Raw genomic sequence first — 72,089 nt, 5'->3', positions numbered from 1 at the left:
ATATCACATGTATGCAGACGACACACAACTATACCTCAGGATCCACACCCTAGAGGATATCAAACGACTTAATACAGCGCTTAGGAATACCCAAACCTGGCTGGCAGAAAATCATCTCAAATTGAATGCCCTAAAGACTGAATTCTTACTAATAGCTCCTCCGGTCCAAATCCCCAAAATGCAAGATTGGATCAAACATATTACGGCATTCAACGTTCAACCCACCATCGTGGACTCAGCTAAGTCATTAGGAATAACCTTAGACAGTAACCTCAACATGCAAAAACATATCAGCAGTGCCACAAAGGGAGCAAACTTCCAGATAAACACACTGAGGAAACTGAAACCCTTCCTACCACGCAATGACTTCAAGCAAGCAGTACAGGCTCTGGTTATTCCTAGAGTGGAATACGGATGTGTCTCTCTCTGTGGCCTACAGAAAGCATCAACTGCAACACTAAGGGCGTCGATCAATGCCGTAGCAAGACTCATAACTGGGTCTAAACGCAGCTCCCACATCTCCCCGGACCTACAATCCCTGAACTAGCTACCCCTGGAGGCTAGAATTCAACTGAAAATTGCATGCATGACGCACAGATCCAGGCATCACAAGACACCAAGCTACCTGGCACAGAAATTGACGATCTCGGGTGGATCCAGATCCTCAAGAAATGCAGAAAAATTACTACTGAAACCACAAAAATCCCATAAAAAAAAAATTATAACAGATGCTTCTCTGGGAGGGTGCCCAGAATATGGAATGCCTTACCCCCAGAAACCAGACTTAACCCGTCCACTACCTCTTTTAAAAAAGAAGTAAAATCCATCCTCATGGTCAAATTCACATGAATATGGTCTTTTGAAACCCTGTGACGAGATGCATGCGCACCCTCAACCACAAGACATTTGGATGTTACATCTTACTATGCCGCTTTTACAATATGTTTTGTACATATGTGTGGATATGTTATATTTCATGTATAAGTAACTTTTAATGGTTGTATAGCGCTCTGATATCCGTCAGGATCTTGTTTGCGCTCTATAAAACTTTCAAAATAAATAAATAAATAAACACCAACAGAAAAGCAGAGTGGCTTCATCCAGGTCCGCCTTAGTCTATCATACGCGGGGCAAACAAATAGCACATGTTCGAAATCCTCAATCACGTGATTACAAAATGTGCTAGCTGCCGGTTTGGAATTATAGATTTCTCAGCTGTTTGGGAATATACAGACCAGCAGTGTGCCCGGACTAAATTTTATAAACAACATGCGGACCTGGAACAGTTGGAACACATCCATATACAATTCCTTTGCAGGTGCTGGTTAAAAGGGCAAAAATCCTTCCATCAGCCCACTGGCTTGAGCGTTATAATGGTGTGCGATTATTTTAATATTCTATAAGGCAGTTTTAACAATGCCATTGGTGCCCAGGTTAATTGAGGAAGGGTTAAGCCAATAAGCACCAAGGCCTAAATCGTTAAGATGGAGTTTAACGTACACAAACCAAGGTGTAAGGCCTGTTTTACCCAAATTCCAAACTTCCTCCACTGCCAGCCTATAATAATGTAACTCCAGGATGGACCCCAATATAAAAGGGGTTTCAACGATGCCACATCACCAACCCTTTTAAGCTATGTGTTGAAGAATAAAGGTGTAATACGGGGGCTCTGCGGTAGACCGAATGAGGATCTCGAAAAACTATTTTCTTTGAGGATCAGACCTTTGATGTTAACAATCCCCCATAATTCTGCCCCATATAGTGCTGCAGCCTCGGCTTTAGCCCTATACACTTCAATAGCAGGGTAGAGACAGAGAAGGGTGGTTGCCTTAAACCTTTTAGTGATAGCAGAAGCACTATGTAGCAAATCTAGTTGGATTATTTAATGTGGGATTTCCAGTTTCTGGTTTTGATGATTCTAACACCTAAATAGTCAACTTTGCATACCAATTGCAGGGCCAACGACCCCTTCATTGAAAACCCACGTCTATAAGTTCAATACCATAATCTTGGTCTTTAAGGTATTCACCTCCAAACCATGGATGTCACAGAACTCAGTAAATTTGATAAACAGGATTTGAAGCCCAGAAGGGGTTGGAGAAAGCAAAAGGGTATCGTCTGCAAAGAGCAGCGCAGGGATGGAACATCCACCCAACCTTGGGGTGTCGAACACATTCACTTAGATATTTAACTCATTTATGTATAATGAAAAAAACTGTTGCAAGTACATATCCCTGGCGCACCCCTCGCTTAACTGGTATGCAGACGGTCAATCTGCCACCCAGCCCCCACCAAACTTGAGCAAATGTGTTATTATGTCATCTGATGAGTACGTCTAACAATGCATGTTCACTACCCATGATTGCTAAAGTGGACCAGAGGTGCTGTCTTGGGACAAGATCAAAGGCTGTCCGAGATCCACAAAAGCCATATAGGGGTGGTCCTTGGAAAGCCCAAGATAAAACAAAAAATCTGGTCAATTGTGTTCCCCTTTGAGAGCAGCTTGTCTGTAACGGGAAACAGGATGGACACCTCATCAATACAGTCTAGTAGTCTAACCAAAACTTGATGACAGAACACCTTCTGAAGGGTATTGCTAAGACTGATAGATCAATAATTGTTAGGTACTGCTCCGTCTCACTATTTGTATAGTGGGATAATCACGGCACTATGCCAAGAATCTGGGATTTCCCCTCCCGCTAATACCCCATTTGACAGTGCATTTATGTAAGGGCCCCTTATGGTGGTTTCAACATGAAACACATTGCCTGGGACTTTGTCGGGGCCTGGAGCCTTCCCGGGCTGTATAGCCTGAATAGCTCTAAGTGTCTCTTCAAGGGTGAAGTGGATCAGAAGTAACATTCCGCACGTCCTGCACTTTTCCCTTTAAGGAAAATATTCCTGTGCTAATTTGGGTGCAGATGTCAGTAAAGTGATCCGCCCACTGTTGTGGTTGTATTGCTAGTTCTAAAGGACTATGGGATCTAGGACTGCCATGTGCAAGTCTATTCCAAAAAGTCAGAGGGTCATTATTTTTCGTTGCCTCCACCAGGGCTAAACAGTTTGAGTCTATCCAACTCTTTTTGGTGGTTGTGACAATACGTTTATAGTTTGCACAAGCAGCATGAATTTCCTCTCGGGTTCACTTTGAGACAGATTCAATTAATTTCACTTTCACCTTGCTGCACCCTTCAGAGAACCAGGCTGGTGACGGCTGAATGTGCCCCTTTTTAGGTTTGATCTCCTTGGTTTAAAAATGCAATGGTTTAACCCCTTCGGGGCTGATGACGAGCTCAGCTCGTCATGAGCGTAACCTGCCGTACGCTCATGACGAGCTGAGCTCGTCATGTAACGCGGTAATTTTGAAATTGCCGCGTACAGCGGGAAAATGCACTGCATCGATGCGGTTAAATAAGTAGTCATGGTGGCCTGTTAGTGATAATGCATCAAAAGGATGCTCAGTGAGGGGTTTAAGGATGATACTAAAAGTATTTCAAATTTGAGTTAGTGATTCGGTATCAAAGTTGAGTTTTGACCATTTGATGGATGTTTTATTGTTGCCCAAGGTTACAGTCGTCTCAGATTGAGCACCCAGGACAGCAGAGTTTCTCAGCAAGTTGCCTTAAAATGAAAGCCTAAGTTCGTAATGATGCCTGTGTGATCTGATTAATATTTCAAAATCATTTGCCATATGCCAAAGATCAAGATCTAGAAGAACATAGCTAGGCTTTCCTGTTTCCCGTTACTATTTTCGGTAAATTCTGGTGGGGTTTCCAGTGCTCCCAAGTGATTTCAATACCTTAAAAAATACAGTGGTTTTCAGTGGTTACCCATTTTTGCACCATTATAAACATCAGAAACAGTATTTTTCCGGTGTTTATGGAGTGTTTTGCCCTAATTATTGCCCTCAACCGTGCTCCTCCTCCCACCACAACCGACGCCAACTCTGCGGCCAACGCACTCCACAGATGGATCACCGTCTGCGCGGACACTCTCGCAACCCTCCTGGACTCTGACAGACAACGCACCACTAAAGCCACCTGGTTCACCACTGACCCCCGAGAATTCAAGTGCACATGCCTATGACTTGAAAAAGCTTGGAGGAACAGCAAAACTCCAGAAGCACACTCCGCCTATAGGACCGCCATGACAAAACACCACAAACTCATCAGAACCACGAAGAAGAATTTCATCCAGAACAGAATACTCATCAACTCCCGTAACTCCAAGGAACTCTTCAGCATCCTACAAGAATTCACCAAGCCCCCCAGCGAATTCTCCGACATCCCTCCCTCCAAGGACCTCTGCAACAAACTTGGCTCCCATTTCCATCTCAAGATCAAGACTCTCTACAGCAACTTCGACGAGCAGAACCCAGACACCGACCCTACTCCTTCAACCGACAACGCAACCCAGCAGACCATCACCACCCGGACCCCTGTCACCACAGATGATACCACCAAGACCATGAGAGGTATGCACTCAGGAGCCCCCACCTACTCCTTCCTGCCCTATATTTTCCACAGAGCCGCCTCTACCATAGCACCCGAATTATGACGCACCATCAACTACTCCCTCAAAACAGGCACATTCCAGACTACTGGAAATGTGCATGTAGCAAGCCCCTCCTCAAGAAGCACACCGCAGACCTGTCATGCCTGCCTATGCTCCACCGCCGATCCGCTGTATAGTAAACAGCAGCCGATCCAAAGTACGGGGTTGGCAACCCCTAACGGTTGGCAAACTCAGGAGGATAACCTTAGGACACATGCGCGGAGAGCCGCGCATGCACAGTAAAACGAATCAGGACATTTAGACCCACCTCACGCTCCCGGAAACGCTCTGCGATTAGACAGCGTTCGAGCATTCGTTCTGGGTCACGGTGTGGGGTTCGTCCGAGGAGCTAGTGGTGAGACCTCCGTTCTCATTGTTTCCAGCGTTTCCAAATTTCGTCCGCTTTGTGAGTAAAGAAGCCGTTTGCTTCTTATCTATGTTTTCTTAGCTTTCCGTTATTTTCTCATTTGTAGCAAGCGAGATTTCTATCGCTTGTATGGTGTGCACACCGCTTTTCCTGTAGTCTTCCCGTGGAAGCGTTTGCACATTGATATCTTTGTGTGTTTCGATACCCCGACCTTGTGGCTATTAACAAGGTATTTTCATCGGCAAGTTTTGGCATGACCTCCGTTATTTTATGTCTACAAGCCTGGTAGTTATAGGTGAGCACTTGATAGATAGTTTGTAGTTCATTCACATAGAAAGCTTGCTGTTTTCTTATAGTTTCTTCCTACTTACAGGAACCAGACATCTCCTTCCAGCACATATACTTCCCAGAAACCTGATTACACCCTACAATCTGAAGGTACACCATTGGGTCATAGACAAGTTATTTGTGAATAGCATGGGGAGGGGTTTCATACTAATTTCTACTTTGTCTTCATACAGTTCCAGGCTTGAAAAGCCTGACCTGAACCCACCCCTGGTGAAGATTGCAGAGTGCTGTTTCCTTACCCTTCTACCCTTGTTTTTGTTCCCCTGTTTTCCCCCTGGTTACCTCGTGGGTGTTGGTATTATATCCTGACTCCCGGGGGTGATAGGGGTGAAGCAGGGTGTTTAGCATCGAGACTCCACGACACTCCTGAGACAATAAGGTGCGTGCATGACAAGACCAGATGGACCTCAAAAACTACCGACCCATCTCTCTCCTCTCGTTCGCAGCCAAAGTCCCAGAGAAGATCATCAACAACCAGCTCACTAACTTCATAGAAGCAAACTCGATCCTCGTCTCGTCCCAATCCAGATTCCGCAGCAACCACAGCACCAGGACCACCCTCCTTGCCGCCACGGACTACCTCCGCACCCTCCTCGACCAGGGCCAAACAGCTGTCCTCATCCTGCTGGACCTCTTAGCAGCTTTCAACACCGTCTCCACCAGCACACTAACTGCCAGACTCCATGTGGCCGGCGTCCGAGGAACCGCCCTCGGATGGATCTGCACCTTCCTCACCGGATGAACCCAAAGAATCAGACGCCTGCCCTTCATCTCCAAACCCACAGAGATCAGCTGTGGAGTACCTCAGGGATCCTCAATCAGCCCCCTGTTCTTCAACATCTACATGGCAGATCCTGCCAACATCGTCAGAAAACATGGACTCAGCATATTATCTTAGCCCAGCGCCACCCTGCTCATCCTCTCCCTCACCAATGAATCCGACATCATCAGACACAGCTTCCAGGAAGGTATGAAAGGCATAGCCTCCTGGACGAGAAAGAGCTGCCTAAAGCTCAACACAGAAAAAACGGAAGTCCTCATCCTCAGATCCACCCTCTCTGCATGGGACAACACCTGGTGGCCCATCAGCCTTGGCAAACCTCCCACAACCTCTGCATCATCCAGAAAGATCATCACCAACGCACTCAGAACCAACAGACTGGACTACGGGAATGCCCTCTACGCCAGAATAAACAAATCTCTCCTCCACACCCTCCACACTATCCAGAACGCCGCAGCTAGACTTGTCCTCAGCATCCCACGACAACGCCACATCACTCAGCGCCTACGAGAACTCCACTGGCTCCCTGTCGAAAAGAGAGTGACCGTCAAGCTTCTCACCCATACCTACAAATCCCTCCACAACATCGGACCCCAACTAAAGAATCTCCTTCTATGCACCCAAGAGAAGCCTCCGATCCGCTGATCTTGCCCTGACTAAAATCCCTCACATCCGCAGAACCAGAGTGGGAGGATGATCCTTCTCCTTCATCACAGCCAAGATCTGTAACAAACTCCCTCTCAGCATCAGACTAACCCCCACACTGCAAGCATTCAGGAAGAGATTCAAGACCTGGCTCTTCAGATGAAACGAAGCTGTTCGCCACCCCCCTCCCTCTCCCCAGCGCCTTTAGAGTCTTGCGGGTGAGTAGTGTGCCTCACAAATCCCTGATTGAGTGATTGCCTTCTGCACTGATCGGCATGGTATATGGACAGAGTACGTACAGTGTATATAAGGTCCAAATACTTTTTTTACAAATCAATCATATTGTAGTACACCTAACAATACTTCTTCAGTGAGTCTTTGGTCATGTGCACTCACTCTTTCCGTCCCATGTAAACTTTTGTCTGTGAAAAAGCCCTCTCAACATTGGCACTTTAGATGGGCAAATCCGAAACAGCCAGTATACAATTTGCTAACTTTGGCCACTGACATAGCTTTCCATGTCAATACTGGTGTACCTGAGTATTGCGATTCTCTGAGACAGGTTCTGCAACAAATGCTCTGAACTGGGCGCATATGCCCTCAGAGTTATAGAAGTGGTAAGAAATGAAGCAGCACTTTTGAAAGTCTAGAGAAAATTACCCTTTACGGAAGGGTTCTAGACCTTGTGCAGAGTACTACAGTGAGGCTTCATTGGCATCAAATGCCATGATCAGCAAAGGGACATTTCTATGGATCATTGCAAGCCATTTCTCATACATTGTAAAATAACATTTCCTCAATTGTTCCTCAACATTTCTTTGCTTTCCAAGTGGCAAGCACTCTAACATGTTGCAGTGCCAAAGTCACTAAGAGTTCCACCCAGCCTACTCTCAAGGAGATGTTTCATATCTGCACCAATAATGCTGAACACTTGGTAGACAAGGGTGTTTTCAGACTCCAGACTAGTTTTTTTTAATAATGCCCTCTACGGAAGTTATGTTTTCCTGTAAAAATCTATGAATGCAGTAGAGTGTACTTTTTTCATATCACTATCAATATGCAACCTAAGATCCTTACATTTCTTGCCTTTTGCATCATCACTCAGCAAACATTCTGTTAACAGTTGTCACATGGATGATATAGCATTCATGGCCTATAGGTCTGAGAACCACCAGATAAATGACACAGTTGGGATTACTCTTTCTTTGATGCGACACAAAGCACGAAATGAGAATTATTTGCATTTTAGTTTCAGCGCACAACAAAACAGTGCACCAGAATGGACTAAAAAGTCAAAAGCATTCTTTATTAACTCTGAAGATTGTAAAGATGCTTTGAGCATACCATCCACCAATTGTCAAGGATCTCTTACAGTGAAGCACTTCGACTCAGGTATCGATTTTGACAGGTCATCACACAACCTTTTCAAATATGTAGCTGAATTACTGCAAATAGAAACAATATCCCTACAATCTTTGTTGAACTTGGTAGAAACTTTTTACAGTAGCATTCCAAGTAACACTGCATTCATGTTTTCCAAAAGTCTGGTGTTATATTTTCGCCACTATTTCAGATGCTTGGTGAATGCCCTCTTTTCACATATCGAAACAAAAGGGGATGATGGACAGAGCGTTTGAGCAAATCAAACACTCACCCCCAGTCAACTGATCTGGGTTTAATCCACCACCATTCTTTAGCCCACTCAGCCACCCCATTTCAGACATGGCTATATGCAAATCAGTCTGACCCTGTGCCTCATGGGAACAGTACAGCCCGAACTGCCAAGCCATGTCTTCCATGGACCGGAAACAAGCATCCTGGGACCGGTTTCGGATTCATAATTCTCATCAGCCAGGCTATCTTGAATCCAGTGGCCAAGTGAGCAAGGGACTCACGTCTGAGCATACCCTGCCACACTTAGGGCGAACAAAGCGAAACAAAAGGGGATGATGGACGGAGCGTTTGAGCAAATCAAACACTCACCCCCAGTCAACTGATCTGGGTTTAATCCACCACCATTCTTTAGCCCACTCAGCCACCCCATTTCAGACATGGCTATAAGCAAATCAGTCTGACCCTGTGCCTCATGGGAACAGTACAGCCCGAACTGCCAAGCCATGTCTTCCATGGACCGGAAACAAGCATCCTGGGACCGGTTTCGGATTCATAATCCTCATCAGCCAGGCTATCTTGAATCCAGTGGCCAAGTGAGCAAGGGACTCACGTCTGAGCATACCCTGCCACACTTAGGGCGAACAAAGCGAAACCTGTACCTGTCACTACACATTGCATTGAAAGTTCAAAGCCTGGGGTGTTTGGCAATTACCCTACTATCAATACTGACTCACTAGAAAAAAGGGCTGAGGTAACAAGGGGTTTCACACATTCTCTGTGGGTAAATGTGATGGTACATATTGGGGAAAAATTCTTATGATACCAGCCATTTTACCAGTGAAAGAATCAAACAAAGCCAAATATCAACTTTTATTTTGTTATTTCCTGATTCTCTACAGTTTATAAAATAATTAAACAAGACCTAAAACATGCTTCTAAACCCTGTATCGTTAGAACAAAGACCACAAAACTGAAAAAGTAAAAGGAAGAAGAAACAATATTTTAGTGACATCCTTAAACAACAAAACACACGCAGAATAATGTTAGCCCATTCTTTCTTGCTGCTGCATTGTATAACAAATTTACATTGTATTGGCCCCTTCAGGAAGAAATAAAACTGACTCTTACACTCTCCTTTTCCTTTTCTTTGAATGCCATTTAGTTTGTGGTTGTGCAGGTGTTTTTTCAGTGTCTATATTTTCACACCGGTGAGGGCTATTTTCCTTTCGGTTGGGTTTTATTAGTTAGTATAGGTGTAAACCTAAAACAGGATAGCCTAAACATAGTCAATTCTACTTTGTGTAACGCCTAAGGCAAATGTATGGACTCACTGCTTAAAATAAGAAACCTCCCATTAGAGGCTTGCAAAACATGTTTCAGGGTGATTGACAGAAGCTGTGTAGCAAAGACTGACTATAATGTTGTTGTGTTATGTTATTCAGATTTGTAAAGCGCACAGATACTCAACAGTGATTTGGGTTTGCTCTCTAGTAAGGGTATCCCTCTAGCTACCTCTTCTAGATTAATAGCCGGAGCTAGGCAAGTCTAGCGGCTCAAAGGTGTTATTAAAATCTCCAGAAATTATAAGTGGTGTACTATCTGTTCTAATGGAGAGCCGGTGGGTGAATGTTTGTAGTTTAGGATATTCTCCATTAAGCTGCACAGAACGGCTATATACATTATAGAGATCAATCTTGCTACCATTTCTATCCCTAATGGACAGATCTAGAATGTCATTGCTTTTGGAATCCAGTATATTTAAAAGTAAGTTTGCCATATTTTTAATCAACACTAAAAGGCCGTCAAAGGGGCGCACAGTTTTTGAGGGTATTGCTTCTATACTAAAATTTGAGTAACACGGTCTAAAAGAAATGTCCACATCTCTTGAAAAATTATTATGTCATGTAGGGTTGATAAAAGCTCCCCAATCTGGATACATGATTTTTCCACTTTGACCGCAATGTTCCAGGACAATAACAAAAGGGGAGAAAGAAGTTTGTCTGCAGGCACACAGGACTCATTTGGGGGGATGTATTAGGTCGATTGCCCAGAAGTGCAAGGGACAATAGTTGATGTTGTCTATGGGCTGGGAATGGGTAAGGTTGGTAAGCTTGATACAGAACTGTGATGCCAAGTTGCATGAAATAATGTAGCAGCAATAATGTTTCCGAGAAATAAATTTCTAAAGCAAAAACATATATACAAAAGTATGTTACTTGGTACATCAATGAAAAAAACAAGGTATATGAATTATAAAAATAATTAGGTACCCACAATAAATTCTTATAAAAAAAGCTTTTTGTGACTGATAAAATCGACCTGGACTCTTACCTGGCATTTTCCTGTCCTTGTTCTTGCCGTGAGAGGAACGGCTGCGCCGGAGCCTCTTCGAAACGCCGTGAGGGGAATGGCTGCGCCACGAGGGCTGGGACCACATTTCCCAGGTGCCCCGGTGGCCAGGCGCACATCTGACGCCACTGCTGCACCCGGAGGCGCTTGAAAAGCGAGGAGCGCCGAGCGCTCACTGGGACGCTGATAAAATCGACCTGGACTCTTACCTGGCATTTTCCTGTCCTTGTCCTTGCCGTGAGGGGAACGGCTGTGCCGGAGCCTCTTCGAAACGCCGTGAGGGGAATGGCTGAGCCACGAGGGCTGGAACCACATTTCCCAGGTGCCCCGGTGGCCATGCGCACATCTGACGCCACTGCTGCGCCCGGAGGCGCTTGAAAAGCGAGGAGCGCCGAGCGCTCAATGGGACGCTGATAAAATTGACCTGGACTCTTACCTGGCATTTTCCTGTCCTTGTCCTTGCCGTGAGGGGAACGGCTGCGCCGGAGCCTCTTCGAAGCACCGTGAGGGGAACGGCTGCACCGCGAGGGCTGGGACCACATTTCCCAAGTGCCCCGGCGGCCAGGCGCACATCTGACGCCACTGCTGCACCCGGAGGCGCTTGAAAAGCGAGGAGCGCCGAGCGCTCACTGGGACGCTGATAAAATCAACCTGGCCTCTTACCTGGCATTTTCCTGTCCTTATCCTTGCCGTGAGGGGAACGGCTGCGCCGGAGCCTCTTCGAAACGCCGTGAGGGGAACGGCTGCATCGCGAGGGCTGGGACCACATTTCCCAAGTGCCCCGGCGGCCAGGCGCACATCTGACGCCACTGCTGCACCCGGAGGCGCTTGAAAAGCGAGGAGCGCCGAGCGCTCACTGGGACGCTTATAAAATCGACCTGGACTCTTACCTGGCATTTTCCTGTCCTTGTCCTTGCCGTGAGGGGAACGGCTGCGTCGCGAGGGCTGGGACCACATTTCCCAGGTGCCCCGGTGACCAGGCGCACATCTGACGCCACTGCTGCGCCCGGAGGCGCTTGAAAAGCGAGGAACGCCTCCCGCCCCCGCGGGATGCGCGCGGGACGAGCCGGGCGAAGCCTGGGCAAAAGGCGGGCCCTCTTAGGCCCTCAGAGGCCAGAGGAGGCTGGGCTAGGCCCACCCCATTTCGATCCTTGGGTCATCTGTAGCTGACTCCTCAATAAGTGAGTTGCGAGACAATTGGGGGGATACTGATATTGTCTGTTGCATGTTTCATTGCACTTAAGGGTACTACCTGGTTGACAGTTAGTTAGATTGAATTGTCATGGCGAAATCTAACCTTAGATCCTGTACTGGGGCTGGTGGCGTGGGGACCCTTCACGCATTTTTGAGAAGAGCGGAGTCTGTGGTGGCAAAGGAAATTGAGTTAGTTGAGAGGAGATTTTCTTTGGAACCACTTCGGGAAATAGCCTCTCCATCATCCAATGCGGAGATACCCGCCACTACTATTCCCCTGTCAGACTGTTTGCATTCTCATCAGGTACCTAATGGCTCAGTATTAGTCGAGGGCTTGTCCATTTCCCCTGCCCCTTCCCCTGTAAATAGTCCAGTCCCTTCCCCCATGGCTAGTTGCACTAGGCAGTTAAGGGCTAGACTGGGTATGGCGGACACGCATAGTAAAATAATATCAGGGAAAAGGAAAGCTAAGAACACCCCTAAAGGGAGCCATCAACAGGCCAAACAGGCAAGGAACACTAACTTTGCTTCTGGGTCGGGTTGGAAGGGTAAAAGCGCTTCGCTCCAGGATGCTGAGGATAGGGGAGTAGGTAGATTTGCTGCCTCGGCTGTAGATAACAATGCGGGGGGAAACATGACTGATTTTATGAGACTCCTGGATGAACGGCTCAGGTTATTTACTTCCCCATTACTGGACAAATTAGAGCGAATAGAGGGTTGATTAAATATAATTGAAAAACATCTTAAAGATCAAAAAGTTCCAACGTTGGGGTCTAATCTACCTGTAGTTCACTCTTTGAGTGCAGTTTCAACCTCCGTTAACAATCTGTTGGACTCAATGATTACTCCTTTTCCCCCCAGCTTATACCACAAACTGCAGCCCCGGGTATAACCCCAAATATTGCATCTTTAGCCTCAGGAGCCATGCGGGCAGAGAAGCATGGACCTCGGGGCCCAGTGGGGAGACTAAGGGGCCCATTAGGATAGCGGGCGGAAAAGCACCCCGCCCGCCATGGAGGCGGAAAACAACCGTCCGCCATGGAGGCGGATAAACCGGCGGTCAAATTAGGATCGACCGCCACCACAGACCGACCACGGCGGTAGCGGTGAAAATGAAACCGCCCGACGTGTGCAGTGATGCCAAAACTCCGACCGCGTCGGTCGGAAAAGCAGCGGAAAAGACAAAACCGTCCACAGGGAAAGCGGAGACACCGCATGGGAAATTACGATATCCCCGAGGGTGTCGCGGGCGGAACCGGCAACACCGACCGCCGCGGTCGCTGCCAGGATTGAATGGGAGAAATGGCGGACAAGCAGCAGCAAAGCCACCGCAGCGGACAAACATGAAATACATGGCGGTCGATGTGAAAGCACCGCAGTGATGCCAAATACTGCATAAACAAAGTAGCCCTGCCCCCAAAATATACAACACACACACACAGATACATAAATTACTCTAACAAATATACAAAACTACAGAACCACACCCACAACACACCTGACAACCACAATCCAATTGGACACACGCACACAGCTGAGTACAAAGCCACCCCCTCCACTCACCACAATCCTTTGCATCTTTCCAGAACAGAAGGCCATACACCACATCTGACAGGAGAGGCAAAATAGCACACCACACCCACCCACCACCACCATCAACACCACCATCACACCATCACAAACAAACCCCCAGCACACAACACACCTCATCACCACACCCCTGCACCCACACACCCCTGCACCCACAAACACCTGAACCCCCACAGACCATGACATCACAAAAAATGCCAAAATTCACCTAGAGTGAGTTGACAGTCATGGTCAACGAGATTGTGAGAGTAGAGCCACAACTATTTGGTAACCTAGTCCAACAGACACCATTAGCCATCAGGACACAAATGTGGGAAAGGATAGTCCAAAGGGTGAATGAAGTTGGGGCCAACCCAAGATCCAAGAAGGAGATCATGAAGCGGTGGCATGATCTCAAGAGGGTTGTCAAGGAGAAGAGGAGCAAGAACTGGACTCTGGCACACGTGACTGGCAGTGGCCCTCCCATCCCACAGAAGACATTCACACCATGGGAGGAGAAGGTGCTTGCCATCCTGCTACCTGAGAGTCTCACAGGAGTAGCCGGGGGAGCGGAGGCTGGTAAGTACAGACAAATGTTTAACACCACATTGAGATTTACCTCCTTGCAATACCCAACCACCAATACACTGTCAATTCCTACCCAACATGTAGCCAGCCATTCTGCTGAGGAGGCCTGTATGGGGGAGGAAGGTCAGTACAACAACTCACACCATAGCCCCTGTCCCACACCCCAGCAGCATGGAGGCCTCCCCCACCCAGGAGCAAGTGTCAGCCATTGCACTGTTTAACAAACAAACCTACAGGTAGGTAGCCATCTTCACTTGGAGGGTGTTTGTGGGTGGGAGCCCTGTACCACTACTCCCAGCATGCCCCCAGGACCACAGCCCAGCAGCATGGAGGCCTCCCCCACCCAGGAGCAAGTGTCAGCCATTGCACTGTCTAACAAACAAACTTACAGGTTGGTAGCCATCTTCACTGGGAGGGTGTGTGATGGGAGGCCTGTCTCACTGCACCCACATTTCCCCTGGCCCACATCCCAACAGCATGGAGGCCTCCCCCACCCAGGAGCAAGTGTCAGACATTGCACCCTGCACACTCCCCTTACAGGTATGTAACAACCGTAATTCTTCATGAAGTGTGTGTGTGTAAAAATCAAATATTTATTGGACGCAATGCATTGACATTCAACCTGTATGACTCCATGATGTCACTCTGCACTATGAAATGTAACACGGTGTTGCCATGAATTGTCCAACTGATGACAGCATATATAACTAGTGTACAGACAGATGATGATACGCAGATGACGGAAACACTGACCACTCCCCATCTACTCCACAGGTGATGAAGAACTCACTGCTGGGGACCACACCAACGACCAGCAGAGCCAGTCTCTACCTCCGGCACATGGACTCACAGATGCGGACTCCCAGGACAGTTTGGATGATGAGCTCCAGCCCGGCCCATCTGGTGTGCCACAGACCCAGAGGTCCCAGGCCCCCATCCTCGCCATAACCACCTCTGCTGCAAAAACAACGCAGCAGACCCCTGCTGTCACGGCCTCTGCCTCCACCTCAACCACCACCGCCGCCACTGCCACCAACACCACCACTACCACCAGTACCACCTGCAGCACCCTCCCTGTCCCTAGGGATGACCAGCCCACAGCAACACCTGTGGAGGGCAGGGAGGCAGTGCGTGGCGCACCAGTGGCGAAGGAAGAGGTCCGTTGTAGCAGTGCAGGTAGGAGGGCCAGGGTAAACACCAGACCTCGAGGGGAGTGGACACCATCCCTGGACCACTTCACCAGAGTTGTGGAGTCCTACCAAGAGGTCCAGGGACAAAGTGGCCGGTCGGATGAACTATTAAGGGAGCTCATCCTGCTGATGAGGTCCATCGATAACCGCCTGGGACAGATGGTGGACCTCATGGGCCAGCAAGTGGCGTTGCAGAGGGACAGGCCTGTGTCCCAAACACCACCTCCGTCCCCTCCTGTTGTGCAGCAGGATGACAGTCCACCATCCTCCCCTGCGCCAACAGAGAGGGGCGAGTCCTCTGACGCCGCTGGCCATTCAGCAGGGCCCCCACCACCAAAAAGATCTAGGGGGCGTCCAAAGAAGAGCCTGGGAGTCTCTGGAGGCAAAGCACCTGCCACACGCCAGTCACGGAGCCAGCCGTGAAGACAACCCTCTCCCCAACTGCATTCACTGTTTGGACTGTCTTTCCCCACATTGCCTTGGCAATGGTACCTGTCTGTTGGACTGGGTCACCACATCCATGTGGTGTCTACTCTTGCATCCCTGCGACCATGACTGTCAACTCACTGCTCATTCCCCACCTTCCTGTAAATATTCCCACACAATTCACATGTCCACTCCGAAAATAAAATACCTGACACTCCAGATTTTGTGTAGTGAATTCTTTAGTGCAGTATTAACATTGTTGATAATGTCCATGATGTGTAAAAATGATGTACAGTATGCAGGGCAGGAACACTCTGTAGCACCTAGGGAGACACAACAGAACTACAGTCACTGGTCTCATCGTGGCAACACACACAGATCACTGCTCCAAAAATATCCAAAATATCACAGGCATACTACACATTGTCTAGCAGATACGCACAAATACGGTCCAGCATACATCTCCGTACGTAACGTCAATTCCACCAATACCATACATAGGTGACAGAACATGTGGCTATCGGGAACTTCTGCGCATATCCATTCACAACAAAAGCAACCACACCAGACTATGTACACGTTGTAACTCGTCACACACCTTCAAGTGAAGTAGCGTTGGATTAGCTGCTGGCGTAGGTCAACTCCTTCCTCCTCTCCACTGTCCTCATCACTGGATTCTGGTCCCTGAGCAGGTTGTGGCCTTGGTTCCTCACCATCGTCCAGGAGCAGGGGGACCCCCTTGTGGATGGCCAGGTTGTGCAGCATACAGCATGCCACAACGATCTTGCACACCTTCCCAGGCAAGTATGCGAGTGCGCCTCCGGTCCTGTCAAGGCACCGGAACCTTGACTTCAGCAGGCCGAAAGTCCGTTCGATTACCCGTCGTGTCCTACCATGGGCATCATTGTAGCGGATGTCTGCTGGTGTCCGGGGATTCTGGAGTGGGCTCAACAGCCATGGCCTACTGGGATATGCAGAGTCACCTGTGAATGATAAACACCCATTGCAATGTTGTACGGCCACAGTAAAGCCAGTGACACACAGCATGTGATAGCAGTAGTGATACTCACCCACAATCCAGGCACGTTCGGGATGCAGATTCTCCATCATCCGTGGCACCATGCTGTTCCTCATAATGTACGAATCATGGGGCGAACCGGGATACTTTGCACACACATGTGATATTGTCATGTCCGCAAGGCACACCACCTGCACATTCATGGAGTGGTAGTGTTTGCGGTTCCGATAAATGTGCTCCGTCGCCTGCGGTGCCACCAGAGCTACATGGGTGCAATCTATGGCACCGACTACATGTGGGATGCGCCCAAGTGGATAGAAGTCCCCCTTAACGGCAGCCAATTCACGTCCCCTGGGGAAATGTATGTAGCGATTGCGATATATCATCATGGCCTCAAGTACATCCCTCAGCACCATGCTGAACATGGGCTGCGACATCCCCCCAGCGTTAGCCACGGTCTCTTGGAAGGAACCAGTCGCAAAGAAGTGTAGTGCTGCCATCACCTTGTAGGTGGGTGTGAATGCCGTAGGATAGTGACGGCGAGGCTGCAGGTGGGGCTCCAATAGATCACACACGATCTTCAATGTTGGTCTGTCCAGCCTGAATTTCCTGATGATTGCCTCATTCTCCATGTCCTCAAGCACAGTCAATTGACGTAGGAGATTCAGCCTCCTCCTAGTTGAGGAGTAAAATGAATAGGTCAGTGACAAGCATCATGAGATGGCCATAGCACAAAGCATCAATGATGTAATGGGAAAACAACAAGGGCCAGAGAGATGCATGGCACATCTGGTTACATGGCTGGCCAATAGCTACACACAGAGGGCAGGCCTCTCCAGTGACAATACCCAAGTGACAGTAACTCATCGGGGAATGTGAATGCGGATATAATGGTTGAACATTTGACATGTGCAGACATGGTGCAACACGACCCGCCAATGTAATGTGACTTAACATGTCTGTCATACCCATCTGCTGTACCTGCCACACCTCAATGCATCAGGTACATTCTGCAACCATTCATTAACACAATGATCACAGTAGCAGGGACACTTCCGGTTGTGTGCATGATCAGTTGTGAATGCACAAGTCAGGAACGATACAATGCAGTGACACCAGCCAGGTCAAGGTCTGCACTGACCAACAACACATTAAACGTCACGACATCAATGTAGAGCACCTGACGTCTGTCAATCATCATCAGCCATCAAAATCCTTACTAAAATGGCAGAAACACAGGCAAAAGTGGCTCACAATGAATGTGCGTCCTCCTGTGGATGACATGGCTGTGTGGCATCGTGTGTGCAATGATGTGCCCTACACCATGTAGCTGCAGGGTGCTGATACAGTGTCCAGGATTGACATACACAGCAATGTGTACTAAAATGGCAGTACCTACCGCCGGTCCCCGGCGGTGTGACCCCAGCACCACCATCTACCCAGCCAAGGTAGCCATTGGCACATGGACTTGTGTACATGGCGGTGGGTATGCTCCGCCGCATGAGTCGCGGTACCTACCGCCGGGCCCCGGCGGTGTGACCCCAGCACCACCATCTACCCAGCCAAGGTAGCCATTGGCACATGGACTTGTGTACATGGCGGTGGGTATGCTCCGCCGCATGAGTCGTGGTACCTACCGCCGGGCCCCGGCGGTGTGACTCCAGCACCACCATCTACCCAGCCAAGGTAGCCATTGGCACATGGACTTGTGTACATGGTGGTGGGTATGCTCCGCCGCATGAGTCACGGTACCTACCGCCGGGCCCCGGCGGTGTGACCCCAGCACCACCATCTACCCAGCAAAGGTAGCCATTGGCACATGGACTTGTGTACATGGCGGTGGGTATGCTCCGCCAGGCCCCGGCGGTGTGACCCCAGCACCACCATCTACCCAGCCAAGGTAGCCATTGGCACATGGACTTGTGTACATGCCGGTGGATATGCTCCACCGCATGAGTCGTGGTACCTACCGCCGGGCCCCGGCGGTGTGACCCCAGCACCACCATCTACCCAGCCAAGGTAGCCATTGGCACATGGACTTGTGTACATGGCCGTGGGTATGCTCCACCGCATGAGTCGCGGTACCTACCGCCAGGCCCGGGCGGTGTGACCCCAGCACCACCATCTACCCAGCCAAGGTAGCCCTTGGCACATGGACTTGTGTACATGGCGGTGGGTATGCTCCGCCGCATGAGTCGCGGTACCTACTGCCGGGCCCTGGCGGTGCGTCACCGCCGTGGAGCATTGCATACAGCCAATGGCATCGATGATCGCGGTGGCATGATGCAGATTTGAAAATCGTGGAAGCTGTGCTTCGCTGCCGCGGAGGCGGTCATTGGATGCTTTTGAATGATGCACCATCGCGGTAGCGCACCCGGGGCACCCGCGGTGCGTCACCGCCGTGGAGTATTGCATACAGCCAATGGCATGGATGATCGCGGTGGCATGATGCAGATTTGAAAATCGCGGAAACTGTGCTCCGCTGGCGCGGAGCCGGTCATTGGGTGCTTTTGAATAAGGCAGACCCGGACAACCAATTGTAGCAGCTTTTAAGCTTCCTAACTACCCCAGGGGGCTATAAATCTGTGGGAGTGAGCCTCACATTCCCACTGCTCACAGAGCCTGCTGCCTGGGACCATCTCCTGCTGCTGCTGCTTCAAGAGCCTGCTTCCTGGGACACTGTCCTGCTGCTTCAAGAGCCTGCTTCCTGGGACCCTGTCCTGCTGCTTCAAGAGCCTGCTGCCTGGGACCCTGCACTGTTGCTTCAAGAGCCTGCTGCCTGGGACCCTGTCCTGCTGCTTCAAGAGCCTGCTGCCTGGGACCCTGTCCTGCTGCTTCAAGAGCCTGCTTCCTGGGACCCTGTACTGCTGCTTAAAGAGCCTGCTGCCTGGGACCCTGTCCTGCTGCTTCAAGAGCCTGCTGCCTGGGACCCTGTCCTGCTGCTTCAAGAGCCTGCTTCCTGGGACCCTGTCCTGCTGCTTCAAGAGCCTGCTGCCTGGGACCCCTCACAACTCACTTCCGCCGCAGGTCTGCCATATCCACAGGGATGTCAAGAACAGATAAGATCCGTGCCAGTCCATCCACGAGTGAGGAGCTGGATGTCCTTGTGAACGAGGTGCTGGCACAGTACCCACGCCTGTTTGGTGGCCCCAATGTCGTGGTAAGTCACCATGAAGGGAGCAGTAGGGCAGGGTGGTGTCAGACGTGTAGTCATGATGCTGCAGTATGTGCTTTTGGATGTGGGGTGCTGACAAACACTGACAGACAAGCTGTTTCCAGGTCGTGGGAGTGTGTGTGTTGCATTGTGACTCTGTCCTAGGCCTGTACCTGTATGTGTGAGTGGGTTGTGCTACTTTTTCGGGCAGACATAACCAACGGTTGTTACCCTTGTAGATGCCAGGACAGTGTACGCTTGTGATGACATTTCAGGGTGCCCCTGTAGTCATAGTCAGTGTGACCCACAGAGTAGGTTCAGTGGCTGCACAGCCAAACATTGAACATCAGCCAACTTACATGCTACAGTTGCTTCACACTGATTAGTGGATATGCCCCATCAGTGCCCTGTACAATTTCAGAATTACACAGTGCTGTCGATGCATTTGTGTTGAAGCATCATGCTTTAGTGTGATTATAATGGAGACTAGGAACCTCAATGTGTGCATGCATTCACTAATGTTCATGCCATGCAGAGTGGCCTTGTGAGGGTACCCCCAGTTCTGGAGGGAGGGAGGTTACTGATTAAACTGTCCTCCTTTGGAGGACGGACGTTCTCCTACACAATTCCCAAAGATTGGAACCAACTGCCTGAGAATTTGCGCAAAGAAACAAAGCTCCTGCCTTTTAGGAAAAAGCTAAAAACCGTGCTCTTCCAAGAGGCATGGGGTAATATCTAGCCTGTTTCCTTCTATACCAGTGTCCACTCGCCTGCTAAGCGCTTAGAGACCCCGGGGTGATAAGGCGCTCTACAAATCAAAAATACAAATACAAATACTGTAAGTCCCGAGTCAGTGTCTGGATGCTGTACTGATAGATGCTGACATATGACATTGTGTAATTGTACATTTGGCCTTCTTTACTCTCATACCTGCAGCTCAAGGTACACCAACGTAAGGCTGTCTGGAGGGCCATAGCAGCAAAGGTGCGAGCCCTGGGGGTATCAAACAGACGACACACACACTGTCACAAGAGGTGGGACGACATCAGCCGGCTGGCTAAGCAAGTGGCAGAGATGACCTTGGGGATGGTACCACGCACAGGGCGTGTGGCACGGAGCACCATGACTCCGCTGATGGGACGCATACTGGCAGTGACCAATCCAGACCTGGATGCACGTCTGAAGGGGCATCAGCAGCAAGACAGAGATGGTGAGTATCCGGGGAGGGAGAGTTTGTCTGGGAGTGGATGCATGTGTAGAGTGCCTGTGGCAGCGATGACACATGTGATGTGCTTGTGCTGCCATGCTGTGATATGTGATGTGAGTGGCAACTGTGATGTGTGTCTGTATGAGGCATTGGGCCACCATGGCCTTACTGTGCTGCTCCTGCCTGCAGTTTTCAGTCCTTGACAGATTTTTGGTGTCCACATGGTCTCTCTTCTTTGTGATGGTGGGTGGAGTAGATATTCTGCCGTACAGCTGTGTCCACTTAATGAGTGTGACACCATGTCTGTCTACTTTGCATGCACCATGATGGTAGAGGCCCACACATCTGACGACAATGTGAACCCTGATTGGCACATGGTGATTGTAATGGCCTATTTGGCAATGTGGCATGTGTAGTCAATACAGGTGTGTGTGGTCCCCTCTGGTTCCCTTTTGGGCTGTAAGTGGTGATGTGTGTTGTGGCTACATCATGTCCATGGGGCCGGTCAATGTGGGCTGGGGGAACACCATCCATGGGCAGGGTGTAGTGCTGTGTGGCATCGACATTGCTCCACTCCTGGCTGTTTGTCTGCATGATAGGCACTGTTGTGGTCTATATAGTGTGTAGCTGCACAGTGATTGGAGGGTGTGGTGGTTACCATGTAGCTCTAGGCCTCTCATGTGCTGCATTGATCTGATATCGTGTGACCAGATGATGACACTTACACAACCCTGTTTCTCTCACTAATGCAGATTCGCAAGACACCACGGCGGAACATGATCCTGAAAGTGGTGGCGAGACCAGCACGACAGCGGCAGCAGAGCAAAGTGAGACTGAGCCAAGTGACACTGACCACACCAGCACTACTGAGGGTGACAGGAGTATGCATGAGGAATCTGTGGCTGAGACACAGAGTACCACTTCATCTGATGGCAGGGGGGATGCGTCCCTGTTAGCAGCCACAGGGGATGGGGAGTCTGCTGCAGCATCTGACAACCAGCGGACAATGCCCAGCCTCCCATCCACTTCCTTTGGGGCTGGCCGTATCCGTGTCACTAAGAGGGGACGTGTAACATTCACACATGGCACCGCTGCCCCTGCACCTGTCCCCCCTGCTGCCCTCAGTGCAGAGTGCGTAGAGCTCCTGCGCCAACTTTGCGTGGGCCAGACCGCCCTGCTCAATGCCTTCAGTGCCCACGATAACAAATTAGGCCAGGTTCTGGCATTCATGGAGGGCATACACTCTGATGTGGGTGGGCTACAACGTACACTCCAGTCATTGTCAGCAACAGTCACGTCAGCCCTCCAACAGGCACATGCTCCCATTGCAGCTCAGGTGCCTGTGACGTCCACCCAGTCAGTGGCCACATCAGATGACAGTGACCACTTGGGACCTACATCAACTAAACGATACAACACAAGGAGCACAGGTCAGACCCGAAGCAAACAATCCCGTCCACAGACTCCATCCCCAAAGAAGAGCAGGGCCCCCCCAATATGCACAGACAAGGTGAAGTCACAGAAGAGCAAGGCCAGAAGATCATTGTGGCAGACATCAGGCTCACATGCTGCAGAGGCATCACCAGAAATTGACTCAGCTATGCCCACAGAGGATGTGTGGGATGTCATGGCTACACCTGGGGAGAGGACAGGGACACAACCACCCACCACATCAACCCCAGAACAAAGTACATCGAGGCAGGTGGAGGAGAGCCCTGTTGTGACCAGCCCAGTCATTGTGGCAGAGGAGAGCCCTGTTGTGAACAGCCCCGTCATTGTGGCAGAGGAGAGCCCTGTTGTGACCAGCCCAGTCATTGTGGCAGAGGAGACCCCTGTTGTGACCAGCCCAGTCATTGTGGCAGAGGAGACCCCTGTTGTGACCAGCCCAGTGATTAAGGCAAGGGAGGGCAGTGTTGTGTCCAGGCCAGTGACTCAGGTAGAGGAAGGCAGTGTTGTGAGCAGCCCTGGCAAGAATGGACAGGAAGGCACTGTAGACACCACCCCTGGGGGAAGTGGGAAGGTGGTCACTGTAGGGGGTACACCTTCCCGAGAGGGTAAAGTGGTCCGGAGGCGTAGTAAGCCCAAGCGTTCATCAGGATCAAGCACTTCTCCAGAGGGAGTGCCAGTGTCTGCCCCTGATGTGGGACAGTTGGGGTGTGTGCCGGTGGTGTCAACGCCACTTCCCATCAACCCCATGACAGGGAAGCACTTTCATATTCCGAAAAAGTGGAAGGGCACCCCTCCAACCTCTCCCACCCACACTGTGTCAAGGGTGAGCATGACTCCACCTCCACGTGCCTCGGTGCCACCTGGTCCGCACAGCCCTCCACCTTGCAGGCCCTCTGTTATTACCACATCACATGTCCCTCTGTCACACCAGTCAAGTGGACCTGCAGACCCTGGCACACAGCCAGGTCCCACTCCACATGACAGCCAGGAGTGAGTTGTCAACACCCTCATACGCCTGTGCCACACAGAGGTGTGCTAGTCAAGACCATTGTTTGCAATCTGGGTGTGTTGCTGGCCCTGTTGCTCTGATGTGCTGTACTCTCCCCTGCCAAGGACTCTGGGACTGTTGCTCTGATGTGCTGTACTCACCCCTGCCAAGGACTCTGGGCCTGTTGCTCTGATGTACTGTACTCTCCCCTGTGCAGCCTCTCATGTACTTGCTGTCTCCCCTGCCAAGGACTCTGGGCCTGTTTCTCTGATGTGCTGTACTCTCCCCTGCCAAGGACTCTGGGCCTGTTGCTCTGATGTGCTGTACTCACCCCTGCCAAGGACTCTGGGCCTGTTGCTCTGATGTGCTGTACTCTCCCCTGTGCAGCCTCTCATGTACTTGCTGTCTCCCCTGCCAAGGACTCTGGGCCTGTTGCTCTGATGTGCTGTACTCTCCCCTGCCAAGGACTCTGGGCCTGTTGCTCTGATGTGCTGTACTCTCCCCTGTGCAGCCTCTCATGTACTTGCTGTCTCCCCTGCCAAGGACTCTGGGCCTGTTGCTCTGATGTGCTGTACTTTCCCCTGTGCAGCCTCTCATGTACTTGCTGTCTCCCCTGCCAAGGACTCTGGCCTGTTGCTCTGATGTGCTGTACCCTCCCCTGCCAAGAACTCTGGGCCTGTTGCTCTGATGTGCTGTACTCTCCCCTGTGCAGCCTCTCATGTACTTGCTGTCTCCCCTGCCAAGGACTCTGGGCCTGTTTCTCTGATGTGCTGTACTCTCCCCTGTGCAGCCTCTCATGTACTTGCTGTCTCCCCTGCCAAGGACTCTGGGCACGTTGCTCTGATGTGCTGTACTCTCCCCTGTGCAGCCTCTCATGTACTTGCTGTCTCCCCTGCCAAGGACTCTGGGCCTGTTGCTCTGATGTGCTGTACTCTCCCCTGTGCAGCCTCTCATGTACTTGCTGTCTCCCCTGCAAAGGACTCTGGGCCTGTTGCTCTGATGTGCTGTACTCTCCCCTGTGCAGCATCTCATGTACTTGCTGTCTCCCCTGCCAAAGACTCTGGGCCTGTTGCTCTGATGTGCTGTACTATCCCCTGCCAAGGACTCTGGGCCTGTTGCTCTAATGTGCTGTACTCACCCCTGCCAAGGACTTTGGGCCTGTTGCTCTGATGTGCTGTACTCTCCCCTGTGCAGCCTCTCATGTACTTGCTGTCTCCCCTGCCAAGGACTCTGGGCCTGTTGCTCTGATGTGCTGTACTCACCCCTGCCACGGACTCTGGGCCTGTTGCTCTGATGTGCTGTACTCACCCCTGCCAAGGACTCTGGGCCAGTTGCTCTGATGTGCTGTACTCTCCCCTGTGCAGCCTCTCATGTACTTGCTGTCTCCCCTGCCAAGGACTCTGGGCCTGTTGCTCTGATGTGCTGTACTCACCCCTGCCAAGGACTCTGGGCCTGTTGCTCTGATGTGCTGTACTCACCCCTGCCAAGGACTCTGGGCCTGTTGCTCTGATGTGCTGTACTCTCCCCTGTGCAGCCTCTCATGTACTTGCTGTCTCCCCTGCCAAGGACTCTGGGCCTGTTGCTCTGATGTGCTGTACTCACCCCTGCCAAGGACTCTGGGCCTGTTGCTCTGATGTGCTGTACTCACCCCTGCCAAGGACTCTGGGCCAGTTGCTCTGATGTGCTGTACTCTCCCCTGTGCAGCCTCTCATGTACGTGCTGTCTCCCCTGCCAAGGACTCTGGGCCTGTTGCTCTGATGTGCTGTACTCACCCCTGCCAAGGACTCTGGGCCTGTTGCTCTGATGTGCTGTACTCACCCCTGCCAAGGACTCTGGGCCTGTTGCTCTGATGTGCTGTACTCTCCCCTGTGCAGCCTCTCATGAACTTGCTGTCTCCCCTGCCAAGGACTCTGGGCCTGTTGCTCTGATGTGCTGTACTCTCCCCTGCCAAGGACTCTGGGCCTGTTGCTCTGATGTGCTGTACTCTCCCCCGTGCAGCCTCTCATGTACTTGCTGTCTCCCCTGCCAAGGACTCTGGGCCTGTTGCTCTGATGTGCTGTACTCTACCCTGTGCAGCCTCTCATGTACTTGCTGTCTCCCCTGCCAAGGACTCTGGGCCTGTTGCTCTGATGTGCTGTACTCTCCCCTGCCAAGAACTCTGGGCCTGTTGCTCTGATGTGCTGTACTCTCCCCTGTGCAGCCTCTCATGTACTTGCTGTCTCCCCTGCCAAGGACTCTGGGCCTGTTTCTCTGAAGTGCTGTACTCTCCCCTGTGCAGCCTCTCATGTACTTGCTGTCTCCCCTGCCAAGGACTCTGGGCATGTTGCTCTGATGTGCTGTACTCTCCCCTGTGCAGCCTCTCATGTACTTGCTGTCTCCCCTGCCAAGGACTCTGGGCCTGTTGCTCTGATGTGCTGTACTCTCCCCTGTGCAGCCTCTCATGTACTTGCTGTCTCCCCTGCAAAGGACTCTGGGCCTGTTGCTCTGATGTGCTGTACTCTCCCCTGTGCAGCCTCTCATGTACTTGCTGTCTCCCCTGCCAAGGACTCTGGGCCTGTTGCTCTGATGTGCTGTACTCTCCCCTGCCAAGGACTCTGGGCCTGTTGCTCTGATGTGCTGTACTCACCCCTGCCAAGGACTCTGGGCCTGTTGCTCTGATGTGCTGTACTCACCCCTGCCAAGGCCTCTGGGCCTGTTGCTCTGATGTGCTGTACTCTCCCCTGTGCAGCCTCTCATGTACTTGCTGTCTGCCCTGCCAAGGACTCTGGGCCTGTTGCTCTGATATGCTGTACTCACCCCTGTGCAGCCTCTCATGTACTTGCTGTCTCCCCTGCCAAGTGTGGAAAAGTAAATTTTGCCATGTTCTGTGTCCCTACATGTCATCCATCATATGTTATATGTGCATGATTAATATGCATATGTTATTCCCCATGTTTGATTAAAGACGCAATTACAGTTGTGTCCACCTCTAGTATGGCAGTTTCCAGTTCTCGTGAATACTACGAATATCAGGCCTATGTAAAGCTACGTTGCCACGTTTCTCAGTGTGCACGTTATTCCATTGTAAAGTCCCCGTTTCTAGGCCTCAAAAGGGCCCGGACACCAGATTCAGCTCCTGTCTCCTGTCTCCTGAAGCCTCGCGGAGGAGTGATACAGCCCCCACCTGTATCCTCGACCCTTCACTTACTTCCTGCCTCGCAGTGCCCGGTTCAGCTTGGCCCTGCCTCTGAGTCTACCAAGAGTATGTTATGATTCCAGATTATCAGTTCAGTCCTCTTCCTCTGCATTCCTAAAGCTACTGAACTGCATCAATAGTTTCCGTCATTGTCTAGCCTTTACGGCCCCATGTTAGAGAAATACTGTATTAATGGTTATTTAATATTCTTCATCACGCACTACATGTAGAATAATGCATGGTCCAGTCTTAGTGTCTGTTAGCCTTTCCCCTCCTGACTTCTAGTTTATATCAACATGTTCTCTAAACATCAGATACTAGATACTGTTTAGGTACATGTCGCCCTGACTCTCCAGACTTCAGTCTCTGCTCCTAGCACAGAGTTCGAAGCCCCCAGCTTCTCCTAGTGATACGTCATTGCCAGTTTGCGCGCACCATCAGGTTAGAGGTCCCGGCTCCTCAGGTAGCCCCCTCCATGGTTTCCGCCCCATTCATGACATATTCTGTTACGTTTGCATCACATGTCTATGTATACGCCCTGTTACACCTCTTTTCACCCTTATCTTTCGCGACTGCTACGCGTCACGCCTATTGCTCCACCCACTGCTACGCCTATTGCAATGTAATGCTATGCGTTTGCGTTATGTATATATGCTCATGTACTGTTATTAAAAGTTAGCCGTCATTCCCGATCCTGTCCCCGGCAGCTGCCATCCTATTCCCGTGCAGGTCGTCCTGTTCCTGTCCTTATGCTGTATTAAACCTGCAAAACTCCTACTACCTCGAATCTTGACTCTTATTTATTGAGCTATCTGTTATTCATTTATGCATTCAAAAATAGGGTATTATTTATTTATTTACCACATAATGGCGCCCGAATAGGGACTTGCCCTTTCCCCACGCGTCGGTGAAGCCACGCCGACCCCCTGACCCTCTGCAGTCGTGACGGAACTCTTCTGCGCACCGGCAGATATTTCTGCTTCAAGTATCCCTCAGGCCCACGGAGGAGACGGAGGAGGCGGTCCAGCATCCAGACGAGACGGTGGAGGAACGCGGCGAGTCCCGACCAGAGCCCAAGCCGAGAGTCCAAGGTCCGAGGTATCCGGAGGTCCACCCGTAACTGAAGTCCGAAGTTCGTCGTCCGTCGTCGTAGCAGTCCAGTCCGATCCGAGGCTTTCCGTTCTTGCTGCCCGGTGAGTACCGTCGCTGGGGTAGTATCTAGACAGGGTCAATCTAAATTGACTCTGGTCCGTGGGTTGGTGGTACACAGACCCACAAACGAAGTGTTCACCTAGGTGGATACGGATCTTGATGCGTCCCTTTATGGGACCGGTATGTTCCGTACTGTTTCAGCAGTGCATCCAGTAACTCTAGTCTGTTCCGTTCTCGAGAAATTCTTGTGTTTCTGTTCTCAGTATTCCAGGTAATATTCTGTCCGAACTGTTATGTTATGATGTTGTTCAATGTATTTCCAATGTCGTGGTATGCCTGAATTGTTCTCCCAATTGTTATTGTTCCTCGTCTATTGTATTATGTTCCGATTCAAGTTTACAATGTCTCTCTTTTCGAGATTACGTCAGTTAAAAACTAGAAAGGGTTTGTTAGAAGAAGCAGTTCCAGTTCCGCCTAGGGACAGTCCAGGTCATTTTATGTATCAGAAGCATGGCATAAGTGCCATATTATATCTAGATTTATGGGTAGATTATACCAAACAGTTAGAAGAAAAGTATAGATGGCCTGTGTCAGGCACATGGGATGCCGAGTGCATCATGAGAGTAGAAGAAGCATTATGGAAAAAGAAAGCCAGACAGTCACAGAAAGATGCCATCGAGTTATGGCGCAAAGAAGCTCATAAAAGAACCGAAAAAGAAATCAGAAAGTCAGAATTAAGTAGAGAATCCTTAGAACGAGCCCAAGAAAGGGAATTAGTCGAGATTGGTGAACAAGTTAAAACCGAACAGTCAGACAGACAGAGGCATGCTCTTATTAAGGGTATGTATCCTCTCCTTGCCGAGGGCCTGCCAAAAGCGACCCCGGAGGCATCCAGTAACTTTCCGCCACCATTAGTTCCGACCAAGCTACGTCACAAACAGACCGCAGCTGATATTTTCATTTCGTCCTATTTGGACGACACAGTCCCAGAATATGCAAATCCTGTTCGCGCTCCGCCAGTCCCTGTAAATCAGGCACTTCCCGCTCCTCCAGACACCGGAGTACCTGTTACGGTACCCCCGGTCCAGCCCGCCATACAAGTTCAGCCTACATTTCCATTTCCCACTCTGCCAGGACGAAGAGCATCAGTAGACGACTCTAGTTTAGGGGCCGCAGGGGGAGGTCCTCCTCAGACCCCGCCGCCACATAAGCGTTTAACGACAGCCGAATTACATATGCAAGCGTCACAGCGTACGCCCAGACATCAGTCTGTAGCAGAAATAAGAAAAGCCCTTAATGAATGCGGCTATGATCCAGTCCCAGGAGAGGATAATATGGTTTTATATTCATTACGTGTAAGAAGGGTGGCCGAGTATCTAGTCACCCTACCGAATATGAAAGAAGACCTAGACAGAATATATCGTTTCATCCGTACAGGGGATGATCCAGAAAGTATTGGCGAGGCCATGTCTCAAAGGAAAGCTGAGACCCAGCTCATGATATTAAAGTTTCTGATCAATTGTCTAATAAGAGAACAAGATTACTCGTCCAAAGATCAAGCCGAAATGAGAACCCTGACAAAGTGGAGTGATAATATAGCCGAGGGTAAGCACAGAACCATCAGTGCTATGGAAAGTATGTACAAGAAAATTCGTAAAGAAATAATAAGGTTACACGATCAACGTAAAGCAGCACAAGTAAGCGAGAAAGAAAGTAACTCTGATACTGAAGAGGTAGAGGACGAGAATCCCGACAGAATAGCGTATGTAGGAAAATCTAGATTTCCAGATCGCCATTTACGCCTAGAACACAAGTCTACTTTCCATCATCCAGCACCAGAACAAGGTTCTCTAGAACAAGTATTCCAAGCTACCGATCACATTCTGAAATCACGAATCGGTTACAGTGAGTTGAGTACCATGCATGAACAAGAACTAGTCCGATCAGCAGTCCGATGGATTACTGATTCTACCACTTTTCCAGACGAAATAGTGGCACAAATGTTTCTGAAAATGCCCCCAGCCGAGCAACGACTGGCGGGTATGTATATGATTCAGCACCTCATTACCTTGTATGAGGGTCAGCACTCTGATCCAGGCCCGTTACATGATATCCTGAACGAGTTACTCCAGTATAGATGGAAAGGTTTAGGTACCGATTTAATTAGTGTCGTTCTAGAACAGCGTCACAAATATAGAACGTTTTTGAACCCGCATTTTGTTCATGTCTCACCCCCAGAAAGTAAACCATTTTACATGGAGAGACAGAATCCGTTACGAGAAGTCCACCCAGTTAGAGGAACGGGTGGCGAACTAGAACGAGTGTTTGTTTACACTCCGATTACAAAGATGGAACTCCTAGAGATGAAGAAATTAATTCCCTGTCATGATAAAGATCCAGCAGGGTTCCACCGAGAATTAAAAGACATGCTCCGTATGGGAGAATACACGTATCCAGATATAATTAAAATGTTAAAGGTTCTGCTGCCCGCAGGGGTGTATGAAAAGCTCAAGGAAAAAGAATGGGAGGTGGGAGAGAAAAAGATCGATTGGGCAGTTCTAGAAGCTGAAGATAAGGCACGAGTACCAGGTACCGGTCTTGGAGCGAAATGTAAAGAATTACCAGAATTATTAATACAAGTTTTACCCAGATTATTGACAACTAGAAAAGAAGACTGGGATGCAATCTCAGCCTGTAAACAGAAACAAGATGAAGACATTAGTGATTTTTATTCTAGATTTGAGAAATGTTTTAGCATCAACAGTGGCCTCAAGACAAGTAGTGAGTCATACCCTCACCTTTTTGTTACTAAATTAGTCGAGAATTCAAGTCCACAAATTAAAAATCGAGTTTTGAAAGTCGAAAGTACCTGGCAAGCTAATACCCCGTCCCAGATGTTACAGATGCTCCAATACCACCAGAATAGAATCAGGGAAGAGCAAGAACACGAAAGGAAGCGTATGAAAGACACGAAAATGAAAGTACTAGTTGCACAATCTGTTCCTCAAGACAGTCAGAAGAGGGGTCCAAATCAAGCCAGTCATCCTACAGCTCCCGTTAAAGGGAACTGCAATTATTGTAAACAGCCAGGTCATTTTATAAACGAGTGTGCAGTTCTGAAACACAACATAGCTACTGGTAAGACTAAAGAAAGACCACGTCCGCCTAGACAAGAACAAGTTTTACAGATTCCTCAGTCACAGAATGCACCACAGACAGTTACAGCACCGCAGCCTATCGCTGCAACACAGCACGTTACACAGCAGATGTACCAGTATGCACAGTCTGAGTATCCAGAGTATCAACCGTATTCATGAAACAGCCTAGAGAGGGAGGTAGGCTTGCCTCTCATCGAGATACCTGTAGATCAAGAAGGTCCCTATGTTCACAGTCAAGTACTAGGGAAAGATAGAAAGTTTTTGATTGATACAGGGGCAAGTAGGACCACAATTAGCCATGCCGAAGTTCCAGGGGCTCCGCTCTCAGGCTCAAGAAATGTTTCCCTTGGATTTTCAGGAAAACCTATCGTAAATGAAATATCAAAGCCAGTTACTCTAGAAGTAGGTCCATTGTCCCGTACTACTGATCTGTTACTTACTAAGTCATGTCCAGAGAATTTATTAGGCATTAAAACACTGAAAGAGTTAGGTGCAGTTATATGCTGTTCCCCAGAGGGAATACGTCTGTTCCTACGTGACTTCAAGGGTCACTATGTATTACGAGATTTTGATCCCAGATTGTCCAATGTTCCGCAGCATTTATGGGCGCAAGGTCCAACTGATGTAGGTTACATGCAAATCACACCCCATCGTGTGACTCTCAAGCCAGGTGTAGTGTTACCACGAATCAGACAGTACAGATTGCCACCTGAGGCTGTAGCAGCCTTATCCAAAATTATTGACGAGCTCATCGCTCAAGGAGTAGTTGTAGAAACTGACTCCAATGTATGCAATTCTCCGATCATTCCAGTCATGAAACGTACTGATCCAAATGCACCCCCAGTATATCGATTAGTGATTGACCTACGAGAACTTAATAAATGTATTATTCCCCAGTATCCAGTTGTCCCAGATATCTCTTCCCTGTTGACAGCCATTGATTCCGAAGCCTCATTTTTCACTGTCATAGACCTCAAGAACGCGTTTTTCAGTGTTCCCATTCATCCAGACAGCCAGTTTCTTTTCGGATTCTGTTTAAATGGAAGAAGCTATATGTTCACACGAGCTCCTCAAGGTTTCACAGAAAGTCCTAGTATTTACAGTCAAGCACTCAAGAGACAACTAGACAACATTCACATGCCAACTGACACTGCCCTGCTCCAGTATGTCGATGATCTACTGATCACAGCCCGTTCTGAACGTGCTTGCGAGCGAGCATCCCTTACAGTCTTGTATTTCTTAGCCGAGATGGGGCACAAGGTGTCCCCTTCGAAGCTTCAATTCTGTGTCCAGCAAGTGGTCTACTTGGGACACTTACTGTCCAAGAGGGGTAGGCAGTTGACACCAGACCGTATCCAGTTAATAGCGAGTCTTCCTCAGCCCAAGACCCAGAAGGAGGTACGTGCTTTTATCGGCCTCACTTCTTATTGCCGACAATGGATTCCTCAGTATGCATTTCTAGCCAAGCCACTGATACAGTTAACGACACAGGAGACAGCCGTATCGTCTGTCCTCCCTTGGACATCTGAACATACACTCAGTTTCAATGAGTTAAAGAAAGCCCTATGTCAAGCTCCAGTTCTAGCTACACCAAACTACAGTAAGCCTTTTACACTTTTCGTCACAGAACGCGAAGGTACAGCATTATCTGTTCTCACACAAGATCAAGCAGGACAATACAAGCCATGTGCTTATTTTTCGAGCACATTAGATCCTGTAGCCCAGGCTCTGCCTGCGTGCCTCAAGTCAGTTGCAGCCACAGCACTAGCTATCAGACAAAGTGATTCCATAGTCTTAGGACACTCCCTGACAGTACAAGTTCCACACTCCGTGGAAGTTCTTTTAAACCGAACACAGACTCAGCACTTGACAATTGCACGTTTAACAGGTTATGAATTGACACTGTTCCAGCCACACATAGAAATCAGACGCTGCAATGTTTTAAATCCTGCTACATTGTTACCATCAGTTACTTCGAATTCTGCCACACATGACTGTGTGGAAGTAGTTAACATTACGACAAAGCCAAGACAAGATCTGACAGATATTCCGTTACCAGATCCCGACCTGACACTTTATGTGGATGGTTCATGTATGAGAACAAGTACAGGAGAACTAGTCGCCGCGTATGCAGTGACTACCGACACCGAAGTTATTGAGACACACCGTATTGACACCCTGTCCGCTCAAGCAGCAGAGCTAGTTGCTCTGACACAAGCCTGCCTACACGCCAAGAACTTGAAAGTTAATGTTTACACAGATTCGCGCTACGCATTTGGAGTCGTACACGACTTTGGAGTGCTCTGGCAGGAGAGAGGTTTCATGACTTCTCATGGAACCAAGATTCAGCATGGTCTCCTTATTCAAGCTCTGTTAGATGCCATACATTTACCGACATCCATTGCTATCATGAAGTGCAAAGCACATACGAAAGTTACTGACACTATTTCCCAGGGTAACGATCTAGCAGATCGCACAGCCAAGCTTACAGCACAGACTCCAGACATTCCAGTTAACATGACACACACTCCAGATCCGACTCCATGCATGACAGTTAAGGACCCTACTCAAGATGTCATAGATATCCAGTTACACGCTACTCCCGATGAAATCAAGAAATGGTCCGAACAAGGAGGGGTCCAGACAGATCAGGGATGGGTAACAAAGGGTAAAGCCACTTGGTTTCTCCCCGACTCTATGGTTCAAGTCATTATCAATACCGCACATAGTCCAGCACATTTAGGAGAAAAAGCTATGCTAGACAGTATCCAGAACATTTGGTTCAACAAGCATTTACGAGCTGCAGCCAAGCAGAAAGTCCGTACCTGTATGATATGTTGTCAGTTTAATCCAGGTAAAAGTGTCCCGGTGGAACAAGGGGGATTCCAGCCTCCTGACCACCCTTTTGAAGTCCTCCAGATGGATTATATTCAGATGGAGCGATGTCGAGGTTTCAAGTATGTCCTTGTAGTTGTATGCGCCTTGTCCAGGTGGACAGAAGCATATCCAGTCCCAGATTACACAGCCGCGACCACTGCCAAGCAGTTGGTTCGTGAGTTCTTCCCCCGTTATGGACTCCCTAGGGTCGTATATTCTGATAACGGCCAGCCATTCTCATCAGAGTTAATGAAGCACGTTTCCCTTTTGTTAGGGTACCAGTGGAAGTTCCATTGTGTACGCCATCCTGAAGCAGCCGGTCTCGTAGAGAGACATAACCAGACCCTGAAAATCCGCATCGCTAAAATTTGTAAAGAGAAAGGTGTGGACTGGCTAGTAGCTCTGCCAGTCGCTTTGTTCTATATGCGTATGGTCGCACATTCCAGATCAGGTCTGTCCCCGTATGAGGTCGTTTTCGGCCGCCCCCCTAACATGTGGGGTACTCCTAGACCCCGAAGTATTACCGATGTTTCAAGTAATATGCTGACAGATTACCTAGCTTCCTTGATGTCTGCCCTCAACTCTTGTCGTTCACAGGTTGCCGCCGCATTTCCAGACAACACCGAGGTGGCACCGCATGAAATCGTTCCAGGATCCATGGTCTTGGTTCGCAATTTTGACCGCTCAAGTCCGCTGGAGCCACGCTGGAAGGAGCCCCGACAGGTCCTCCTCGCCACCCGCACAGCCGTGAAGTTGGAGGGTCGCAAAGGCTGGGTGCACCTTTCACATATAAAGAAGTTTTATGGACTGAAACCCGTCTCAAAGAACATTTCCCAGGATTTGAAGGATTGCCAAAATATTGTTCTCAAGGACTGTCCCGCAAAAGACATTGCTACAAACTCTCCCCTGTTAGAGAAAACTCCGCAGCAGGAGTATAAGTTGAAACTCCGGTCTAGTAAAATAAGTCAGCCAGTTTGATTGTCTAAGTCCTCCCCTAGGTGAAACGGTTAGACTGTTTCTGACATGTATAAAATAGACCCCCATAGTGAGAGAGTTAGTCAAAACTCAATCCGATGTATCATTTTTCTATGTTTCATATTATTTCTCAGCATTATGATTTCCTGCACCAGTTATGCCTTTTACCTGTATTTTCTAGTTTCTCATGTAAATACGTCTTCTAATGTTACAGTAGAGCACACGTTTAGTGATCTGCCTCCTCATGAACTCTCTTACCGCCTCGCTATGCGAAATAATTCTTTTATCCGCATGCTACATTATTCACACCAGACCAGCAATGCCACTAATTGTTGGGTATGTGGTCGACTCCCCCCTTTCCAGACAACGAAGGGAGTTCTGCCCCTCTTTCCTTATCCATTTTCACATAATGGTTCGTGTGGAGCATGGTCCACGTTAACGTCATCCTCAACAGATATGTCTATTCTTAACAGTACATGTCTTCCAGACAAGCAAGGTCTCCCCCACCGAACCGGGTTAGATCTAGAAAATGAAGTGTACAATTTAGGTAATTATTCTTCGAATTTCATGGTCCTGAATGTTCAGTCTGATTCCACTCCAGATTTACCTGCAATTTCAGTACTACCAGTCAAAGGCGAATTATGTGTCCGAAATAATGGTTCCGTACACGTAGGACATAGTGATTGTACTACTATTGTCAAGTATAGTGACAGTAGGAAATCTATTTTCAAAGCTTCACGTCATTCTTATTTTATTTGTGGTCAGACCGCATATGTTCGTCTGCCCCTCGATTGGGAGGGAACCTGTTACATTGCCTTCCTACTGCCACCTGTTTTTCTAGCCCCACCCGACTACCATAGGAATTCCCACCTAGTACATACTAGACACAAGAGAAACCTCCCGATTGTCGATTATACTGAAACTGCTCTAGAACAATATATAGATATCAATAAAGGTGTCTTCCCTTATTTAGGTACAGTTGTGAATAGTAAACTGATACGTAGATTAACCAGAACACTCGAAGCCGTAGTAATTGAGACTACTTCTGCTCTAAGTAATTTAACCGAAGAACAATCCTTTATGAGAATTGTCGTGCTCCAGAATCGTCTCGTCCTTGACGTCATATTGGCCGATAGGGGCGGGGCCTGTAGAGTCATCGGATCTAGTTGCTGCATTTTCATTCCAAATAACGCGCCGTCTGTTTATTCAGCTATAACCAGACTCCATAAAATTGCCCATCTGTTACACCAAAATCCAGGCACCTGGACATGGTCCGGTTGGTTCTGGAATATAATTTCCGCCTGGGGATGGAAAGTCTTGTCCTTTCTAGGTATTGCAGTAGCGATCATATTCAGCTGCTGCCTCTGTATACAATGTGGCCCTGCGATTTGCGGCATTTGTGCTACCTCTTGTATTCCTAGTCCCAAGCCCCGTTCTAAATCCCGTTCCAAGACAATTCGAGACGAGCAAATGATACTGTATGAAATGATAGATGGTATCATGAATATTGATGTTTCTTGATGAAACGTAGTGACAAGGAGGGAATGTGGAAAAGTAAATTTTGCCATGTTCTGTGTCCCTACATGTCATCCATCATATGTTATATGTGCATGATTAATATGCATATGTTATTCCCCATGTTTGATTAAAGACGCAATTACAGTTGTGTCCACCTCTAGTATGGCAGTTTCCAGTTCTCGTGAATACTACGAATATCAGGCCTATGTAAAGCTACGTTGCCACGTTTCTCAGTGTGCACGTTATTCCATTGTAAAGTCCCCGTTTCTAGGCCTCAAAAGGGCCCGGACACCAGATTCAGCTCCTGTCTCCTGTCTCCTGAAGCCTCGCGGAGGAGTGATACAGCCCCCACCTGTATCCTCGACCCTTCACTTACTTCCTGCCTCGCAGTGCCCGGTTCAGCTTGGCCCTGCCTCTGAGTCTGCCAAGAGTATGTTATGATTCCAGATTATCAGTTCAGTCCTCTTCCTCTGCATTCCTAAAGCTACTGAACTGCATCAATAGTTTCCGTCATTGTCTAGCCTTTACGGCCCCATGTTAGAGAAATACTGTATTAATGGTTATTTAATATTCTTCATCACGCACTACATGTAGAATAATGCATGGTCCAGTCTTAGTGTCTGTTAGCCTTTCCCCTCCTGACTTCTAGTTTATATCAACATGTTCTCTAAACATCAGATACTAGATACTGTTTAGGTACATGTCGCCCTGACTCTCCAGACTTCAGTCTCTGCTCCTAGCACAGAGTTCGAAGCCCCCAGCTTCTCCTAGTGATACGTCATTGCCAGTTTGCGCGCACCATCAGGTTAGAGGTCCCGGCTCCTCAGGTAGCCCCCTCCATGGTTTCCGCCCCATTCATGACATATTCTGTTACGTTTGCATCACATGTCTATGTATACGCCCTGTTACACCTCTTTTCACCCTTATCTTTCGCGACTGCTACGCGTCACGCCTATTGCTCCACCCACTGCTACGCCTATTGCAATGTAATGCTATGCATTTGCGTTATGTATATATGCTCATGTACTGTTATTAAAAGTTAGCCGTCATTCCCGATCCTGTCCCCGGCAGCTGCCATCCTATTCCCGTGCAGGTCGTCCTGTTCCTGTCCTTATGCTGTATTAAACCTGCAAAACTCCTACTACCTCGAATCTTGACTCTTATTTATTGAGCTATCTGTTATTCATTTATGCATTCAAAAATAGGGTATTATTTATTTATTTACCACACAAGGACTCTGGGCCTGTTGCTCTGATATGCTGTACTCACCCCTGCCCTGCCAAGGACTCTGGGCCTGTTGCTCTGATGTGCTGTACTCTCCCCTGCCATGGACTCTGCACTTCCTGTATGTGTTTGACCTGTGCATAGTCTCTACCATTTATACATGATTTTGTGGCTTGCTGTTGTCTACTAATGTTGTATTGCTACATCTGTGCAATATGTGAATAAATACAGTTACTTCTGGTGTGTTTTCTCAGTCTCCTTGCTGATTAAAGTCCTTTTCTTGTTTGCATTTGCTTGACTGAGTACCATACTCTATTTTAAAGTTCACCATTGCAAGGCTCTTTGTGGCCATCTGATTTTTAGACGGGGGTGACAGGGTCTTCAGTCCATTCTGGCCCTGCTGATGTTGTACTCTGTGATGGCTATTTTACAGCCCATGCAGTTATCTTGTTGGTGATTTGCTATTGTTGCATACACTGTTCACAGGTCTTGTTGGGTGACACTGGCAGCACTGGGTGTGCTGCTGTTCAGGGGTTTTGTAGCTGGTTGTGATATCATGAGGTATGTTTGTGTTTTCCTTTCTGTATGCCCATGCGTGTATCTGTATGGTCATCTTGTGTTGGCCCTTAGTCCTGGTGGCATGGCTTACATGGCATGTGTGGTGTTGGGTGTGGCAGAGGTGTGCAGTGTGAAGGGTGTTAGTTTGTAGTGTATGTATGTGTGCCCCTGTATGGTGTGAGACACACATGTGTCAGTCAGGAGTTGTATGCATGTTGTTTCTTTTGTCTTGCCCTGTGTGGATGATTGTATGCAATTGTGTGGGCTGTGGGGAGTGCACTGGTGTTGCGTGTTCCTTGTCAGCCAATCCTGCAGTGCCTGTGTCCCTGGTTGTGTGTTGTGTGTTGCAGTGTGTGTGTAGTGTGCTTGTTGTTACAGTGCTTGTTGGTGTGCATGGGGGTGCATGGGATAGGCACCTTGCCTGTGACTAGCTCGGGTGGGGTGCAGTGTTGTTTGGGGTGGTGCGTCCCTGTGATGTTTGTGCCCTGCCCATGCCTTGGTGTGGCCCTGCCTTCTGCATCGTGCACATGTGTTGACCGCGGCGGTGACGTGTCCGTGACCGTGACGTTGCTGCAGGTTGGCGGACGTTGTGTGTTCCGGATGCCGTGGGGTGTCTTGTTGTGAGGTGGGTGATGTGTGGGTGCCCATGTGGATGTGTTGTGCCCCCCAACAGATGCCAGTGTTGTGCTTGGGCCCTGCGTCGGCATGTGAGTTGTGTGGTGCATATGTGTAGTGGCGTACCTGCGGCGGCGTCCGCGGCGGCCCATCTGGCGATAGTGTAGCAGCAGGTACATGACCGGATGCATGTGGAGGGCTGGGTCCATGGGGTTCATGTCGGGTTTCGGCGTTTGTGCTCCGCTGTCAACTTTCTGCCTGCTTCAGCTGTGCGGTGTCTCCGCTGCGGTGCGTCTGCTTGTTTGGGCCATCCTAATTTGTCGAGCGGGGCAGACGTCATCGGGCGCGGCGGAGGGTCTCGATTGGCTCTCGCCGCCGCGGTGGCGGGCGCACCTTGATGGCGGGGCGCGACGCTCCGCGGCGGACGGGAAATTACCTGTGTTTACCTATCCTAATGTGGCAGACGTGAGTTCCGCTGCTCGCGTGCGGAAAAAGCTGTTTTTACGCCCCGCCACCACTGCGGTGGTGCCACCGCCCGACATTCTAATGGACCCCATAATCTTCAGGCAACTTCCTCTAAAAAAGAGCAGCCACTGCATCTACCAGTAGATGCATGTCCCTATACTATAATCCTGGCTAATGTCCCAAAGATCCAGGATGGCCAAAATGAACATTGGACCTCATTACAAAATAAAGCCCTTCACTACTTGAGGAACAAAACTGTATTAGGGGATCATTTGCATAATAATTTTGAAATGATAAGAAGGGTGCCCTGGGTGGGTAAGGCTAATAAAAGCTTGGATGGTGACTGTGTAGTTATAAACTTTAAGTCCCCCAGATTGGTTGAAGATATACTAAGGCAGGCTGGGTCAATTAGAATACATCATGATTACGTAAATGTACTCCCACTGGGTTTTTTTATCCTCCGCATAATATTGGGGTTGTGCACAGAGATCCACCAAATCGGAATGGTCCATATGAATTTTCGGTACCAGTTCTTAACAGATTTGATACGTTTTCAAATTTGGAAGAAAATGAGTGACTAGGTTCTATTGAATTCGCTTCCACTTTTGTCACTCTTCCAATCGTTCCTAGTTTGGACCCCCCAGTAAGTAAAACCTGTCCTACAGACGGGACGGCAAAACTAGTGCTGGTTGCAAACACTAAGTTTGTTACCTGGAACATTGCCGGCCTTCAAAATAAAATAGACGATCCGACTTGGAGAGACTTTATCGGTGGGGCAGACATTATTGGTCTGCAAGAAACATGGGATATAGAGAACATCCTTAGTTTGGATGGTTACTCTACCCATATGATCCCTGCGGAACCATCTAACATGGGGAGAGCAAAGGACGGGTTGGTCACATTGATCTCGGCTACCATCCCTGGAACTCATACCCAATAAGATACAGGATCACCGCACTGCTTGGCAGTACAAATTGCCTGCAGTGGGGTGGGCTGTATTTTAATTATTAATTTTTATAATTCATTTGATAGAGACACCACGACTGATCACCTGGAAACGTTAAATCTTTTTCTGGCAGACTATAAAGAGGCAAATAAAAATCAATGTTTTTTTATAGTCCTCGGTGATTTCGATATACATGGCTGTCCGGACAATTGTCTGGAACTAGATAAACTTGGCCCCATAGAGCTAGGGGATACTCATTTTGAGCATTCCGTGCAAGGAGTTCTTCTTGAAAAAATTCTTGCAGACAACGGTTTAATGCTCCCATCAACAGTGGACAGGGGGATACCTACTTTTAAAGGGAATGGGAAACATTCAGTTATTGACTATATCTTCATCATTTCTACGCTGGGGGAGAAGACACATGGCTATTCGGCGGTTTGGTCACATTTTAGTGACCATAACCCAGTGGTTGTTAACATCATGAATTTGATCAAAAAACCTGATTTAGGTCACAACAGGACAGATAACCATGATATCTGCCCGACAAACCAGGGACGTAGAATTAGATGGAGTAGAGTTGTACCTGGAGACTTCCTAAATAACTTATCAACCAAAGTAGGAACCGAGGTACAGATGTGTATGAATGTGCAAGCAGGGAATGAGGAGGTCTTAGAGGCTTATGTAAAAATCTGTGCCCAGGTCGCAGCTGACCTTAGACGTTCAGGTAAAGCAAAGGATCCTGCTGGGATGGGGTGGTTTGATCAAAAATGTTCTTTAGCCAACCAAAGGCTGACGGCCGCCCTGAAATGTAAGCCAGTGGACAGGGCCATTGTACCCTCACTGAGGAAAGCTTATAAAAACACACTGGAAGTCAGAAGGCGGGAAATTAGGGAAGCGGCCTGGGAATAATTAACCTCTGTAGACGTTCTCAAGAACAGCTCTAAGTTTTGGGCTGTTGTAAATAAACCCTTTTTTAATGACCCTTGCAACGATCAACTGGATTGTGGTATCCAGGAACAAATTGTGGTGTTCTCATTTTAAGTCAGTCTATGAAGGGGAAAACCCAGGGGATGTGACCATATCTGCCCCTATGGCGGTTCCGTATACTTTAGTGGTTACTGTGACAGAGGTAGCAAACACCATCAGGAAGATGACAAGTAATAAGGCTCCGGGCCCTGACGGCGTCCCAGCTGACCTCTTTAAACCAGATGTCGAGACCTGGTGTAGAGTTTTAACCAATGTTTTTAACAGGGTATGTAAATCTGGGTTCCCGGGTACTTGGTCTGAATCTGTGATCGTGCCCAGCTTTAAGAAAGGTAACAGAGGGGACCCTAGTTGTTACCGCCCGATCTCTCTTATTGATTCCGCTGTGAAAGTATTAGGTCGGGTGGTTTTAGGTAAACTTACAGATTGGCTGGCTGAAACTAACACACTCTCAGGCCTACAATTTGGGTTCAGGAAAGGTCGCGGTACTATAGACCAAAGCCTTAACCTTCAATTACTAATCGGGAAATACACAATTGCCAACAGGGGCACGCTATATTTAGCCTTCATGGACCTTTCCTCGGCCTTTGACCGGGTGAATAGGTCCAAACTATGGAGTCTGCTTCTTAAGCTTGGCATTGAAAAGAATATTGTGTACTTCCTCGCTGACCTACATAGGGACCTTTCGGCCACAGTCAGATATGACCGCTTGGGTAACTGCAGGGATAAGATTGGGATCATTAACGGGGTCAGGCAGGGCTGTATTTTAGCCCCCTTACTTTTTACCCTTTACATTAACGACTTAGGGAGTGTTTTAATTAAGGCGTGCAAAGATATCCCGAGGGCAGGCAAGCATCTTATTCCGGCATTACTTTATGCAGATGATGCCACTCTTAAAGCACGCACAGCTGTAGGGCTGCAAAGTCTTTTAAATTGATTCGCTGGTTTTATGAAAGTGCTGGATCTTAGCATGAATTTTTCAAAATCTCACATAATGATTGTGGGCAGTAAACCAAAAAGAATTATGACCTTGCACTGTAAAGGGAATGTTTTATCTAGGGTCTCAAGATTCCCATACTTAGGGGTTAAGTCCTCATGGTTGCCCCAATTGGCTGCAAAGCGTAATGTCTTCGCTAGATCCATCTTGGCTATCCTGGGCTTTGCCCGAAAATTGGGGGTGAAGCCATTGGAAGCTGTGTTGAAGATATACGATGCCAAATGTATGTCATTAGCCATGTATGGAGCTGATCTGTGGGGTTTCAAAAATGTAAAGACCTTGCAGGTGGCTGAGGACAAGTTCTTGAAATCTATTTTATCTGTACCCCAGTCAACCCCTGGTTTCATCACTCATCAAGAGTGTGGAGTAAATTTTTTAGAAGATCGCATAGCGATAGCCCCACTATTAAAATGGATTTTAATCTGGCTCATCCCGGAATTAGATCTGAGCCACAAGATCCTTAGGGATTGTCTAGCCCTTGAGTATGGGAACACCATCCCCTGGCTGAATTATGTTAAACATTTAGCAGTTAAACTGGGTCAGCCGGAACTGTTCAAACAGCCGAACAAATTGTTGAAGGGGGATGTGAAATGGGTAAAAGACACTTATAAGTTGATGGCAGGTTTGGCCAGAGAAGAAATGGAGCTGTGTAAACCTACAGTAAGGGCTCATCAGATGTTAACAACATCAAGTAAAATTGAACCCTATCTAAGAATTGTTAATAATACTAACCATCGATTTTTATTGACAAAGTTCAGACTGAACAAATTCCACCTTCTCCTTACAGAACGCCCAGGTTGGACTATGGAGAGGGATTTGAAGATCTGTTCTTGCAATGGTTTTTCCATCATGGACACTGTGCACTTTATCTTCTTTTGTGAATATCTTTGCCCAATTCGTAAAAGGTTCATTATTCCTCTTATCAAAGGCAAGGGCTTTAGACAAACTAAACCCGCCCTTCTGTATCTACAGCTGTTGTCCAACACCTGGGAGATTTTTAATATAGCGAATTTCTTGACAATAGCCATGAGACTTAAGAGGAAAATTAAGTGGACCCAGTGTACATAGTGGAATGAAAAATGAATTTTCTCCGAGCGCTTTGTTTTCTAGAATTATTTTTTTTTTTTTTTTTTTTATTTGTGTTTTTATGGTTTTAAATTGTGATATTTGTAGAAATTTTCGCTTACCTAACTCGTTAGCGTATGTTTTTAAATATGATATTGTACTGTAAGGATTGCTAATTTGCACAAATTCTTCTTTTTATTCTTAATTCTGGTCTTGACTTTCTGATGTTTAGTACACTTTTATGGTTTTTGCAATGAACCGAATAAAGTATTTCTGACTGACTGAAAATATTTTTTGTAAACCATAAGTAAAACAAAATCCAATACAAATATACAGTAGGTTTTCACAAGGTTACCCACAACAAATATATAATCATACACATCACAGTGTAAACAAAAAACACCCACATTGGCAGAGGAAAAGAATACAAATGTTTCTCCATTGTATAACAAGATCAATAATGCAACAGATGCTTCATTTTGTATTGCCAAAGGAGAACGTCGACGGCATTTTGACCTTATCAATTTGTTAGGTCATCATCAGGACAAGGAACAGTGTTTAAGAGTCACCATCAATTTAGTTTGCAACACAGTTTGCATGAACATAGTCATCAACTCAAAGAACCGTAGGTCCTACACTATGTTTAGTCACAATTACACTGGTACATACAAATGAAATTCCGAATCCCTAGTGTCAATATTACAGCGGCCACTTCCCGAGCGCTAAACAGTTTGCAAGTGGAAGGAATAAGGATAAAAATGGCCTCCAATTACCACCCGCAAGACTCTCCGCCCATATTTTCACGGCCACCAGCCGCGATACCCACTGGGCTGAATTGCCTTGGGGCTGTGGATGGGTCCCCTTACCTTCCTTCCTGCCAACCTTTTCATGGCAGGTACTCTGGTATGAAAAGGAGCGTCGGGAAGGAATATAGTAATCCCCAATGACGTGTAGGTGCCGCCACTTCCTCCATACACCACTGCCTTGCCCACTGCTGCATCCGCGGGACCCGGGATCCTGGTGGTGGTGGTCTTGCAGCAGTGTTAATCATCCTAATTCAGAGGTTGAACTGCCAGGTGTGCGGAGGTCGGACTGCCAAAAAGTGACAGCAATCCAAAGGCTGCCAACTCCTCAATTAGGCCAATAATCCCAGTCATGGTAGATGCAACTTGTAAACTAGCAGTGTAGGAGGATTTGACTGAGATAATTGGAGTTGAAATGGGTTGAGTAGGCATGGCATCTGTTACAACAGCCCTCTGGACTCTGAGCGTTCCAGTAGCCCTAATATTACGTATCTGCTTAGGTGTCCTTCTCCTCTTAGCTGAGGGACTAACTTCTCTGATATTTATGTGGCTGGGTTGACAGACATACTGGATGTAGGTTTCGGTGACTGCGGTTGCTGGGCGGTCATGCCAGACTGAGAGCTGCATAGCACCAGGGCAGCATCTTTCCGAGTCCTCCTGTGTACCCCCCAGGCATCACTGCAGGCATGCCCCCATCTTTAGCGACAAACGCTGTTCTGCTAGAGCAATTTCTTTGTCTATGGCACCTACAGGTTGCTCCAGAAAGGATGTAAGGGCAGTGCTACCTGGGGTTTTGGAGGTAACCACTATATCCCCTTCAGTTTACATTCAACCATCATTACACAGTGAGGACACTGTCACGACAAAAGCAGAACCGATGTCCCAAATGGAGAACAGGCCCACCCTTGGCCCAGGCATGACCCGCACGGCTGGAGTGAGCCTGTTGCTTTGTAGCGCTCCTGAATTACAAATGCTCCTCCCCCTGGTTCACAGCTGGCGCCTCCTGGCACTAAGGTTTCTGGGAGCTGGAGTCCCCTCATGAAGAGCAGCACAGCATACCCACACAATGGGAGGTAGTGCAGTGCTTTATAATGCTCCTGGAAGAGAAGCGCTCCTCCCCCCTGGTTCACAGCAGAACCCTCCTGACGCTAAGGTTTCTGGGACCTGGAGTCCCCTCACGTAGAGCAGCACAGCATCCTCATCATTCCTTTAATCTTCAGGCAATGATAACATAGCAGCAAGATTCAATAAAGCACACCTCTTGACGGTGACATTCCCTCCAGTAAATATAGTCTGTTCAAATGTATCCTGTCTACTGTTTGTAATGTGCTAGGTGTGTGTAAGCATCAGCAATATTTTCACAGAATGGGGCACCATAAGGGCAAGAGAGTGTCCCATCACTATACTTTCACATCTTTCAGTTCTGCCACCTACTGCCACTACAGCCTTAAGGCAACTGGGCACCCTTGCAGCTACCGGATCAGGAATCGTGGACAAATAGGCCACAGGTCTCTGTGCATCCCCATGAATTTGTCTAAGCACTGAGAGAGTGCAGCCCTCCCCCGTACTGCAGAAAACGTGTAAAAGCTTTGCTACAATCAGGCCATCTAAGTGCTGGGGCACTGCAGAGACTTTCTCTAAGCTCTAGGAATGCAACCAGAAAGTTAGTGTCCCATGATATTGGATCAGACACATCCTTGAGTGTCAGCCTCTGTAAAGGCTTGGACACTAGGGGTAAGCTTAGTAACCACTGTCAACAATAGCCCACCATTCCCAGAAACATCCTTACTTCTCTTTGAGTTGTTGGTGGATTCATCTTCAGAGTTGCCAAGATTCCCTCTTGCAACACCTTCCTTGCTCCCTTCTCGATACAGTGTCCTAGATACAAGACATCCCTTTGAAACTATTGTAACCTACTCTAGGACACTTTGGGGCATATTTACAAGCCCCTATCACCACCACAACATCACTTTAGTGACATTGTGGTGGCAATAGGGGTTTTGCCTTATTTACAAGGCAGCCTTAAGCCACTTAACGTGGCTTAATGCTGCCTTGTAAATAAGCCCCCGTTTTACGCTATGGAGAGGGCAATGGGTGTTGATGTGGGCGTTCCACAATAACACCCATTGATTTTGATGCTGCCCCATATTCACAAGAGCGGTCTAAATATGTGGCAGTGCCAAATTAAGACCAGGAAAACCTGGTCTTACCCTGGCGCAACAAGGAGAAATACTTAATTTCCCTTCGTTTTTTTGCTGTTTTCATGTGTGTTGCGTTGTGCAGCACACATGGAAACAGCAAAACGCCAATGATTGTTTATATGCAGGGAGGTCCTCCTTCATGTACATAAACAATAATTATTTTTAAAACTGCAGTTTTGCAACTTCTATGTGTGTTGCATTAAGCAGCACACATAGAAGTTGCAAAAGAGCATTTCAAGCTTGTTTATGTGCAGGAAGGGGGATATTGCTGCACATAAACAATCTTCCCCTCAACACAGGCACCCTTGCACTATAGTGCAAGGGTGCCTGCATTGGCGCTAGGTTGCTAAACGAAGCACAAGCGCAGGGGGAAATGCAGGGCTGCACCACATTCTTGTAAATGTGGTGCAGCACTACGTTTCAGAAGTGGCAGAGCGTGTCGTTAAGCCAAGGAGGCTAATGACACGCTCCCCCACTTATTTGTAAATATGCCCCGTTATGTCCATTCTCATATAATTGGTTCAAAACCACATGGTGTGTGTGGTTTAGAGGCTTCCTGAGTATCTGACGCCCCTAACAGGTTGTAGATGTACTGAACCAGGCCAGAGTTTCAGGCCTTTACTAAGGACTCAAAATTCTTATTAAGGATTGTTGGACGTGGCCCTTTCGACAGGTTCACCCCTAAACTTTTTGCCTTTTCTGTGACCTGATATTTGTAGTTTTTGGACTCTGCGCACTTTAGCACTGTGGCCCAGTGTAAAGTACGTGCGCGCTCTGAGAGCGTGTGGTGAGATTGGCCTGCCCTCCCATAGGAATACATGGGGATATGTGTGTCCCTAGTAATTCCTGGTATGAGAGGAGTGCAGGGACAAGTTAAGTGTGTATGAACTCGTGAGAATAAATGCTGCGCAATGGTGTTCGCAGATGTATGGTGAATGGTGGAGAAATGCCAATTTTAGAAGTTGGCATTTCTGTGTGCAGTGTGTCTGCCTGCCTGATGTAAATTGCATGTCTGGCTTGTGATTGACAGGTGCTGGATGGTGTGGGTGGCTCCAGGAGACAGATTGAGTCTACCCAGTGGTGAATAGAGAGATCTGCATGCAGATGGGAGGGAGGAGTTGCACTTGGGACCTGAATAGGGCACAGCCCTCCACCTTGCAGGCCCTCTGTTATTACCAAATCACATGTCCCTCTGTCACACCAGTCAAGTGGACCTGCAGTCCCTGGCACACAGCCAGGTCCCACTCCACATGACAGCCAGGAGTGAGTTGTCAACACCCTCATACGCCTGTGCCACACAGAGGTGTGCTAGTCAAGACCATTGTTTGCAATCTGGGTGTGTTGCTGGCCCTGTTGCTCTGATGTGCTGTACTCTCCCCTGCCAAGGACTCTGGGACTGTTGCTCTGATGTGCTGTACTCACCCCTGCCAAGGACTCTGGGCCTGTTGCTCTGATGTACTGTACTCTCCCCTGTGCAGCCTCTCATGTACTTGCTGTCTTCCCTGCCAAGGACTCTGGGCCTGTTGCTCTGATGTGCTGTACTCTCCCCTGCCAAGGACTCTGGGCCTGTTGCTCTGATGTGCTGTACTCACCCCTGCCAAGGACTCTGGGCCTGTTGCTCTGATGTGCTGTACTCTCCCCTGTGCAGCCTCTCATGTACTTGCTGTCTCCCCTGCCAAGGACTCTGGGCCTGTTGCTCTGATGTGCTGTACTCTCCCCTGTGCAGCCTCTCATGTACTTGCTGTCTCCCCTGCCAAGGACTCTGGGCCTGTTGCTCTGATGTGCTGTACTCTCCCTTTGCCAAGAACTCTGGGCCTGTTGCTCTGATGTGCTGTACTCTCCCATGTGCAGCCTCTCATGTACTTGCTGTCTCCCCTGCCAAGGACTCTGGGCCTGTTTCCCTGATGTGCTGTACTCTCCCCTGTGCAGCCTCTCATGTACTTGCTGTCTCCCCTGCCAAGGACTCTGTGCATGTTGCTCTGATGTGCTGTACTCTCCCCTGTGCAGCCTCTCATGTACTTGCTGTCTCCCCTGCCAAGGACTCTGGGCCTGTTGCTCTGATGTGCTGTACTCTCCCCTGTGCAGCCTCTCATGTACTTGATGTCTCCCCTGCAAAGGACTCTGGGCCTGTTGCTCTGATGTGCTGTACTCTCCCCTGTGCAGCCTCTCATGTACTTGCTGTCTCCCCTGCCAAGGACTCTGGGCTTGTTGCTCTGGTGTGCTGTACTCTCCCCTGCCAAGGACTCTGGGCCTGTTGCTCTGATGTGCTGTACTCACCCCTGCCAAGGACTCTGGGCCTGTTGCTCTGATGTGCTGTACTCACCCGTGCCAAGGACTCTGGGCCTGTTGCTCTGATGTGCTGTACTTTCCCCTGTACAGCCTCTCATGTACTTGCTGTCTCCCCTGCCAAGGACTCTGGGCCTGTTGCTCTGATGTGCTGTACTCACCCCTGCCAAGGACTCTGGGCCTGTTGCTCTGATGTGCTGTACTCACCCCTGCCAAGGACTCTGGGCCTGTTGCTCTGATGTGCTGTACTCTCCCCTGTGCAGCCTCTCATGTACTTGCTGTCTCCCCTGCCAAGGACTCTGGGCCTGTTGCTCTGATGTGCTGTACTCTCCCCTGCCAAGGACTCTGGGCCTGTTGCTCTGATGTGCTGTACTCTCCCCTGTGCAGCCTCTCATGTACTTGCTGTCTCCCCTGCCAAGGACTCTGGGCCTGTTGCTCTGATGTGCTGTACTCTCCCCTGCCAAGAACTCTGGGCCTGTTGCTCTGATGTGCTGTATTCTCCCCTGTGCAGCCTCTCATGTACTTGCTGTCTCCCCTGCCAAGGACTCTGGGCCTGTTTCTCTGATGTGCTGTACTCTCCCCTGTGCAGCCTCTCATGTACTTGCTGTCTCCCCTGCCAAGGACTCTGGGCATGTTGCTCTGATGTGCTGTACTCTCCCCTGTGCAGCCCCTCATGTACTTGCTGTCTCCCCTGCCAAGGACTCTGGGCCTGTTGCTCTAATGTGCTGTACTCTCCCCTGTGCAGCCTCTCATGTACTTGCTGTCTCCCCTGCAAAGGGCTCTGGGCCTGTTGCTCTGATGTGCTGTACTCTCCCCTGTGCAGCGTCTCATGTACTTGCTGTCTCCCCTGCCAAGGACTCTGGGCCTGTTGCTCTGATGTGCTGTACTCTCCCCTGTGCAGCGTCTCATGTACTTGCTGTCTCCCCTGCCAAGGACTCTGGGCCTGTTGCTCTGATGTGCTGTACTCACCCCTGCCAAGGACTCCGGGCCTGTTGCTCTGATGTGCTGTACTCATCCCTGCCAAGGACTCTGGGCCTGTTGCTCTGATGTGCTGTACTCTCCCCTGCCAAGGACTCTGGGCCTGTTGCTCTGATGTGCTGTACTCTCCCCTGTGCAGCCTCTCATGTACTTGCTGTCTCCCCTGCCAAGGACTCTGGGCCTGTTGCTCTGATGTGCTGTACTCTCCCCTGTGCAGCCTCTCATGTACTTGCTGTCTCCCCTGCCAAGGACTCTGGGCCTGTTGCTCTGATGTGCTGTACTCTCCCCTGCCAAGAACTCTGGGCCTGTTGCTCTGATGTGCTGTACTCTCCCCTGTGCAGCCTCTCATGTACTTGCTGTCTCGCCTGCCAAGGACTAAGGGCCTGTTTCTCTGATGTGCTGTACTCTCCCCTGTGCAGCATCTCATGTACTTGCTGTCTCCCCTGCCAAGGACTCTGGGCATGTTGCTCTGATGTGCTGTACTCTCCCATGTGCAGCCTCTCATGTACTTGCTGTCTCCCCTGCCAAGGACTCTGGGCCTGTTGCTCTGATGTGCTGTACTCTCCCCTGTGCAGCCTCTCATGTACTTGCTGTCTCCCCTGCAAAGGACTCTGGGCCTGTTGCTCTGATGTGCTGTACTCTCCCCTGTGCAGCGTCTTATGTACTTGCTGTCTCCCCTGCAAAGGACTCTGGGCCTGTTGCTCTGATGTGCGGTACTCTCCCCTGCCAAGGACTCTGGGCCTGTTGCTCTGATGTGCTGTACTCACCCCTGCCAAGGACTCTGGGCCTGTTGCTCTGATGTGCTGTACTCTCCCCTGTGCAGCCTCTCATGTACTTGCTGTCTCCCCTGCCAAGGACTCTGGGCCTGTTGCTCTGATGTGCTGTACTCACCCCTGCCAAGGACTCTGAGCTTGTTGCTCTGATGTGCTGTACTCACCCCTGCCAAGGACTCTGGGCCTGTTGCTCTGATGTGCTGTACTCTCCCCTGTGCAGCCTCTCATGTACTTGCTGTCTCCCCTGCCAAGGACTCTGGGCCTGTTGCTCTGATATGCTGTACTCTCCCCTGCCAAGGACTCTGGGCCTGTTGCTCTGATGTGCTGTACTCTCCCCTGCGCAGCCTCTCATGTACTTGCTGTCTCCCCTGCCAAGGACTCTGGGCCTGTTGCTCTGATGTGCTGTAATCTCCCCTGCCAAGAACTCTGGGCCTGTTGCTCTGATGTGCTGTACTCTCCCCTGTGCAGCCTCTCATGTACTTGCTGTCTCCCCTGCCAAGGACTCTGGGCCTGTTTCTCTGATGTGCTGTACTCTCCCCTGTGCAGCCTCTCATGTACTTGCTGTCTCCCCTGCCAAGGACTCTGGGCATGTTGCTCAGATGTGCTGTACTCTCCTCTGTGCAGCCTCTCATGTACTTGCTGTCTCCCCTGCTAAGGACTCTGGGCCTGTTGCTCTGATGTGCTGTACTCTCCCCTGTGCAGCCTCTCATGTACTTGCTGTCTCCCCTGCAAAGGACTCTGGGCCTGTTGCTCTGATGTGCTGTACTCTCCCCTGTGCAGCCTCTCATGTACTTGCTGTCTCCCCTGCCAAGGACTCTGGGCCTGTTGCTCTGATGTGCTGTACTCTCCCCTGCCAAGGACTCTGGGCCTGTTGCTCTGATGTGCTGTACTCACCCCTGCCAAGGACTCTGGGCCTGTTGCTCTGATGTGCTGTACTTTCCCCTGTGCAGCCTCTCATGTGCTTGCTGTCTCCCCTGCCAAGGACTCTGGGCCTGTTGCTCTGATGTGCTGTACTCACCCCTGCCAAGGACTCTGGGCCTGTTGCTCTGATGTGCTGTACTCTCCCCTATGCAGCCTCTCATGTACTTGCTGTCTCCCCTGCCAAGGACTCTGGGCCTGTTGCTCTGATGTGCTTTACTCTCCCCTGTGCAGCCTCTCATGTACTTGCTGTCTCCCCTGCCAAGGACTCTGGGCCTGTTGCTCTGATGTGCTGTACTCACCCCTGCCCTGCCAAGGACTCTGGGCCTGTTGCTCTGATGTGCTGTACTCTCCCCTGCCATGGACTCTGCACTTCCTGTTTGTGTTTGACCTGTGCATAGTCTCTACCATTTGTACATGGTTTTGTGGCTTGCTGTTGTCTACTAATGTTGTATTGCTACATCTGTGCAATATGTGAATAAATACAGTTACTTCTGGTGTGTTTTCTCAGTCTCCTTGCTGATTAAAGTCCTTTTCTTGTTTGCATTTGCTTGACTGAGTACCATACTCTATTTTAAAGTTCACCATTGCAAGGCTCTTTGTGGCCATCTGATTTTTAGACAGAGGTGACAGGGTCTTCAGTCCATTCTGGCCCTGCTGATGTTGTACTCTGTGATGGCTATTTTACAGCCCATGCAGTTATCTTGTTGGTGATTTGCTATTGTTGCATACACTGTTCACAGGTCATGTTGGGTGACACTGGCAGCACTGGGTGTGCTGCTGTTCAGGCGTTTTGTAGCTGGTTGTGATATCATGAGGTTTGTTTGTGTTTTCCTTTCTGTATGCCCATGCGTGTATCTGTATGGTCATCTTGTGTTGGCCCTTAGTCCTGGTGGCATGGCTTACATGGCATGTGTGGTGTTGGGTGTGGCAGAGGTGTGCAGTGTGAAGGGTGTTAGTTTGTAGTGTATGTATGTGTGCCCCTGTATGGTGTGAGACACACATGTGTCAGCCAGGAGTTGTATGCCTGTTGTTTCTTTTGTCTTGCCCTTTGTGGATGATTGTATGCAATTGTGTGGGCTGTGGGAGTGCACTGGTGTTGCGTGTTCCTTGTCAGCCAATCCTGCAGTGCCTGTGTCCCTGGTTGTGTGTTGTGTGTTGCAGTGTGTGTGTAGTGTGCTTATTGTTACAGTGCTTGTTGGTGTGCATGGGGGTGCATGGGATAGGCACCTTGCCTGTGACTAGCTCGGGTGGGGTGCAGTGTTGTTTGGGGTGGTGTGTCCCTGAGATGTTTGTGCCCTGCCCATGCCTTGGTGTGGCCCTGCCTTCTGCATCGTGCGCATGTGTTGACCGCGGCGGTGACGTGTCCGTGACCGTGACGTTGCTGCAGGTTGGCGGATGTTGTGTGTTCCGGATGCCGTGGGGTGTCTTGTTTTGAGGTGGGTGATGTGTGGGTGCCCATGTGGATGTGTTGTGCCCCCCAGCAGGATGCCAGTGTTGTGCTTGGGCCCTGCGTCGGCATGTGTGTTGTGTGGTGCATATGTGTAGTGGCGTACCTGCGGCGGCGTCCGCGGCGGCCCATCTGGCGATAGTGTAGCAGCAGGTACATGACCGGATGCATGTGGAGGGCTGGGTCCATGGGGTTCATGTCGGGTTTCGGCGTTTGTGCTCCGCTGTCAACTTTCTGCCTGCTTCAGCTGTGCGGTGTCTCCGCTGCGGTGCGTCTGCTTGTTTGGGCCATCCTAATTTGTCGAGCGGGGCAGACGTCATCGGGCGCGGCGGAGGGTCTCGATTGGCTCCCGCCGCCGCGGTGGCGGGCGCACCTTGATGGCAGGGCGCGACGCTCCGCGGCGGACGGGAAATGACCTGTGTTTACCTATCCTAATGTGGCAGACGTGAGTTCCGTTGCTCGCGTGCGGAAAAAGCTGTTTTTACGCCCCGCCACCACCGCGGTGGTGCCACCGCCCGACATCCTAATGGACCCCATAATCTTCAGACAACTTCCTCTAAAAAAGAGCAGCCACTGCATCTACCAGTAGAGGCATGTCCCTATACTATAATCCTGGCTAATGTCCCAAAGATCCAGGATGGCCAAAATGAACATTGGACCTCATTAAAAAATAAAGCCCTTCACTACTTGAGGAACAAAACTGTATTAGGGGAACATTTGCATAATAATTTTGAAATGATAAGAAGGGTGCCCTGGGTGGGTAAGGCTAATAAAAGCTTGGATGGTGACTGTGTAGTTATAAACTTTAAGTCCCCCAGATTGGTTGAAGATATACTAAGGCAGGCTGGGTCAATTAGAATACATCATGATTATGTAAATGTACTCCCACTGTTTGTTTTTTATCCTCCGCATAATATTGGGGTTGTGCACAGAGATCCACCAAAGCGGAATGGTCCATATGAATTTTCGGTACCAGTTCTTAACAGATTTGATACGTTTTCAAATTTGGAAGAAAATGAGTGACTAGGTTCTATTGAATTCGCTTCCACTTTTGTCACTCTTCCAATAGTTCCTAGTTTGGACCCCCCAGTAAGTAAAACCTGTCCTACAGACGGTACGGCAAAACTAGTGCTGGTTGCAAACACTAAGTTTGTTACCTGGAACATTGCCGGCCTTCAAAATAAAATAGACGATCCGACTTGGAGAGACTTTATCGGTGGGGCAGACATTATTGGTCTGCAAGAAACATGGGATATAGAGAACATCCTTAGTGTGGATGGTTACTCTACCCATATGATCCCTGCGGAACCATCTAACATGGGGAGAGCAAAGGGCGGGTTGGTCACATTGATCTCGGCTACCATCCCTGGAACTCATACCCAATTAGATACAGGATCACCGCACTGCTTGGCAGTACAAATTGCCTGCAGTGGGGTGGGCTGTATTTTAAATATTAATTTTTATAATTCATTTGATAGAGACACCACGACTGATCACCTGGAAACGTTAAATCTTTTTCTGGCAGACTATAAAGAGGCAAATAAAAATCAATGTTTTTTTATAGTCCTCGGTGATTTCAATATACATGGCTGTCCAGACAATTGTCTGGAACTAGATAAACTTTGCCCCATAGAGCTAGGGGATACTCATTTTGAGCATTCCGTGCAAGGAGTTCTTCTTGAAAAAATTCTTGCAGACAACGGTTTAATGCTCCCATCAACAGTGGACAGGGAGATACCTACTTTTAAAGGGAATGGGAAAATTCCGTTATTGACTATATCTTCATCATTTCTACGCTGGGGGAGAAGACACATGGCTATTCGGCGGTTTGGTCACATTTTAGTGACCATAACCCAGTGGTTGTTAACATCATGAATTTGATCAAAAAACCTGATTTAGGTCAAAACAGGACAGATAACCATGATATCTGCCCGACAGACCAGGGACGTAGAATTAGATGGAGTAGAGTTGTACCTGGAGACTTCCTAAATAACTTATCAACCAAAGTAGGAACCGAGTTACAGATGTGTATGAATGTGCAAGCAGAGAATGAGGAGGTCTTAGAGGCTTATGTAAAAATCTGTGCCCAGGTCGCAGCTGACCTTAGACGTTCAGGTAAAGCAAAGGATCCTGCTGGGATGGGGTGGTTTGATCAAAAATGTTCTTTAGCCAACCAAAGGCTGACGGCCGCCCTGAAATGTAAGCCAGTGGACAGGGCCATTGTAGCCTCACTGAGGAAAGCTTATAAAAACACACTAAAAGTCAGAAGGCGGGAAATTAGGGAAGCGGCCTGGGAAGAATTAACCTCTGTAGACGTTCTCAAGAACAGCTCTAAGTTTTGGGCTGTTGTAAATAAACCCTTTTTTAATGACCCTTGCAACGATCAACTGGATTGTGGTATCCAGGAACAAATTGTGGTGTTCTCATTTTAATTCAGTCTATGAAGGGGAAATCCCAGGGGATGTGACCATATCTGCCCCTATGGCGGTTCCGTATACTTTAGTGGTTACTGTGACAGAGGTAGCAAACGCCATCAGGAAGATGACAAGTAATAAGGCTCCGGGCCCTGACGGCGTCCCAGCTGACCTCTTTAAACCAGATGTCGAGACCTGGTCTAGAGTTTTAACCAATGTTTTTAACAGGGTATGTAAATCTGGGTTCCCGGGTACTTGGTCTGAATCTGTGATCGTGCCCATCTTTAAGAAAGGTAACAGAGGGGACCCTAGTTGTTACCGCCCGATCTCTCTTATTGATTCCGCTGTGAAAGTATTAGGTCGGGTGGTTTTAGGTAAACTTACAGATTGGCTGGCTGAAACTAACACACTCTCAGGCCTACAATTTGGGTTCAGGAAAGGTCGCGGTACTATAGACCAAAGCCTTAACCTTCAATTACTAATCGGGAAATACACAATTGCCAACAGGGGCACGCTATATTTAGCCTTCATGGACCTTTCCTCGGCCTTTGACCGGGTGAATAGGTCCAAACTATGGAGTCTGCTTCTTAAGCTTGGCATTGAAAAGAATATTGTGTACTTCCTCGCTGACCTACATAGGGACCTTTCGGCCACAGTCAGATATGACCGCTTGGGTAACTGCACGGATAAGATTGGGATCATTAACGGGGTCAGGCAGGGCTGTATTTTAGCCCCCTTACTTTTTACCCTTTACATTAACGTCTTAGGGAGTGTGTTAATTAAGGCGTGCAAAGATATCCCGAGGGCAGGCAAGCATCTTATTCCGGCATTACTTTATGCAGATGATGCCACTCTTAAAGCATGCACAGCTGTAGGGCTGCAAAGTCTTTTGAATTCATTCGCTGGTTTTATGAAAGCGCTGGATCTTAGCATGAATTTTTCAAAATCTCACATAATGATTGTGGGCAGTAAACCAAAAAGAATTATGACCTTGCGCTGTGAAGGGAATGTTCTATCTAGGGTCTCAAGATTTCCATACTTAGGGGTTAAGTCCTCATGGTTGCCCCAATTGGCTGCAAAGCGTAATGTCTTCGCTAGATCCATCTTGGCTATCCTGGGCTTTGCCCGCAAATTGGGGGTGAAGCCATTGGAAGCTGTGTTGAAGATATACGATGCCAAATGTATGTCATTAGCCATGTATGGAGCTGATCTGTGGGGTTTCAAAAATGTAAAGACCTTGCAGGTGGCTGAGGACAAGTTCTTGAAATCTATTTTATCTGTACCCCAGTCAACCCCTGGTTTCATCGCTCATCAAGAGTGTGGAGTACATTTTTTAGAAGATCGCATAGCGATAGCCCCACTATTAAAATGGATTTTAATCTGGCTCAACCCGGAATTAGATCTGAGCCACAAGATCCTTAGGGATTGTCTAGCCCTTGAGTATGGGAACACCATCCCCTGGCTGAATTATGTTAAACATTTATCAGTTAAACTGGGTCAGCCGGAAATGTTCAAACATCCGAACAAATTGTTGAAGGGGGATGTGAAATGGGTAAAAGACACTTATAAGTTGATGGCAGGTTTGGCCAGAGAAGAAATGGAGCTGTGTAAACCTACAGTAAGGGCTCATCAGATGTTAATAACGTCAAGTAAAATTGAACCCTATCTAAGAATTGTTAATAATACTAACCATCGATTTTTATTGACAAAGTTCAGACTGAACAAATTCCACCTTCTCCTTACAGAACGCCCAGGTTGGACTATGGAGAGGGATTTGAAGATCTGTTCTTGCAATGGTTTTTCCATCATGGACACTGTGCACTTTATCTTCTTTTGTGAATATCTTTGCCCAATTCGTAAAAGGTTCATTATTCCTCTTATCAAAGGCAAGGGCTTTAGACAAACTAAACCCGCCCTTCTGTATCTACAGCTGTTGTCCAACACCTGGGAGATTTTTAATAAAGCAAATTTCTTGACAATAGCCATGAGACTTAAGAGGAAAATTAAGTGGACCCAGTGTACATAGTGGAATGAAAAATGAATTTTCTCCGAGCGCTTTGTTTTCTAGAATTTTTTTATTTGTTTTTATTTTTTATTTGTGTTTTTATGGTTTTAAATTGTGATATTTGTAGAAATGTTCGCTTACCTAACTCGTTAGCGTATGTTTTTAAATATGATATTGTACTGTAAGGATTGCTAATTTGCACAAATTCTTCTTTTTATTCTTAATTCTGGTCTTGACTTTCTGATGTTTAGTACACTTTTATGGTTTTTGCAATGAACCGAATAAAGTATTTCTGACTGACTGAAAATATTTTTTGTAAACCATAAGTAAAACAAAATCCAATACAAATATACAGTAGGTTTTCACAAGGTTACCCACAACAAATATATAATCATACACATCACAGTGTAAACAAAAAACACCCACATTAGCAGAGGAAAAGAATACAAATGTTTCTCCATTGTATAACAAGATCAATAATGAAACAGATGCTTCATTTTGTTTTGCCAAAGGAGAACGTCAACGGCATTTTGACCTTATCAATTTGTTAGGTCATCATCAGGACAAGGAACAGTGTTTAAGAGTCACCATCAATTTAGTTTGCAACACAGTTTGCATGAACATAGTCATCAACTCAAAGAACCGTAGGTCCTACACCATGTTTAGTCACAATTACACTGGTACATACAAATGAAATTCCGAATCCCTAGTGTCAATATTACAGCGGCCACTTCCCGAGCGCTAAACAGTTTGCAAGTGGAAGGAATAAGGATAAAAATGGCCTCCAATTACCACCAGCAAGACTCTCCGCCCATATTTTCACGGCCACCAGCCGCGATACCCACTGGGCTGAATTGCCTTGGGGCTGTGGAAGGGTCCCCTTACCTTCCTTTCTGCCAACCTTTTCATGGCAGGTACTCTGGTATGAAAAGGTCGTCGGGAAGGAATATAGTAATCCCCAATGACGTGTAGGTGCTGCCACTTCCGCCATACACCACTGCCTTGCCCACTGCTGCATCCGCGGGAACCGGGATCCTGGTGGTGGTGGTCTTGCAGCAGTGTTAATCATCCTAATTCAGAGGTTGAACTGCCAGGTGTGCGGAGGTGGGACTGCCAAAAAGTGACAGCAATCCAAAGGCTGCCAACTCCTCAATTAGGCCAATAATCCCAGTCATGGTAGATGCAACTTGTAAACTAGCAGTGTAGGAGGATTTGACTGAGATAATTGGAGTTGAAATGGGTTGAGTAGGCATGGCATCTGTTACAACAGCCCTCTGGACTCTGAGCGTTCCACTAGCCCTAATAGTACAAATCTGCTTAGGTGTCCTTCTCCTGTTAGCTGAGGGACTAACTTCTCTGATATTTATGTGGCTGGGTTGACAGACATACTAGATGTAGGTTTCGGTGACTGCGGTTGCTGGGCGGTCATGCCAGACTGAGAGCTGCATAGCACCAGGGCAGCATCTTTCCGAGTCCTCCTGTGTACCCCCCAGGCATCACTGCAGGCACTCCCCCATCTTTAGCGACAAACGCTGTTCTGCTAGAGCAATTTCTTTGTCTATGGCACCTACAGGTTGCTCCAGAAAGGATGTAAGGGCAGTGCTACCTGGGGTTTTGGAGGTAACCACTATATCCCCTTCAGTTTACATTCAACCATTATTACACAGTGAGGACACTGTCATGACAAAAGCAGAACCGATGTCCCAAATGGAGAACAGGCCCACCCTTGGCCCAGGCATGACCCGCACGGCTGGAGTGAGCCTGTTGCTTTGTAGCGCTCCTGAATTACAAATGCTCCTCCCCCTGGTTCACAGCTGGCGCCTCCTGGCACTAAGGTTTCTGGGAGCTGGAGTCCCCTCATGAAGAGCAGCACAGCATACCCACACAATGGGAGGTAGTGCAGTGCTTTATAATGCTCCTGGATGAGAAGCGCTCCTCCCCCCTGGTTCATAGCAGAACCCTCCTGGCGCAAAGGTTTCTGGGACCTGGAGTCCCCTCACGTAGAGCAGCACAGCATCCTCATCATCCCTTTAATCTTCAGGCAATGATAACATAGCAGCAAGATTCAATAAAGCACACCTCTTGACGGTGACATTCCCTCCAGTAAATATAGTCTGTTCAAATGTATCCTGTCTACTGTTTGTAATGTGCTAGGTGTGTGTAAGCATCAGCAATATTTTCACAGAATGGGGCACCATAAGGGCAAGAGGGTGTCCCATCACTATACTTTCACATCTTTCAGTTCTGCCACCTACTGCCACTACAGCCTTAAGGCAACTGGGCACCCTTGCAGCTACCGGATCAGGAATCGTGGACAAATAGGCCACAGGTCTCTGTGCATCCCCATGAATTTGTCTAAGCACTGAGAGAGTGCAGCCCTCCCTCGTACTGCAGAAACGTGTAGAAGCTTTGCTACAATCAGGCCTTCTAAGTGCTGGGGCGCTGCAGAGACTTTCTCTAAGCTCTAGGAATGCAACCAGAAAGTTAGTGTCCCATGATATTGGATCAGACACATCCTTGAGTGTCAGCCTCTGTAAAGGCTTGGACACTAGGGGTAAGCTTAGTAACCACTGTCAACAATAGCCCACCATTCCCAGAAACGTCCTTACTTCTCTTTGAGTTGTTGGTGGATTCATCTTCAGAGTTGCCAAGATTCCCTCTTGCAACACCTTCCTTGCTCCCTTCTCGATACAGTGTCCTAGATACAAGACATCCCTTTGAAACTATTGTAACCTACTCTAGGACACTTTGGGGCATATTTACAAGCCCCTATCACCACCACAACATCACGTTAGTGACATTGTGGTGGCAATAGGGGTTTTGCCTTATTTACAAGGCAGCCTTAAGCCACTTAACGTGGCTTAATGCTGCCTTGTAAATAAGCCCCCGTTTTACGCTATGGAGAGGGCAATGGGTGTTGATGTGGGCGTTCCACAATAACACCCATTGATTTTGATGCTGCCCCATATTCACAAGAGCGGTCTAAATATATGGCAGTGCCAAATTAAGACCAGGAAAACCTGGTCTTACCCTGGCGCAACAAGGAGAAATATTTAATTTCCCTTCGTTTTTTTGCTGTTTTCATGTGTGTTGCGTTGTGCAGCACACATGGAAACAGCAAAACGCCAATGATTGTTTATATGCAGGGAGGTCCTCCTTCATGTACATAAACAATAATTATTTTTAAAACTGCAGTTTTGCAACTTCTATGTGTGTTGCATTAAGCAGCGCACATAGAAGTTGCAAAAGAGCATTTCAAGCTTGTTTATGTGCAGGAAGGGGGATATTGCTGCACATAAACAATCTTCCCCTCAACACAGGCACCCTTGCACTAAGGTGCAAGGGTGCCTGCATTGGCGCTAGGTTGCTAAACGAAGCACAAGCGCAGGGGGAAATGCAGGGTTGCACCACATTCTTGTAAATGTGGTGCAGCACTACGTTTCAGAAGTGGCAGAGAGTGTCGTTAAGCCAAGGAGGCTAATGACACGCTCCCCCACTTATTTGTAAATATGCCCCGTTATGTCCATTCTCATATAATTGGTTCAAAACCACATGGTGTGTGTGGTTTAGAGGCTTCCTGAGTATCTGACGCCCCTAACAGGTTGTAGATGTACTGAACCAGGCCAGAGTTTCAGGCCTTTACTAAGGACTCAAAATTCTTATTAAGGATTGTTGGACGTGGCCCTTTCGACAGGTTCACCCCTAAACTTTTTGCCTTTTCTGTGACCTGATATTAGTAGTTTTTGGACTCTGCGCACTTTAGCACTGTGGCCCAGTGTAAAGTGCGTGCGCGCTCTGAGTGCGTGTGGTGAGATTGGCCTGCCCTCCCATAGGAATACATGGGGATATGTGTGTCCCTAGTAATTCCTGGTATGAGAGGAGTGCTGGGACAAGTTAAGTATGTATGAACTCGTGAGAATAAATGCTGCGCAATGGTGTTCGCAGATGTATGGTGACTGGTGGAGAAATGCCAATTTTAGAAGTTGGCATTTCTGTGTGCAGTGTGTCTGCCTGCCTGATGTAAATTGCATGTCTGGCTTGTGATTAACAGGTGCTGGATGGTGTGGGTGGCTCCAGGAGACAGATTGAGTCTACCCAGTGGTGAATAGAGAGATCTGCATGCAGATGGGAGGGAGGAGTTGCACTTGGGACCTGAATAGGGCTGTACCATCCCTCCACAAAGCTGGCTCCGCCCCCTGTGGTGCGTGTAATCCCCGAGCCCCCACCTGATAAAGGAGAGAGGAGCTGAGCAAAACAAAGTGCTCCAAAGCTCCCCTGTACCAGTTCTAACTGGTATCCCTAATCCCTGTGCTTACAGACAATGGGAAAAGGGTGTATAAATGAAGGGGCTGTGACCCCATGAAAATGTTCTCTGGTGTGCTGTTCTGAACGTGAGGGGGGCCTGCTGCTGGGCTCGAGGAGGAACCACCATTAGGGACTGCCTCCCTGCTGGAGGGCCCTGTGAGCTGGCCTGCCTGGGCCCAGCCCTTACCCCCTTCCTCCTGAAGGGCTTTTCCTGGACTTTTGGACTTTCTCTCTGTGCGCGCTTTCCCTGCTTTAGGGAGAGGGCTGGAGACTTTGCCCCAGCGCCTGAAGAGCACTTTCTTTTGCATTTTTGAAGGGCTCCCTATTTTTTCTTGCTCCCAGAAGAAACGGAGCATGTGGGAGCTTCGCAACGCTGAGCTGCACTTCATCAGGAGGGAATCCCTGGCGTAGGGATTCTCCCGTGCTTAGTGGCCAAGCGGGAGCCCACCCCACGTTGTTGCCACCTTTGGGATTAATTACTAAGAGCAGGTGCCCACCCCGCAGTGTGCACTTTGGAGGAGCTCAGCCCGCATTTCTAAATTTGCCAGGTGCTTGAAAACCGAGCGGGAGCCCACCCCGCATTGGTGCGCTTCACGGGTGCGCATCCCGCATATTTGCTGCCTTCACGCAGGAGCCCACCCCGCTTCTATACTTATTTCCAAGGCAGGAGCCCACTCCGCATTGCTGGATCAAGAAATCACCGCCGCGACCCGGAAGTCAGGCAGAGTTTGCCTGGACGGTGGCGGGACCTGTGAGCAAGCCGTTTGGAGCCTCGCGGGCTCCATTTTCACCTCCCCCTGCCTTGAAGGAGGCTGTCCGGAGCCTCCCGGGATCCACATAAAAGTCCTGGGTCCCGGGAGGGGGCCCAGGTAAAGTTAGGCAAGACTGCCTGCTTGCGGCCCGGCCGGCATAACAGAGGGAGTTCCCGTACCTCAGCCCAGAAGAGAGTTGGAGCCTCGCGGGCCTCTCTCGGTGCCCGTTCCATTTCCCCCGAGCCTGGGAAGATTTGGCCACCAGAGCTAGTCGCCAGAGCCAGCCAACAGGAGAAGCCGAGTCCTGGTGAGTACTGGCTCCTGGGAGCCCCGCGGAAAACCGGAGAGAGCGCAGCTGAGCCCCAGTGAGTGGGGGCTTTGCGAGTGTATGGTTTGTGCTGATCGAGGTACATTGTCAGTGCTTGTTTGGTTTCACAGCTGCACTGCCGTTGTGGGCAGCTGCAACATGTGGGGTACAGTGTTGGAGGAAACACCAGTGGGGCTTCAGGGGCACAGTTAGCGCCAGTGCCATCTTTCCTTAGGGGTCAATTGGTGTGAATAACCCCAGAGCGGGGCCCAGAGGCACTGTAGTGCCAGAGCTCGTTTTTGCCTAATTTCCCCAGCTGCCCTGCGAGAGCGCAGGCAGCTGTAACGAGGGGGCCATTTCTTTGGTGATTGAAGAAGGGGTGAGAAGTACCCCACGCCCCCAGCGCAGTGCGCCCTTTGCTTTAACTGCCTTTGCAGCCAGCCCAGACATTCTGGACATTGGGCATATGAGCCCCTGTGAGAGGCCAGCTGGTCAGGGGACAGGTTCAGTGCGTTGTGCCGCTGATTGGGGCACACTTCATTTATGCTAATTAATGCCCATTGTGATTTATGCGTAGTGTTATGCCTAACGTGAGGATTATTGCATAATGTCTATATGCTGGTGATGCCTAATGTCATGTTATGATGATAGTGATAGTACCTAATTGCGTAATGTGTTTATGCATCGGAGGTTGGGGCCTAATATGTTTTATGCCTGAGGCGAAAATGCTGAGATCAGATCTTTACTGTCAAGTGTAATGATCCCCTGTAAATATTGCCCAGTGCCAGTTGGCACAGTGTACATTGTGTGATTATGATCTAATATGTTTATTATAATCCAAAGGCTATTTTTAAATATGACCTTGTGTGGAGTTCTTTTTGTGGTGTGCCTAGTGAGTTGCTGCTGTGTGTGTGTGTTGCGCAAACGCTTTACACATTACCGCCAGGATAAGCCTGACTGCTCGTGCCAAGCTACCAAGGGGGTGAGCAGGGGTTATCTTTGCCGTGTAACTCCCTTGCCCTGACTAGATGGTGGTCTCTGCCTGGCTTTGGCACAAGCCTTAGCCAACCAGAGATCCCATTTCTAATAAGGATCTGATTAAAAATTGAGTGGCTCACTATATACCCTTGTGGGACTCAACACCACGCAAAACACAGTTTTGAAACCGGAAGGCAAAAAGGTACAGACTGTCTTCCAAAAAAATGGATAGAAAAGAAGTTCTGGCACAAATTGATCACAGTAAACCACTCAGCCTCACATAGAATCTGAAATAATATCACAGCTGTATTCTGTACCACGGTACAAGAGGGGACAATACAGTTTGTGAATATTTCGAATATCTTGCATGATGCGATGCATACGAGTGAGTTTTGCAGACCTATAATGAGTGAGTTACATGAACTTCCCATTATCTCTTTCAAAATGTCTTGTTGTATAATTGATTCAATCATTGGGGCAATCCCAGTTATCTTTTCAGGCATTAGATTATATTGAGGAGTTCTGGGTACTCAACATTTGGTTTAACATTTATCAATCAATCAATCATAGCATTTGCAAAGCGCACTACATACCCATGAGGGTCTCATTGTGCTAGGAGGGGGGGATGCTGCTATTGTTCGAAGAGCCAGGTCTTGAGGAGTCTCCTGAAGGTTAGAAAGTCTTCGGTCTGCCGTAGGCAGATGGGGAGGGTGTTCCACGTCTTGGGGGCAAGGTGGGAGAATGATCTGCCGCCAACGGTCACTCTTCAGATCCGGGGGACGGTGGCGAGGGCGTGGTCTCTGGAGCGGAGCTGGCGGGCGGGGGTGTAGAGGCTGAGTGGTCTGTTGAGGTACGCTGGTCCGGTGTCGTGGAGTGCCTTGTGTGCGTGGGTGAGGAGCTTTAAGGTTATCCTTCTGTTGATGGGAAGCCAGTGCAGGTCTTTCAGGTGGGGTGTGATGTGGCTCCGGCGGGTGATGTCCAGGATCAGGCAAGCTGAGGCATTCTGGATGCGTTGGAGTCGTTTCAGGAGTTTGGCCAGGGCTCCTGCGTAGAGTGTGTTGCTGTAGTCCAGTCTGCTGCTGACGAGGGCCTGGGTGACTGTCCTTCTAGTTTCGGTGGGGATCCACTTGAAGATCCTGCGAAGCATGAGGAGGGTGTTTAAGCAGGAGGAGGAGACAGCGTTGACCTGCTTTGTCATGGAGAGTGTGGAGTTGAGGATGACCCCTAGGTTTCGTGCGTGGTTGGTTGGTGTAGGGGGTGCTCCTAGTGCCGTCAGCCACCAGGAGTTGCAATATAAATCGATATTATGGTTGATAGAATATATTCTTGTGAAAATCTTGAAAAAAAATGAATTGATTATGTTTTTATTGTCATTTTACAGTGACCCCTAATGAAGGGCACCACCAACGCCCGAAATGCATTGGGTTTTAATTGAATAAACACTGGCTTTTTATGAACAGTACTTCTGTCATGTTCTTATACAGAGGGAACCCAAGAAATTTGGAAAAAAGGCACATATTTCCACGTGCGGATGGGAGCTTGAGAGTGAGTACATTGAAAAAGAGGGAGAAGAAGAAAAATGATGATAACTATGTTTACTACAAAGTAAAAATTTGACAAATGGCATCACATAGCCGTGCAAGTGGTTTGGGGCAAAGATGATGCACCATGTTATGGAGTCATTGTTTAATTGGTGTCAATCTGGCGCCGTACCAGTCTGCACGCAATCAAGGAACCGTTTGGACTAAAATGTGATTAATTAATGAGGAAAAAGTTGTGCATCCCATTACCATAAATGATCTTCATAACCCCAGGTAACTCAGGTTTATGTAAAGGAGCCGAGGGAACAATGGTAACAGGAACAGTTATTGCATCTGGGGTATTAGAGACAGAGGAATTTCCAGAAACACGAACCCCCAAAGTCTCTGTCACAGAGTTCTGACTTAAATTCACAGGCTTGGTGGCTCTCTCAGAATTTCCACCATTGACAACACTACTCATTCTTTCAGATGGGGCAGCAATATAAGGCGGCAGACGGGTTGACAATAACACATTAAAAAAAGTCATCACTAGAATCGCTGTCTCTACCATCACCTGAACCTTCTGTAGTCTCTGTTTTGTCTTCTCCTTTCATCTTCTTCCTTTTCTGGGGTTTCTCACTCATCAGTGCAGGATTCAACCTTGTTCCCTACATTAGTTCTGCCAGCCATTTTTATTGTTCTGCATCTGCTGTGGCTTCAATGCAACTACTCACTGCTCTGCTACCTTCACCTTGATACTTCTCTTTATGTTTAGCATGGGCTGCATGTTTCCAAGCATTACGTGCTTCATATTATGCGGGTCTAGAGGGTGGCTGCATTTCATACAGCACCCGTCTCAAGTTTTCAATAATTTTCAAATCAAATGTACCATCAATGCACCCTAATTCTCAGTGATCTTATTCCATTGGCTCCTCCAAATGTATGTATGGAGCTCCCCATTTATGGCCATATCATGACCTGCTGTGGCTTCTGGCAGCACCTTCTCACCCAATGGGGTAGGAATTCTCACATCTCCCCTTATCAAATCTATAATCGCCCTGAAATATGTTATTTTTAATGACAATGTCAACAATCACAAATAGACATTTTATTTCAAATCACGGGTAATGTTGTTTGTAACCACAAACTTTTCTCTAGTACTAACAATGAATGTCAGTGTAGTAACTCTTGTTCTCCAGTATTAGGGGTGTCTTTCATAGATTCACATGCTTGAATATTCCCCGTCGTCGAAGTGGGAGTCCCACGGTATATAAAAAATAGCAATAATGCTAATATAACATAAATGATAATATCATATAATAATAAAATAGAGATAATACACTGTAAAAACCTCTACAATGGTAACTTCCATAGGAAGACAGTATAAGAGAAAAAACTCATTTGTAACATATCAGTGTCATTATGTTGGTCCAAACTGCAGCCAATCAGGCTCACGCACCCTCTAGAACCTTCTCCTCAGAAGCTCAAGCCCTCAGATTTTCTACCGCACGTCGTGTGAAGGGAGTCTCCCTGAGCTCTGCTCAGTTTTCTTCAAAGTTTGTCTCTTCTAATTATTTTTCCAAGAATGTCAAGTAAGAAGTCCTTGTTTAGAGCTTGCTCTTCATGTGGGAAACTGCGTTTGTTTGAGAAGGAAACGATGGTTCCGACGACGAGAGCCCCGTCGACGTCGAGTGCTCCGTCGACCTGCTCCATGACGACGGCGTCGTCGTCGAAGAAGGCGACGCCGGTTCCGTCGACGAAGGTACCGTCGACGAAGGTACCGTCGACGACGATACCGTCGACGAAAGTATCGTCGACGAAGATACCGTCGACGAAGACACCGTCTCCTCAGATTCCAGCAAAGACGGCTCCGTCGACGCACGTTCCGTCGACGCCGATACCGTCGACGACGAATCCCTCAGTGGGCCCTACCTCGTCGACGATGGCGATTTCTGCAGCGGCATGCTCAGGATCCTCGTCAGGATCGGGTTCTTTTGCCACCATGCCTCTGGTACCACTGCCTTCCTTGACCTCTGGCAGGGATTCTTCTATGCAGCTGCCGCCTCCTGATCTCCAATTACCCTCGCCTTTGATGGCAACTGATCACGAGACTGGATCTATGGGGGAAGATGATGACGATGAAGCTCACAGTCCATCAGAATTGATTATAAAATGTCAAGACTCCAGTTCTGACCAGGAGGACGTGGAGGAAGTGGTCCAACCGGATGACCAATTTGTCCAGTTGCCTATGGCATCTTTTCCAGTTTCTTTGTTTTCAAACCTCCAGCATATGCTGGATGACTACAACAGAAGGTTTCCGCCTACCCCTCAGGGTACTCCAAGCCACGCTCCTGCGGAGGACTCCGGCCCTGCCACCCATCCACAGTCTTTGGAGCAGCCTCTTTTGACAGAGCTTCCCCGCCCTCACCCCCCTCTTCTTCCGCAACCTGGTGCGCACGGGGTGGATGAGTCGGACAGTGAAGAAGGGGAATTACACCAGGATACTGACGATGATCAGGATCCAGATATGGCGGATTACGACGACTATCGGATACAGACACCTTCTCCGCAACAGCCAGAGGCGGGTGATGCGCCTACCATTGATACAGCAAGCTTCCATGTGCTGATGAATAAAGCGGCGGACCGCTTTAAATTGCCGAGAGAACAACGGCAAGAAGATTGCTTTCTCTACGATTTCAAAAACAAACCATGCAAACAAATTCACACCATACCAATCATAGAATTTGTATGGAAAGAAGGAATAAGAATTATGCATTCTCCTAACTCCTTGCCGGCACAAGTCCCTCGCCTGGAAAAGAAATACAAGGCTCCTGCGGGTTCGCCTGCTTGTTTGCTGTCGCATCCCAAACCGGACTCGGTTGTCACACAGGCGGCACAGCGACGATCACGTAATCCGGCGACTCCTCTCACTACTCCACCTGATAGAGAGGGTCGACGTTTGGACGCCATTGGGAAGAAATTTTCCACCATGTCCTCTACATCGGTACGCGCTGCAAATGCGTTGGCCATTCTAAGTCGCTTCGACAGGCAAATGTGGTCGGACATTTCCGCATTCGTTTCTCTAATTCCAGAAGCGTCCAGAGCGGAAGCCCAGCAAGTTCTCCAGGATGGCATGAGGGCGTCAGAGGAACTGATTGACTGCGCGATTGATGTGGCGAGTACGGGATTTCGCATCCTCGCCAGTGCTGCGGCTCTCCGCCGCCAGGGCTGGCTTAAATCCACTTCTTTCCGGCAAGAAGTCCAGTCGAAGATACTCGACATGCCCTATGACGGTGAATCTCTTTTTGGCGCTCACATTGACGAGGCGCTTGAGTCAATTAAAAAGGACACCGATACAGCAAAATCGCTAGTCTCCTTACAATTTAAGAAGCAGCCCTTTCGTGGCGCCCGTGGAAGAGGTTCGTCTTCCACAAATTTTCGAGGAGGACACACTCAGTACCGCCAATTCAACCAAGGCAATCAACGTTACTCCTCTCAGCAGTCTACTCGCCAAAATCAGTCACGACCCTATAAAGGAAAACCTACTTATAGGGGTGCCAACAACAAACGCCAGTGACTCTCATGTCACACAAGGAGTTGGAGGGAGAATCTCGCGGTTTTATTCCCAATGGTCTCTGATAACATCGGACCAATGGGTATTGGACATTGTTCGCAAGGGTCATGCCTTGGAGTTCACAGAGATTCCTCCTCATTCTCCGCCATCAGGCCCGCCACCTCCCCATTTTCTAGAATTGCAACATCAAGTTCGTCTTCTCATACTAAAAGGTGCAGTCGAAGTGGTTCCTATATCACAACAAGGGACAGGTTTCTACTCACGTTTTTTCCTCATTGCCAAGAAGACGGGAGAGTGGCGGCCTATACTGGATTTGAGAGCGCTCAATTTCTTTCTGAAACAGCAGTCTTTCCGCATGCTCACATTGTCAGAAGTCTTGCGGCTTCTCTGCAGCGGAGATTTTCTGTCCACAATAGATCTGCAGGACGCCTATTTTCATGTGCCGATTCTGCAACAACATCGCCAATTTCTGAGGTTCAAAGTGGGCGCTGTCCATTACCAATTCAAGGTGCTGCCTTTCGGCCTGCGTTCGGCACCTCGTGTTTTCACGAAGGTCCTGGCCCCAGTCATGGCTTATCTACGTCTTCAAGGAGTGCAGATTTTTCCTTATCTGGACGATTGCCTTCTGAAATCTCCGTCTCCTCTTCAGCTGGCTCACGACACAAGTCTCTGCCTGCGGACTTTCGAGTCGCTGGGGTTGACCATCAACGTGGACAAGTCACACTTAACACCATCACAACGAAGGAACTTCCTGGGTGCCATTCTCGACACGGAATTATCAAAAGCCTTCGTTTCCCAAGAACGACAGGTGAAAATAGTACGTCTGGTCACCCTCATCCGTTCAAAACAGTCAGTTTCTGTGCGCATGTTGAAGTCCTTTCTGGGGATGGCGTCGTCCTGCATCGCTCTGCTTCCGAACTGCAGGCTCCGCACTCGCCCTATTCAGGAGGAACTAGACCTGCAATGGCGCCAAGTGTCAGGATCCTTCAACGATCTAGTGAGAGTCTCGTCTCGCATGAAAGACAGTCTCCTTTGGTGGAGAGAACCATCCAACCTAAACGAAGGAGTTTCCTTTCTGGCCCTTCCTCCGGATCTAACGCTGACCACAGATGCATCCATGGAGGGTTGGGGAGCTCATCTCCTAGACCTTTCAATCAAAGGGAAGTGGACACCGTCGCAACGAACATGGCATATCAACAGATTGGAGCTGCTGGCGATCTTCCTTGCTCTCAGATCTTTTCTGCCAGTAGTGCAAGGAGAGTCCGTGCTGGTTCAAACGGACAACACAACCAGCATGCACTACATGAACAAACAGGGCGGCACAAGATCTCAGCCCTTGTCTCGGCTAGCTCAGAAGATCTGGAACTGGGCTCTTCATCATCGAATCTCCCTGACGGCGGTCCATCTGCCGGGGGTTTCAAACATCCTAGCGGATTCGTTGAGCAGGTCCACATCGTCTACCCACGAGTGGGAGCTTCATCAACAAACTCTGGACATGGTGTTCCGCCGTTGGGGTCGTCCCCTGATGGACCTTTTTGCCACTCCACTGAATCGGAAGTGCCCCGCCTTTGCGAGCTGGCATCCTCATCCGGGGTCCAGCGGCAACGCCCTTCTCATGGACTGGAGCGGCCTGTTCGCCTATGCGTTTCCTCCCATACCATTGGTGCCGAGGACGTTGTGGAAGATGCGCAGGCAACCCTGCCACTTGATACTGATTGCACCTCGTTGGCCCAGACAGGCTTGGTTCTCAGAACTTCTTCTGTTGTCCCAATGCACGCCCATTCGTCTGCATCCACGTCCAGATCTTCTGTCCATGGACGAGGGCCAAGTCTGCCATCCAGACCCGACCACTCTTCAGTTATGGGCATGGAACCTGAATTCCTCGAATTCGCGAATTTAGAGATGCCCCAGGAATGCAGAGAGATTCTGGCTTCTGCTAGAGCTTCCTCAACTGTTCAAACGTACAAACTAAAGTGGAAACGGTTTTGCCATTGGTGCGCAGAAGCAAATGTCCACCCACTCACTTCTGCCCCAGAACAGCTGTTGCCCTTCTTTCTAAGCCTTGCTCAGTCTGGCCTCTCTCATGCCACCTTGAGGGTCTTTCTGGCAGCTATTTCACGTTTCAGACATGATGGCTCAACCTCTCTCTGCTCATCCAGAATTATCAGACAATTCTTTAAAGGTCTCTTCAGGAAGTTTCCTCCTATCAGACGCCCGCCTCCGACATGGCAGCTCAACGTGGTATTGTCACAGCTCATGAAGCCTCCGTTTGAGCCAATCCACAGAGCAGACAACAAGTTTCTTACCTGGAAGGTCGTTTTGCTTTTGGCCCTAACATCTTCTCGCCGTGTCAGCGATCTTCATGCTTTCACAATCAAGCCTCCTTATTTGCAATTCAAACCAGATGGGGTGTCTCTTCGGACCAATCCCTCTTTTTTGCCAAAAGTGCCTACAGATTTCCATCTGAACGAACCTGTCTTCTTGAAGACTTTCTTTCCGAATCCACAGTCACCGGCAGAACAACGCCTTCATTCCTTAGACATCAGCCGTTGTCTAAAGTTTTACATTTCAAGAACTGCCCCCTTCCGCAAATCAGATCAGCTTTTTGTAGCATATGGAAGAATGCGAAGGGGACATTCAGTGACAAAACAGACACTTGCAAGATGGCTCTCAGCAGCCATATCCTACTGTCACCAACAAGCTGGCAAGCCTTTACAGGGTCCTGTGAAGGCACATTCAACGAGAGCGATGGCGTCCTCCACCGCCTTGTTTGCCGGAGTGCCTCTACACCAGATTTGCCGGGCGGCAACGTGGTCGAATAGGCACACCTTTACCAGACATTACTGTTTGGATTCCATCAACGAGGCGGATACCGCAGTGGGGCAAGCAGTGCTTCGCCATCTCTTTAAATAAGGTGAGCCTCTGTTCCCTCCTCCTTTCTCTTCTGTGATTGCTATATGCTTTTAAGCTATGTGTTTACTTCTTGTGAAGATGCTTGCAATCCCAGTGCTAAGGAGTTACTGCTATCTATTCTATTCAAGCATGTGAATCTATGAAAGACACCCCTAATACTGGAGAAGAACTATTGTTACTTACCTGTAAACAGGTGGTTCTCCAGTATTGGTGTCTTTCATAGATTCACATGCGACCCACCCTTCCTCCCCTCAGAGGCTCTCTTCTCCTCATACGCTATTATTACTAGTGCTACGAAAATCTGAGGGCTTGAGCTTCTGAGGAGAAGGTTCTAGAGGGTGCGTGAGCCTGATTGGCTGCAGTTTGGACCAACATAATGACACTGATATGTTACAAATGAGTTTTTTCTCTTATACTGTCTTCCTATGGAAGTTACCATTGTAGAGGTTTTTACAGTGTATTATCTCTATTTTATTATTATATGATATTATCATTTATGTTATATTAGCATTATTGCTATTTTTTATATACCGTGGGACTCCCACTTCGACGACGGGGAATATTCAAGCATGTGAATCTATGAAAGACACCAATACTGGAGAACCACCTGTTTACAGGTAAGTAACAATAGTTCTTCTGTCCTATTACAGTGCGGCTGTCAGTGACCCAACAACCAATAGCAGTGCAGCACCTACACTAACTGTCCAAAGCCACACAGCGTAATTGTCACTCCTTGCAGCGGCTCACTCTCCTTTGCAATTT

This window comes from Lissotriton helveticus, chromosome 7, assembly GCF_964261635.1.
Source record: "Lissotriton helveticus chromosome 7, aLisHel1.1, whole genome shotgun sequence".
Lineage (NCBI taxonomy): Eukaryota > Metazoa > Chordata > Amphibia > Caudata > Salamandridae > Lissotriton > Lissotriton helveticus.
This window is presented reverse-complemented; position numbering follows the sequence as displayed.